General features: G+C 39.0%; 6 protein-coding genes and 2 non-coding genes across 9 annotated transcripts in view; 1 reads left to right on the top strand and 7 right to left on the bottom strand.

Moving 5' to 3' along the window:
- The first annotated feature begins 1,946 nt into the window (after positions 1-1,946).
- LOC103436964 (cationic amino acid transporter 6, chloroplastic-like) lies at positions 1,947-4,924 on the top strand. The gene is made up of 5 exons (XM_070823417.1): positions 1,947-2,544; positions 2,654-2,876; positions 3,212-3,542; positions 3,725-3,953; positions 4,182-4,924. Exons 1-5 carry the CDS (start codon positions 2,079-2,081, stop codon positions 4,736-4,738), a joined length of 1,806 nt encoding a protein of 601 aa, XP_070679518.1. The 5' UTR covers positions 1,947-2,078; the 3' UTR covers positions 4,739-4,924.
- An 8,349-nt stretch (positions 4,925-13,273) lies between these two features.
- Positions 13,274-14,335, bottom strand: LOC103437041 (protein FIP2-like). Its single transcript, XM_008375504.3, has one exon. It carries the CDS (start codon positions 14,333-14,335, stop codon positions 13,274-13,276), a length of 1,062 nt encoding a protein of 353 aa, XP_008373726.3.
- A 406-nt stretch (positions 14,336-14,741) lies between these two features.
- TRNAW-CCA (transfer RNA tryptophan (anticodon CCA)) lies at positions 14,742-14,813 on the bottom strand. The gene has a single exon. It is a non-coding gene; the product is annotated as a tRNA-Trp (tRNA).
- A 3,704-nt stretch (positions 14,814-18,517) lies between these two features.
- On the bottom strand, positions 18,518-24,116 carry LOC103428186 (DNA repair endonuclease UVH1). Of its 2 annotated transcripts, XM_070823416.1 has the most exons (10): positions 23,162-24,116; positions 22,795-23,015; positions 22,628-22,713; positions 22,231-22,392; positions 21,115-21,667; positions 20,624-21,072; positions 19,962-20,072; positions 19,621-19,881; positions 19,312-19,535; positions 18,518-18,927 (listed from the first exon to the last, which is right to left on the bottom strand). In XM_070823416.1, exons 1-10 carry the CDS (start codon positions 24,016-24,018, stop codon positions 18,717-18,719), a joined length of 3,135 nt encoding a protein of 1,044 aa, XP_070679517.1. In that variant the 5' UTR covers positions 24,019-24,116; the 3' UTR covers positions 18,518-18,716. The 2 variants fall into 2 exon arrangements, with proteins under 2 accessions (XP_070679517.1, XP_008364502.3); XM_008366280.4 differs by having other exon boundaries at positions 20,624-21,667.
- A 4,820-nt stretch (positions 24,117-28,936) lies between these two features.
- LOC103436963 (uncharacterized) lies at positions 28,937-33,216 on the bottom strand. Its single transcript, XM_029104506.2, has 5 exons — positions 32,570-33,216; positions 32,167-32,265; positions 30,607-30,651; positions 29,644-29,781; positions 28,937-29,429 (listed from the first exon to the last, which is right to left on the bottom strand). Exons 1-5 carry the CDS (start codon positions 32,978-32,980, stop codon positions 29,067-29,069), a joined length of 1,056 nt encoding a protein of 351 aa, XP_028960339.2. The 5' UTR covers positions 32,981-33,216; the 3' UTR covers positions 28,937-29,066.
- Positions 33,217-34,555: 1,339 nt separating this feature from the next.
- On the bottom strand, positions 34,556-34,627 carry TRNAG-UCC (transfer RNA glycine (anticodon UCC)). Its single transcript has one exon. It is a non-coding gene; the product is annotated as a tRNA-Gly (tRNA).
- Positions 34,628-35,418: 791 nt separating this feature from the next.
- On the bottom strand, positions 35,419-38,518 carry LOC103436962 (serine/threonine-protein kinase SAPK3-like). The gene is given in 9 exon segments (NM_001320015.1): positions 35,419-35,700; positions 35,811-35,909; positions 36,029-36,133; positions 36,330-36,422; positions 36,602-36,694; positions 36,806-36,859; positions 36,986-37,087; positions 37,307-37,381; positions 38,396-38,518. Coding segments are annotated over 9 exon segments (1,026 nt in total).
- Positions 38,519-71,172: 32,654 nt separating this feature from the next.
- The window catches only part of LOC108170196 (uncharacterized), a 1,942-nt gene continuing 1,025 nt past the window's right edge, over positions 71,173-72,089 (bottom strand). The window contains exon 2 of the mRNA XM_070823415.1: positions 71,173-72,089. This exon is cut by the window's right edge and continues 219 nt beyond it. Within this exon, the coding sequence (XP_070679516.1) occupies positions 71,332-72,089 (758 nt within the window). The 3' untranslated portion in view covers positions 71,173-71,331.

Below are 72,089 nucleotides of genomic sequence, written 5' to 3'. Positions count from 1 at the left end.
GAGTTATATAGGTACAACGGCACATCATCAAGGTGAAAAACATAAGATCACTGAAAGTGCTAAATTAATATCCCCATTGTTGCTAGCAACCCCACCGCATAAGCATTGTCATCAATCTTCTTCAAGATCTTACACATGGCCAAACTTGCGTGGCTTTTGAAGTACTTATTGTAGGTACCTACCGGAAAAACTCATTCTTCAGAAAGACCATGACAGAATCGTCCTCTAGGAAAACTTGGGAAGGCCTCTGCTTGCTGGAGAATCTTTTTATTAGGGACCCAATTCGCACTCGAAAGTTTTGAATCATCCATTTGATCAATTAACAGGTTCGTTTAAGTAGTAATAATTATATCGTTCAATTCAGTCTACAAGGCATTGAAGTAATCAGCAAGTAAATGATGAAATTAATTAATAATATTAGTGTAAATGTATTGCCGTATAAAATAAAAATAAAAGATAAGAGTGTTGTTCTCCAAGGCCTAATTAATAAATATTTTGCACAAAGCCGTCTTCTTAACATCAAAGCTTAAACCTGATCATGAATCAGTACCCTAGTCAACTGAAGGTTATAGTGGAGAGGGCCATGGTCTTGTACTGTACTTGATTTAAGACTTTACAATCCTTATGTGGAATAATACTCAACAAAATTTATGTAAAGATAAATGTAATGTAAGAGCAATGTTTAGGAGATCACATCGTATAATGAGATAAACTCAATGGTTCATATACATGTACACATTACTTGACATATCAGATGATCTTTCTATATTTAAAACATAATCGTGGTAACTTTTTAAAGCTTCTCTCTCAATGTGGCAGGTTACCACTCATTTGGCACCTTATACAGAATTTTAAATTGACTCTAAACATATTACCTCCACTAAATCATTCTTGAGTTGATCATATAAGATAGAGCATATCGATCAGGATCTTGAAATAAAAATAAAAAACGGATATTGACCAATCAGAATTCATTGATTAACACTTTGTTTCGTACCAAAATACACGGATATCTATTGATGCTGGTCATTAAAACTGTATCAGCAACAATAGTGAAAGACATATTTATATCCTGTTGAGGAATCAAGTCCATTTATTCTTGACACTGATGAGACTGTGAGAGGAAGGAAACCTTTCGGCTTTTGCTGCTTTATCAAAGTGTTGGAATGGATGCTTGTCACATCTTTTCAAAGTTTCTGGTGATGAGGAAATTCCAAAAGATATATTGGGTCAAAGTCCCTCTTAATCTTTCAAAATGCTTGCGCCTTTTTCTATCTTATTCTGCATGCTCTCCCCTAGAACACAAGAACCAGAACTTTGGGGCTACTTCTTATTGGGACGCTCAAAAGATTTTATATAGAAATATATATATATATATATATATATATATATATATATATGTATATGTTTGTTTACCCGTTTAGACAGGCCCTTTAAGGAAAGAGATTTTCATTTTTTGAAAAAAAAAATAGGGATTAGTTGTGAGACTCGTTCTACATTGAACTTCAATGATTCAACCCATTTATTTTATAAGTCTCGATTCATAAATCATTTTTACAAAAATTCAATTCGATCAAAAATCATTTGTCTATTTAATTATCACAATGAAATTTCATTGTTTTTTATAGAATAAACAAAGTGTTTGTCAATTTCTTTGAACTCAATTAGATGTCTCATATATTTCCGATTTGGCCAATATTTTGCAAGAATGATCTAAGAAGTGCAACTTGAAAAATAGACAGTTCGGATCATTAAAATTCGATGTAATGTAGACCCCACAAGGATCCCATTAAAAAAAAGTAGAAATCTCTTCCTTTAAAAGCCTTCCATGTATATATGTGTGTGTGTGCGCGTGTGTATGTATATATATACACACACACTGTGTAGTGTACATGTGTGTGCATTAGAGACACAGAGAGAGAGAGAGAGAGAGGGGAAGGGTTTAAAGGTAATTTTAAAACTTGGTGCATGGCTTTCACTAAAGGTATGGGTTCTCACATTTCAATCTTTAGTGAAAGAATCAAGCAATAGACCATTGCCCCAAATGCATATTTAAACCCTTCACACCCAGCTGTCCCATGGAAGCCAAAGCACTTAAACTTATCGTATGTTGTAGCACAAAAAGCATGGCCACCACCACCAGCCAAACTACAGCACCCAGAAACAGCACCACTGCTGCTGCCTCCATTTGCTTCTCCAAGTATCTTCATTCGCTGTCCCAAACACCCCACAGGCTTAGGAGGAGAATGCTTGCCACATGGACCCCTGACGAAGAGCTGAACCAAGTGAGGCAAAGGTCAGGGGCAGACATGAAAAGGAAACTCAAGTGGTATGATTTGATGGCCCTCGGCGTTGGAGGAATGCTTGGTGTTGGAGTCTTTGTCACAACTGGACCTGTCGCCCACCAGACGGCTGGCCCTTCCGTCTTCATTTCCTATATCGTAGCTGGAATGTCAGCCCTCCTTTCTTCCTTGTGTTACGCTGAATTCTCTGTCCAAATCCCAGTTGCAGGTGGTGCCTTTAGTTATCTCCGATTGACCTTCGGTACGTACATACGTATGAAAATTTATTTAATTAGCCTACTTACTAGCTAAATATATAAATATATTCTTCAGTTTCTTCTTTTTTAATTACTTTCATTTGTATAATGAAGGAGAATTTGTGGGTTACTTTGCTGGGGCTAATATACTTATGGAGTACGTATTGTCGAACGCCGCTGTTGCCAGAAGTTTTACTGAGTATTTATCCTCTACATTTGGAGAAAATGATCCAAGGACATGGAGAGTAGAAGTGAATGGTTTGGTAAAGGGATATGATATGTTGGACTTCCCAGCTGTTGCTCTTGTTCTTCTTCTCACTCTCTGCCTTTGCCATAGGTTACATGATCTTCCTGCCTATAATTTTTTTCCCTTCCTTCTACTATATATTATATTTTACTTTCCTATTTTCATAATTTGTGTGACCAACATTTTGCAACTGGCAAGAACTTTTTTAGAGTATTTTACACTACAGAAAGTCCAAATATTTATCACTTACCAACTTTTTTTTTTTAGTATATTACCATTGCATATTGAATATTGATAATAATTTCTCAAGTGTTTTTTTTTTTTTTTTTTGGGTTCTCAAGTGATGGTATCTTTAATTTGTTTGAGTGGATCATGAAAACGATGGGTGATTTATATTAATTTCTTTTTTTGGATTAATAATGCAGCACAAAGGAAAGCTCCCTGTTGAACTTAATTATGACAGTCTTCCATGTGGTTTTCTTTGGATTTATTATAATTGCTGGTTTCTGCAATGGGACTTCCAAAAACTTGGTGAAGCCTAAAGGAATTGCTCCTTATGGTGTTAGAGGTGTTCTTGATGGGGCAGCTAGGGTTTACTTCAGCTATATCGGCTATGACTCGGCTTCAACCATGGCGGAAGAGATCCAAAGCCCTTTGACGAGCTTGCCAATTGGAATCGTTGGTTCCGTAGTCATCACCTCTGTGCTTTATTGCCTCATGGCCTTGTCCTTGTGTTTGATGGTTCCTTACAACAAGGTAACAATTTTTGTTAAAAATGAGTACTATACGCAAGTGGTGGATTAGCCCTGGTGGATAGGGCTTTTATCTTCAATCCGAATTTCAAATTCTCCCTCCTTTTAGTCTAACTTAGATTAGTATTTTTTCTGTATTTCTAATGAATGATCTGGAATTAATCGTTAAAATGCATGGATTGATAGATAACAGAAAAAGTGACATTTTCAACGGCATTCAAAGAAATTGGTTGGGGATGGGCAAGCAATGTGGTAGGGGCAGGTGCAAGCTTGGGGATTGTCGCTTCACTTTTGGTAGCAATGTTAGGCCAAGCAAGATACCTTTGTGTCATTGGAAGGGCCCGGCTGGTGCCCTCATGGTTAGCCAAGGTCCATCCTTCAACTGGCACTCCATTGAATGCCACCCTTTTCTTGGGTAATTTAGTAAACCTTTGACTATATTCCCCGTAGGCGTTTAATAACTGTCACGCATACGGGAGAGTTCAACTCTTTATATACTTACAAGTACTGATCTTGAATTGATTTTTAAGTGTTGAAAATGCACCCCTTTGATCATACAAGATTAGGAACGGTTAAAGAAAAAAATAGAGTAGAAAACCGAGCAAACTGATGAATATCCTTTTCTCTCCTAAATATGATGCAGGACTTTGCACAGCATCAATTGCGCTCTTCACCGACCTCGAAATAGTAATGGAAATGATCTCTATCGGCACGCTCTTGGTGTTCTACCTTGTGGCGAATGCTCTCATTTACCGGCGATACGTGATCATTAGCAACAACCCTCCATTTCAAACTCTCTTGTTCCTCTTCCTCCTCTCATCAAGTGCTATTGGCTTTTCCATGTCATGGAAGTTTCATCAACAATGGTGGGGGCTACCGCTTTTCGGGGTGTCCACAGTCACCATCATTGCCTTCTTCAACTACGCAATTCCTTGCGTTCGCCATCAGATAGGGTGGTCGATGCCATTCATGCCATGGCCTGCTGCACTGTCCATCTTCCTTAATGTGTTCCTCATGACGACACTGAAAAAGTTCTCGTTCGAAAGGTTTGCAATATGGGCATGTTTCATAACGCTGTTCTATTTGTTGTATGGTGTTCACTCAACCTATCAGGCAGAGGAGATGGGGAGTGGTGAGGATGAAGTGAATCCAAGCTCAGCTGTGCAACAAACTAAGCTAGACAATATGCAAGTACTTTGACTAAATTATGTAATATCTTCTTTCTTCTTTGTTTCTATTTTTTTGCTTCCTATAGCAGTTTTTGTGGTATTTAAGTTTGGGTTTAGGAGTTCCAATCAAGCAAAAAGGAATTCCAATGAAACAAAATAGCAAAGTTAATTCTGTATGACATTGCCATATTAAAACAAAGAGTAATGGAAAACCAAAGTGCTGTCTATGTGTGTTGAGAGATTCTCGGACAGGAGCTTCCGTGACACGTCATTCGCCTGCAACTGGTTCCCAGACCAGCCTATTTTGGAGGAGTTGAATGAAGGTGGGATCACCTTGTCTGTGTCTTGAGTGGATTATGACATACATAGTGAAGCCCCTACCCAAGAATAGGGAAGCCAATACCCAAGCATAGGGAAGCCCCTACCCAAGAATTGTTTTTTGGGAACTTTAACGAAAAGCACCCGATACTGTTCACTTTAACGAAAAACCACATTTTTACACTAAAAAGTCAATCCTGGTACTATTCACTTTACTCTTTATTTTGTCCTTATCATTAAAACTCAAAGTTTTCAAGCCCTTTTCATTAGTTTTCCCTTATTTTTTCAAAGCAAGGATATATATGCTGTACTTTTTTTTTTTCTGCGGTTTTCCATTTTTGCTTCATCTGTAACTATCATCACAGAAACTCTTAATGGGAGCGGAAAAAAGATGATTGGGGTCACCAAGCAAGTAAATGGTGGACACTAAACTAAAATAATATCATGGTCCAAGGAAAAGAAAGGGGGGAATTATGACCTCTAGGACAAAAAGTCAACTTTCCATGTTTTAATCATTTTTAATGTATTATTTATCTTCTTCAACTCTCAAAATCCCTCACTCTTAACAACAAAATCCTAACCAATGAAACTACAAACACATCAATTGAGAAAAATTATTTTGGGTTTTTATCACAAATGGTCTCTGAAATTAACCATCACCATCAAGATTGGTCCCTGAAATTAAAAACCAATTAATGTAGTCCCTAAAAATAGGTGTCGCAAATCAATGTGGTCCTTCCATCACAATTCTGTTAAAAATTTTGTTAAATGTGATGTGGCCCCACAAGATTTATGGGTTTTTATCACAAATGGTCCATAAAATTGACTCACACTATCAAGATGGTCCTTGAAATTGACCCACACCATCAATATGGTCCTTGAAATTGAAAATCAATCAATGTAGCCCTTGATCTGTCGCAAATCATTATGATCCTTCCATCACAATTCTGTAAAAAAAAAAATTGTTATGTGCTGATGTGGGTTTAATAATTGATTAAAAAATTTGTCTAAATACCTTCTTGCATTGGAATTTTTTTTTATAGTAGGGCCTACTCCAAAGAGAGCTCTCTTCCATAAATTTTCAAAGGCACAAGGTTAACCAAGGCCTAAGAGGGGGTGTGGAAATAGTTTTCAACCAACAATGGACGCATCTCGATTATAACCTCATTATCTCAAGGCAACCTCGTTGTTCTTTACATTACCAGACCACCAGGGAAGTGTCGAACAAGCTCTCCAAGATAGTTTGTGAGGATGTTGATCACCTAAATGTTAACGGTGATGTCCCAGAAGTCATTGCCAATGGACCAAGCCGTCACCAAAAGTGATCTCGATCCAGGTTCAATTAGGCGAATGGTGTTGAAGTGTGTAAAGATGAGTGTATTGAGATTTTTTTTAGAGAATAGAGAGTGAAGGTGGTATAGAAATGTGGACTGGAATTGGAGGACTAGGTTTTTTGGGCTGACAATTTTTTTTTAACTATTAAATTATTAAGCCTATTTGTAATTTATTTTAATTTAATTAGACTTGTGTGACTCATTTATGTATCACATCAGCACATAACAGAATTTTTGACAGAAAGAATTACATTGATTTGAGACACTTACTTGAAGGACTACATTGATCAATTTTCAATTTTATGGGCCATTTTGATGTCATGGATCAATTTCAAATACCATAGTGTGAGGAAAAATTCACTTATGTGGCCCATTTATGTGCCACATCAACACTTAACAGATTTCTTAACATAATTGTGACGGAATGACCACATTGATTTTCGACACCTATTTTCAGGGACTATATTGATTGATTTTCAATTTCAGAGATCATCTTGATTGTTAGGGTCAATTTCAGGGACTATTTGGATTAAAAACCCAATTATTTTTTACAAATGAAACATAAAATCGACGTTTCAGAAACTTCACAGAATGTAAGACTTCATACTTTTCATTGTTTTAGTAATTTCAACGACATTGGAAATTATTTAAGCCTGCTTTTGCTTCCAAAATACATGCGTTATTTAAGCTATAAGCTCGTGTTATTTAAGCTTTTCTAATGTACTTGTGGATATTTATGGGTTCTGATAACTCTGTTTGCGATTCTCCAAATGCCTGCTTAGGAAGCAAAAGCAGGCTTACGGGAACCCAGGAATAGCTTAAATAACTTTTCTATTTTATACTACAAGTCATAGAAGTCAGATCATGCAGACACAAGAGCTAGAGTCTACTCAGTTTGATAGGAGGCCTTTCTTTCTTCCCAAATACCTACTTGTGATTATCCAGGGTGAATCGCAGGGTTCCAGTAAAAGCTCCAATCAAAGAGGTACTACCTTCAAAGCAACTCCAGCATGGGAGCCCTCCCCCTAGGCTATTCACTATTCAATCCACCCAATGAACAGTAACTGCCCTTAATAAACAGTAACAGTCTTTTGCATCTCCACTCCTACACTGAATAGCTCTGGCAATTGGCAATAAAATATTACTATTTTTTTATTTATAAAATAATACAAAATAATTTTATTTGTAATATCAGATAAGATTTTTAATCATTATCTGAAAAGACAATTATTGGTGATGGATTTCCGATAAGATTTTTAATTGTTCTCTTTGCCCCACGTGTCATTATCTGAAAATACAATTATTGGTGATGGATTTCCGATAAGATATTTAACCAATCACGTCGCGCCACGTGTCACAATCTGTTTACAATCTTTGAGGATAGATTTCAATAAGATTTTTAACGAATAACGGCATGCCACGTGGCATTATCTACAACCTAATCATTTCTGAATCCTCCATATAATCCACCATCCATCCTCACAAATCTCACACCAATTTTCTCAATATCTCTATCATTTTTCATAGTTTCTGCTTCCTTCTTCACCAAAATCAAAATCTATATCATTATTCATAGTTTCTGCTTCCTTCTTACAATGTCTTCTTCTTCCTCAAGGATGATGTGGGAAATTGATCAGCAAGAGGAAGAATTGTTTAACCAATCAGAAGGAATGTCCAATCTCCAAGTGGCCCAAAATAAAATGGAAGATGATGAGGAGCGTAGAAGGAGAGATGACGAAGTAAGAATGGCCAGAACCTCACATTCCCGTTGGGTCATCCAAGCTGTGGCTCAAATCTGCAGGCCCAGTTGTTCCGCAAACCTTGATAGAAGCATGCAACGATAAGGTACGAAACTCTTGGACGATTATTTTGTCCGTAACAATGCATTCCCTGATACGTACTTTAGACGTCGCTATAGAATGGAACAACATTTGTTCAACAAAATCATGATTGCCGTTTGCAACTATGATTCTTACTTTATGCAAAAGAAGGATGCTTTTGGTGCTATGGGTCTCCTTCCTAAACAAAAAATTATTGTTGCCTTGCGGATGCTTGCATATGGAGCATCTGCAGACCAAGTGGACGAGATAGCGAGAATGGGGAAATCAACCATCCTTGAGTCCCTGATGAGGTTTTGCGGAGCAATCTAATCTATCTACACTGCAAAAAACCTCCGGAAACCTACTGAGATGGACTTGCAACGGCTTCTGAAGAAGGGCGAGATGCGAGGTTTTCCTAGGATGATTGGAAGCATCGATTGTATGCACTAGACATGGAAAAACTGTCCAAGTGCATGGCAAGGCACTTATAGGGATAGAAAATGAGCAAAAAATATCATTTGGGAGGTGGTGGCATCTTTTGATACATGGATTTGGCACGCATTTTTCGGGATTCTAGGAGCTCAAAATGACCTCAATGTCCTTGTCCAATCCCTAATGTTCAACAAAGTCCTGTAAGGAAAGGCACTAAAAGTCACGTACTGGGTCAACGGACGTCAGTACGACAGGCCATACTACCTAGCAGATAGCATTTACCCAACGTGGTCAACGTTTGTCAAAACAATGCCACGACCACGAAGTGCAAAGGAAAAACATTTTGCAAGCTGTCAAGAGGGGTGCAGGAAGGATGTGGAACGTTGTTTTGGTATCCTCCAAGCTCGATGGGCGATTGTCAGGGGTGCTGCCAGAATGTTTGATGTAGAGTCGCTTCGATCCATCATGATGATGTGCATCATTCTTCACAACATGATTGTGGAAGATGAGTACGATTATGATGTCATTGATGAATATGAGCCAGACACGATGAACAATTCCAAAACACAAATATATTATGCTCATGACGCCACTGAAGAACCCGTGCAACATGAGCCATTAGAAAGGGATGGACGTTACAATGAAAGACTCATTCAATGATATAATGCACTTCAAATGCCATATATGCACAATGCCCAGCAAATTGACTTGATAGAGCACCAGTGACAATTGAAACAAGCTCAAGATACTTAAGTTCATTTAGTGTGTTTGTTTTTATTTGGTGTGTTTATTTAATTTTATTTGGTGTGTTTTTTTTAGTTCATTTAGTGAGTTTTTTTTTTATTTGGTATGTTTATGTAATTTTATTTGGTGTGTTTATGTCATTTGAATAAAGATTCTTTTAGTATAAATAAATTACCAAATTAAATAAATTTACTCTCACTTTAAATAAAGTACTAAATTCAATAAATTGGAAACAACATAAAGTACTCTATTCAATAAATAATAAATTACAACCCAAAGTACTTTATTCATCATCACTTAACCAATTTGTGGTGCTAAGATGATTTTCTCTTGTTGTGCTAGGACCATCTCCTCTTGCTTTCGCTTCTCTTGCGCGTCTCCTTTGCACAACATCCTCTTTCTCCGACTTCCAAAAATATTTAGAATTTGGAGATTTCCCTTCTAAAGGCTTGTTCATAATGTCACTATCTCATTGAGCCATTCTTTCTTCTCTAACAGGTTTCCTTTCTTGGCTAAGTAGCTCTCTTTCTCTCTCATTAGCTTAAAATGCTCTCTGAACAGCTACAACTTTTGCCTCCTCTCTAGCCTTATCAGCCTCAAATTTCACCATTTCCCGCGCCAAAGTCAATTCACCTTGGCGAGCAAGTTCTTCCATGTACTTTGCATAATCATTCTTGGAAGCACTCCCTTTTCTCTTTGAAGCCTTCTTACCTTGAGGCCTAATTGGATAACGGGTCGAACCCGTCGCTTGTTCAGGGAAGGGCGTTTCAAGCACTTCTTCTGCATCATCTTCATGAATATGCGAGCCATGATCGGGTGTAGAGTGTAGATGGGTGCTATTCATAAAAACTTCTGGACCGACAGGCACAACTTTGAATTTAGGACAATTTTTAACAATATTCCAACATTCCCACCGGGTGAATGATTTATTTTTGGTTTTGGTTTTGGCACTATACCAAGCTTGTGCTTGAAGTTCCTACACAATACGGGAGAAGAAATAATTATAATGAAAGTAGGTAACAAATAAATAATACAAACAAATAATTATAATCAAATTAGATAACAAATAAATAATACAAACAAATAATTATAATCAAATTAGGTAACAAATAAATAATACAAACAAATAATTGTAATCAAAGTAGCTAACAAATTAATAAATTGTTACCTGATCTGCTAAATTTTCCCCACTTCGAATATTACCACTAGCTTGTGTCAAGGCGTCTCTCCACGTACTAAACGATTGGCTAAGTAATTTCCAACGACTGGACATCGATTCTTTGGTTCTTTTCCCACCCATTTTCTCAAGAAAATTGGTATGAATAAGACTCCACATTTCTCACAACTGCATCTCATTACCCGTAACCGAATTATGACTAACTTCAACCCAGCTAGTACACAACGCAACATCTTCAAAAAGCGACCAATTCGTACCTGCATCAGTAGTCATTTTGTTGAAAAAAAATTGGATTGAAACTTTGAGAGAAAGATAGGAATGTGTTGAAAGTAGTTGAGAAAATATGAAATTGTGGTGTAAGGTAGATGATAATGAGAAGGTATTTATAGAAAAGTAAAAACAATTTTTTTTAAAATTTTTCAAATTTTTTTTCGGATTTTTTACAATTTTTTTTAAATTTTTATTCAACTAATTAATCTCTGCCGTTGGATTTTTAAAAAAAATTGAATTCCAACACTCCAGATTGTGCCATGTGGCACAACGGTAACTTTTCTTAATTTTAAAACTAATTTTTTTTTATAAAGGATAATAATTATCAATCGTTGATCTCAGATCCAATGGTTGATATTAAATAAGATTTTTTTTTTACCGTTGCAAATCGGACTGTCAACATTATCTAGCCGTTGAGATCCAATGGACCGTGGGAAGCCACGTGGCTTCCCAACGGTAACTTTGCGAAACTGCAACGCGAGCCCCAGTCACTGAAAACATGTCGGGTGACATGCCCCTCGCACACTGGTGAGATGCACGCGCCTAACAGAAAAAAAATGGGCCGACGCCTGGATGACATCAACTCTGCGTCAGACCCAGTTCAGGCTCGCAGGCTGACAATTCCTCACAGGCCTGGTGCTCAGGCCTGCACTGTCCCTCGGGCTCTCACATGCTGGAGTCGATAGGCCGGGCTCTAGGGCCCTGTTTGCTGGCCTATCCCCCAAGCAACAACCCACCGTGGAGTTGCTCTCAATGGATTAGTTTGATCCAAATCTTGATGAGATTATCCGCGTGCTTTATTTTTCTTTTCCATTTTGATGAGCTTATCGAGTGTATTAAGACTATTTTTAATTAAAAAGCAAATGTGTAGTGTATTAAGTATGTTGGGTTATTCAACAATATATCATAGAGGCTGAAATGCTTATGTGAGTCCTTCCGACTCGAAATGGTGGAGTGCCGTATGTCGGAAATGTTAATGTAATAAGCCTTACAAGAATGTATGAAACAACAATTTGAGAGTGAAAACAACTTAAACTTGTCTTCGGGGCTTTAGCTTTTCATTCCATTTTGTAAACCGTTGTATGGTACATCTTTCCCAGCCTTTCTCTATCCTTCTTCTCTATTTGGTTATCAAGTGAAAGTTAAGACATGGGAAATGTCCAACCATTCGAAATTTCGGGTTTCAAATTGCGTCGGGCCAAGTAAGTTGAGTTTCAAATTGGGCACCTTCATATTATTACCATAAACCCTACATGATGTAGGTTAAGCTTGATTTGATTTGTAAATGCACTTTTGAGTTCGGTTGTAAAAGGACCGTGCACCGAACGATCCTAAAGGACCTAAATCGAACCTAAATCGATCCGGTGGTTGCCTTTAGTTTTATAGAACCTAAATCGAACCTAAATCGAACCTAAATAATTTACATTTTACATGCAACACAATTAAAAACTTGGTGGAGTTACAGTTATATGCGGAAGCGGATCTATGGCACTATTCTTTTTTACACAAGTTTTTGTGAAATACAATGTATTTTGACAAACCGAACTATCTATATATCTTCTGCAAAAGATAGACAAATTCAAAACCATTAAAACATTCATTTGTAGTAAAAAAAATAGACAAGCATGGGTGTACAATGAAATCTTAAACATTAAATCTGACGGTCATATGATTTCAGATTTGGATGGTTTTTTATAAACATGGTTTGAGGGAAGGCCTAAAAGATTGACATTTTGGATTGTTGAAATACATTACGAAGTGTACCCCACAAAAACTTGTGTCAAAAGTTGAGTAAAAAAAATGTTGTCACGAATCCGTCCCATATATATATATTGTGTGTGTGTGTGTGAAACGAATGGAAAACATTGCAGAAACAAACCAAATGGAAATGAGTGTTTTAGGGCTGATTGATTAGCTTGCAAGCAACGATATAATACAAGAGAAACAAATGAAATTTCTTTAATATTAGTTAGCATCAGAAAACACATCCCTCTGTCTCAACACATCTCTGTCTCAGGTGTACTTCACCTATCTATCAGTATCTGATCGAAACACAAAAACCATTTCACTGATGGAGGATTAAATGAAGGCCTTCTGCAAGAGATACCCCAAGAGTTTTACATCACAATCTTCGTAGCCAAAACCGACTTCTATAACGCTCGATTTGGCTGATAGGTCACAAAATCCCACAAATCTACCAACTTACATGTTCAGAACCGTGAATCAGTGAATCAATGTACAAGTTTCAAAAGAAATCTACCATAGTTTCTCATCACCCTACATATCTGAGTTCTTGTTAAGACCAGAGCAATCTCTTTCTTCTTCAAGGCACACATCCTACCATATATATTTTTATAGTTCTTACTCTCATTTTCCTACACAGTACAAAACATAAATCCTAAATCATTCATTAATCTTGAAAGCAAACTTTACATAAACGAGCCTCCGCTCTGCTGCTCAGATCACTCCATCTACGAATCGTCAAGCGAGACGACCTTCTTCTTCTTCTTCTTGGTTTCCCACAACGCATTCACACAAGCATCCACCATCTGCTTCTGCGATTCCATTACCAGCTGATTTTGCTTCATCTCCATCTTCATTCTCATCTTCGCCATCTCCCCGGCCATCTCCATCTTCCTCTTCTCCATCTTCACAAACACTTCTCCCAAAAACTCTATCGAAGACGCCATCGCTTCAATCGGATCATCCGTCCCTTTCCCAGATGAACTCCCACCTAAATCTTCCATACCGACGCCATTAGAATGCAAACTCCCTTTGAATTTCTGATTAAATCTGCTCCCTGAACCAACTCCATTGCTGCCACTACGCTTCGAGATAAGCTTGGGATTAAACTTGTCGTTACTTTTACCGTAACTCTTGCTCCTAAAATCTGAAGGCCAGAAATTCCTATCCCCCAATGATTTTACAGGAAACCCACTACCACCATCACTTCCTCGACTACCATATCGATCAAAACCAGCTGAAAGTCCTGAATTCGGACCTCGAACAAGATTTTTGACCCGAAACCCACCTCCGAATCCGGAACCTTTTGAGGTTGTCCCATATGGGTCACTCAAATTTGGATCAGAATCAGCTAAATACCTGAAACTTTCATCATTTCTGGCCCGAAACCCACCTCCATATTCAACAGCGATGCGGTTTTCCGGATCTGGGTTGGACCCGAAAACCAAAGGAGAGTCGCATTCCAAGTCGATCATAGGCTGAAACAGATCAAAGGAGGAAAAAAAGGGTGCCGGACCTGGATGAGTGGAAGCGCGCTCTTTCTCAGTCCGAAAGCGCCTCCGGAGCTTCTCCATCTTGTGACGGCACTGTATGGCGGTCTTGGGGGGAGAGACGAGGGGGCATTGGTCGTTGACGGAGGACGCAACGGAGTCCCAGTCGGCAGATTTGAGGTTGGATCGGCCGAGAGCTAACCATCGGTCCTTGTAGAGGGAGATGAGGGCGTGGGACTCGTCGTGGGTCCAGCAGGGTGGTGGGAACTTGCGGGGTTTGGGTTCGGTGGGTGAGGCCATGGTGGGTATGAGTGTGGGTTCGGGTGTAGGATAAGGAGGAGGAAGAGGGAGGGGTGTAGGTTAGGAGAGGAATGATGGAGGAGGTGGTGGTTGTGGAGGTCATTGTAGTATTAATTTGGGGGGAGAGAGGGTGGGTGTGATTGGGTAATGCTAATGTGCGCAGGTGGAAGCAGGATGCAGTCTCTGTCGAGGGGCTACTCCGCCTACTGGGTGAGCCAGCCAGCCCACTACTGTCTAGTGCATAGGCGGTGGTGCCTCTCTCTCTCTCTCTCTCTCTCTCTCTGACTTTAAACCACCTCTTTCTGCTCACTCCTCTCTCTCACTTGAATTAGTTTGGGCCTTGAGCTGGGCCTGAAAAAGCAGTAAGATTTGAAATTAGGAGGTTAAAAAGACAAAAAATAGGGATTGAACCCGACGTGAATCGAACACGCAACCTTCTGATCTGGAGTCAGACGCGCTACCATTGCGCCACGGATCCGATGCTGATAGTTCCTTGCACATCCTAATATATACTAGTTCCGTGGGATGAAAATCCTCTTCCAACCCTCCTTGTAAGAATCTTAGAGATCAATTCATCTCAACCGTTCATCATGCAATCAGATTTCATTAGGTACTATTTATATTCAATTTTAAATAAAAAAATCAAAATAATTTCTAGCCTCAAGATGACTAATGAACGAATAGGATAAACTGATCCTTAGGATCCTCACCAATAAGGATTCGGATAGGATCCTATTCCATTTCTCTATTATAGTAATTTCCCTTGTTTTGGGTGAATGTTCTTGTAGTATTTTGTTTCCTTTTGCAATAATGCAATTGTAAATGAATAATGCTATGGAGACCAAATTTGCAAATTAAATGATGTGTCACCAATAAGAAATAAGCACATAAATCAATATTACGTAATAATCTAATCATCAACTTCCACATCATTTGATTTATAATTTAAAATTTTGGTCTCTCTAACATTACTCATTTTAAACTATCATAGCCAACGTTTAGAATAATTCAAACTAAGGTGAAAGTTGGCGGGCGCATTTTATTATCAACTGCCTAGTCTACACGTGTATATTTGCTTCCTTTAATACAAATAGGTTTGAGATTTTGATACGAGTTTTTGGTACGTTAACTACAATGGAATATGAAGTTACTCAACTTCTCCCCAATGAGCTCCAAAGTTTGCATACCCCCTCACTGAAGGAATACAAATGGACGTTGTATCTTTCGAACTATGCTACTGAAGGGCACAAGGTACAAGTAGAAGCCATTTTTTTCAATACAAGCTAGGGTTAACTGGTAACCGGAACCGGAATCCCATCTCCAGTATTCATGTCAATTCTTAATTTCAGATTGTGCCCTTTTTGTCATAAACACCATCCTGCTTCATGTGTCAATTTTTGCCAAGAATGGTTGCAGCTAGTCATTTATTTGCCATGCTCGACATAACAATTTACGTGATAACATAACACACTACGATCACTAGAAAAGAAGAAAATATTTCTCAGATTTTACAAGTAAGAACATAAAATTATCTCCAAGAAGCAACAAATCGATGAAGTTATAAAAGCTTACGCTGCAGAATTGCCATTGACCTGAATATCATTGTTAGATTGGGTAAACATTCAAAATAGTCCCTGAGATTTGCATGATCAATAGAATTGGTCCCTGAGATTGAAAATCAATAGAAATAGTCCCTGACATTGTCCACCATCCATGATTTTGGTCTTTCCGTTAAAAACTTTTTGGGCAATTTTCAAAGCTTCGTAACTCAATCGATTCTTAACCAAATTCGACCCATAATATATCAAAATGAAGATAAGAAAGTGTAGAACAAGATTATACCTATTTGGAAGCCCAATGATTGCCGGAGATGACCGGAAAATAGTCTGAAAGGTGACTGGTCCGCGGGAAAACTGGAAAACTCGCTGAAAACTGGGTAAATTTTAAACGTTCATAACTTCTTCAATACTCAACAAAATCGAGTGATTCAAAAACGAAAATCATACTTCTCGATGAGACGAAGAGAATGACATCTTTCTTGACTGATAACTCGCCGTGGTTTGGCTGGAAAACTGCTCGAAAGTGGCTAACTTGAAAATGGTTAGCCACTTTCGAGCCGTTGTCCGACCAAACCACGACAAGTTAGCCTTCGAAAAATATACCATTCTCTTCATCTCGTCAAGTAGTATGATTTTCGTTTTTGAATCACTCGATTTCGTTGAATATTGAAGAAGTTATGAACGTTTTCCTGCGAGTTTTCCAGTTTTCCCACGGACCAGTCACCTTTCAGGCTATTTTCCGGCCATCTCCAGCAACCATCGGGCTTCCAAATATGTATAATCTTGTTCTACACTTTCCTATCTTCATTTTGATATATTATGGGTCGAATTTGGTTAAGAAACGATTGAGTTATAAAGCTTTGAAAATTGCTCAAAGAGTGTTTAACGGAAGGACCAAAATCATGGATAGTGGACAATCTCAGGGACCATTTCTATTGATCATGCAAATCTCAAGGACTATTTTGGATGTTTACCCTTGTTAGATTTTAACCTGTCATTCCTCGACCAATATGTTATCCAACTGACCCATGTGACGAAAAACCCTGCATGACGCACAGCTCCGATAATGGGGGATCTGTGCCCCCATCCTGCTAATTATTGTCTGTCTACTAGGTTTGTTATGAGGGTTAAGAACTTCACACAATTTGACAAGCTCTTTTGGGTCCATTGGATTGTCTCCGGTAGCCCCAGCAGCACTAAGGAAACCAATAGTTTTCTCTACTCTCTCTGCAAATTCCATGTACCTATCCTCGGCCAGGTAAAATTTACTCAGCAGAATAAACCTCGTCAATGTGTATGCTTATTACTCAAGTATTTTTTCACACCAACAATTTCTACTAGGGCACGAGAATAGAGAATCTGGGTCACGTAAAAATGGTAGCCAAGGACACAAGAGAGCTTTAATTATACAAGGACCAAATCTTGGCAATCTGTTGCACGCTCCAGAACATGAAGAGTGTAACTGACAACATTTTAGACTACTGATATGGTGCTTGACGTGTATGTAGCTTTCTGGGTCAGATGGAGATGCAAGATGCCTACAAGTGCTGGCTAATTGCCAGATAGCCAAAAGATATGTTGCAAGTGTTCCAACATGAAAATCATATAACAGATACCTGTTTCCTTGCTCACTATGCTCTACAAAGTCCAGATTCCAATCTGAGACTCTCTGCATGGCAGCACACCCACCAGTGGCAAATGCTCTAAGGAGATTCAGTGTGCCAACAGATTGGAGGTACGCTCTGAGTAACCTTTGTGGATCAGGTCTTTTAGATTTCTCATCAAAAGCATCACCGTTGACATTGTTTCTCTGATAACTTGGGAGTTTCACGCCATCTCTAACCTCAAATGGTTCAGACCTAGGCTTTGCAAACTGGCCGGCCACTCTTCCAACCTGTCATGTAAAGCAAATATCAGATTCTGTAAGTGACGTTGCATATGCTGGATTATCGGGGCCTGTCTAGTGACAGAACCCAAAGTTAAACATAGTGAAGCAACTTAGAATTTGGCCATCATGTGAAGGGTTGGACGTAACGTAAGTAATAAGATAAAGGTCGTACCCAGTGCACAAGGCTCCCGCTTTACGCAGGGTCTGGGAGAGGTGAATGTCGGCTAGCCTTACCCCCATTTATGGAGAGGCTGCTCCCAAGTCTCGAACCCGAGACCTACCGCTCATGGACGAAGGCACTTGCCATCGCACCAAGTGCGACCTCTAACGTAAGTAATAAGATACTTATATTAAATCAAGTAGAGGCCTTCTCCATACACAAACAAGCAGAAACTACCTGATCAACTGAGTCTGAGGGAAGTTCAACTTGCCTGGTGTTCCTTTTTCAAGTAAGTGTATGGGAGATAGAAACCGGAAATGCCTCCTTTCAAAAACTACTATGCATGAGACAAACAGCACAAAAACAAATCAGTAGTTCAAGGAAATGCCAAAACAATGTTACAGTAGAATTCTTGGACCATATATTAGATCCAGTGGCAAGTTTCCTCATAAAAACAAAATAAGACAACCTAAACATAGGCTTTCCATGTTATTAGAAGTAGGAAACTGGGAATGTGGGTTTGCACAAGGGAGTGACATCCTAGCAAACACAGTACTAGTTTCTAATGACAAGGCTAGTCGCAATCAAAATCCTCGGTGTTGAACAAGTTTCCTCATAAATATCCTGTGCTTACAACAAATTATACAATGAATTGCCAAATGAAAAAAATTAAACCCAACAACAATATTCAAATGACAAAATCGTAAGCTAAATAATCACTGCAATGTTACACCAATGAATACATTAGATATGTATTATGATGACTGCTAATCTTCATAACAGGGTTGGATACTTGGCATCAAGAAAGTCTCTGAGAGTGCGAGCAGCTTTCTGACCGCCCATTAGTTCCGCTAGCTTCTCCACCGGCATAAGAGCAAGTTCTGCCAAGCTCTTACACCCATCCATTATGGCCCTGTAATTTGAATCTGTAACACCTGGGAGTCGTCTCAAAAACTCCACCGCAGATGTATTGTAGTTTTCAGCCCTGAAAATTTACAGCACCCCCTCAGATTTACATTATGAGTAAGAAGTTATGAACAAGCAAACCAAAGCTCAAGTAACAACGAGGCATTCCATGGTCAGGTCAGTGACTCAGTATTTGACAGGGAACGACTGATGTGGTTCTACTAATACAAGTCCCTCTCACGGAACACGTATCACTGGTGACTAAATGTTTTTATCACCATAAATATGCACTGATGATTTTATTTTTATTGAATGAAAAAATGCATAAGGAGGGCCCTGTGTAGACCACGTGCTATGCTAAAAAAGAGTTAGTTCTCCCTATGCCTATTCTAGGAGTATGAAAGATTTGACTACAAGCTTAAGAAGCTACAATTACAACATGCAAAAACGAGTTGCATCTCACCTCACATCATCCTCCACAATTCCATCTTCAGAGGGTACACCAACTCTAGTTGCTTTGCTCTCGTCAGGTTCATCCTGATTTGCCTTAAGAGTAGCAAATATGTCAGCAGTAGCATGCAGACTGCGGGACCAAATGATTCGCAACCGGGGGAAGTGTAGAACAAGCAACGACAGCTTAGATATAATACTATTTGGTGTGACATCATCACCAATATCACTTGCGGACTGCAACCAAATATCCAGCAACATATACCATCTTAGCATTAGGCCGACCAAGTAAACAATCTCTAAAGATATGATTCAGATTTACCTGAAAGGAGAAACTTTTATCCTGTGAAAATTCAATCAGGAGAACAGGTATTCTATAGTATCGAACCATTGTTTCCACTTGGTGATAAAGACGACCTGATGTGAAACTCATAAAGAGATCTTGGATACTCTTTCTCTCCACACATATCAGTGGAGAAAGGATATAATCCCCAACTTCCAAAGTTACGGGTATTATGCGCATGCCTTTCTGGTGAAGAACATTTGGAAGGCTGCTCATGAACTCCCTCATATCCACTATGACCTGAAAGATTGAGAAGTCTTAACAAACACTGGCCTTCTAGTAAAGGAGATACAAAACATAACACATGATCAAGAATGCACCTGCATTTCCTTCTCAGCAACCTTTCTTCCCCCCGCTTTTCTGGTTAAAGAATTTTGGGATGACAAAGCTTGTGGTTCTTGGGAAGAATTCAATCCCAAGCAGTTCCCATCCTGATGTCAAATTGAGGAGAGACCCGCACAGATATAGAAACATAAGTATCGCACAGATATCGACTGTAATATTCAAAATTCATTAAATGATTCAAGACACATTGTTAAAAAATGTTATACCGACAGACAAGTGCCCACCGGGAAATCAGCCTTTAAGTACCACATATTCAACCCAGTAGTGTATGCTTAAATGATTATAGCCAAAAGAACAAATACATAAAACATACATGCAGCTACGTATTAAAAAGAAGAAACTACTCTTCCTTGTATACTCGGGAGTAGCTTAAAGAAATCGTAATAGAGCAGTAGTTCATACGGTCCATGCAGAACGCTAAAGGTCGAGCACTAAGAAATAAGTATATAGAAATCCTAAACAATTTTCATAAGCTCTGTTTGGTTTACTGAATCTATTCACATTTCCAGTTGTGAGTCTTAATTATAATACCGCAATATTAATACCAGAAACGGAATGTAAACATTGACATAAATACCAGTACATTTGCAACAAACAGTCCCAAAGAAGATTCTCCATAGGAAAAAAAAAATCAAACCTGATCAACTGGTATCATCATTAGTGACTTCTGCCTAATCAAAGATTCAAACGCTCCATTTTCCCTTCTTATACTCGCCTCAAACTTTTGCACCTCAGAAGAATCTTCATAGAAAATAAAATAAACTTTCAACTTCTTTGAGGGGTTCTCAGCTTTATGAACTTCAATTTCTCTGACAAAAGTCATATCTGGGTGGTAAACAATGATAATAGAGGGTCTCAAAATGTCCAGTATAGGCTGACCACTTTCTAGAGCATAAAAGTGAACTGGAGGTAGTGGCTTAGCATTTATTGTTCCAGTTGAATCCGCTACTCCAGTATGCTTCCTCAACACCCCTTCATCTACAGGGTCAATCTGGCATGTAGGTTCAGTAGAATCAGCAGTCACCACCTGATTTAGTTCATATTCTTGTCCTTCATCCTCCGAATCCGGTATAACAAGATCATCAGGTATGACTTCTTTTTTATCATTAGTACTGGCTTTATCATCAGGTATGACTTCTTTTTTATCATTAGTACTGGCTTTAGTCCCCAAACATTTAACCTTGGCAAGGCTGTTTTTGGTCCTCACTTTTCCCCTACCCTTTCCACGTCCTTTGCCACTAACAAGAAGAGGAGGATCAGCTCCAACATCATCATCTTTTTCGGCTTTCCTTTGAATTTCTGACGATGAAGCCAAAAGCACATCATGTTCCTGGTTGTTTATGCGGCCAGCTTCTGCGTTCTGTGGGGATTTTGAAGGAACTACTTTTCCCTTTCCCCTTCCCTTTCCATGTCCTCTACCACTAACAAGAAGCTGATGATCATCTCCAACAGCATCATCTTTTTTAGCTCGCTTTCTAATTTCAGCAGCTGCAGCCAAAAGGGCATCGTGTTCCTGCTTGTTTACGCTGCTAGCTTCTGCATTCTGTGGGGGTGCTACGTGAACAACTCCATCTAGAACCCCAAAACCTTTGGGATTCTTTGATTTCTTTTTATACCGTGTACGCAAGTCACGGAGCTCTCCCTTTCCTAGCAAGTAGTTTTCCCATTCCTCCCGCATGACCTTCACAAGAAAATACACCATCAATTGGTTGATAAGCTTTTTATATAAGCTTATGCATAATTGATTCTGAAAAGCCAATTGATATTTAAATAATAGAAAACAGAAATACAACCTTAGACCGCTTAAAGAGTTACAGAAAATGTGTGGAACTATATAATTAACGATATCCTTGCACAACAATGCCCAGAAACCTATTCACAAATGCACTTTCCTTAAGAACGAAATGTCTTAACATACAAGTTATAATTTCATCGAAATTAACATGAGCTTGTGTATTTGAAGATTTACGTTAAAGTTAAACCTCTAAACAATCAAATCAAGACCATGATTGCATATCCTTTGTGTTGATTCTCAAAATACTAGCACCTATTTATCAAGAAGACCAAGCAAGCATGTCGAACAAGCAAAAATCCCACTTAATCAGCAAAAGTGTCTGAGATCACCACAATTGCAAGTCTCCAGATTTCATTTATTGGACAGTTTATATACAGTACAAGTCCAAAGAAACAAAGTTAACCTAACACTTCAAAATGAACATAAAAAATTAAAAAATTACGGGAAACCTTCTGTGGTCCGTTGGTGATGAAATCTTCAAGCTGCATGCATGAACGTTCATCTTTGCATGCCACTAGAACAATACCACTATAATCGTCATCACCTTCAACCAAAAGTTCCTCTCTTGACGAAGCCTGTTGCCTTTCCTCTTCTATCTCTTCAAGAACCTCCTGGAATTAAATTGACACATTGAAATGTTGATAAAATTATTTTATCAACTTCACTACCATCCCTATGGCCATTCTAACTGAAACAATAGAATTAAATGAGACAACTGACATAAGAAAGAAAATTAGGGTTCAATCACAACTATTAGGTGTTATGGTACATTGATCAGCCAGGCTATGCATTCATGAAAGACGAATAACAATATGACAACATAGAAATGGGAACTCACTCACTCACACGTAAAACCTTCCACTTTGGTGCCTCCTCTAAAACTTCATCTAAAACTATCCTACTACTTGTACTGGTCGACGACGTGCCTCCAACTGTTACATATGCAAATAAGAAAAATTCAAAAAACACTATATAAAAACTGAATAACACCACACAGAGTAATAATTCCTCACCTTGCTCATTATCATCATCCCCTTTCAGTTTTCTTTTCTTGCCTTTCGAACTCTTACTCTTATCACTTAATTTCACACCATCCGATGTCACAAACCGATACACCCTTTTCTTTGAATACTCAAATATCTTATAGCTCGACTCTGCAAATATCCAGACTGATCGAAAATTCTCTGACACGCGTAGCGTATCCAAGTATTTCAAATAAGTTACCGCATCATATCTACCGAAACAAGAACATTTCATTAATCGATTTCCACTACTGACCCAAAATGTATTTCTCCGAAAACTAAAGCTAAAACAAAATCTCAAATACTAGTTGAATCATATCGGCCTTATCAATCAAAAACACAAACCCAATGCAAGTACCTGACAAGATAATCCAAGAGCTTTCTAAGAGTCTTTAAATCGGAGACGAGCTGCTTAGTCTTCTTCCCCAAGGTATGCCAAATGGGGTCCAATTGCCTCCTCACAATCTCATCAAACGACTTAAACAACCCGTTCTCCACCGTCAAATCCTCCACATCAACCTTATTGGTCTTCCTCATCTCCTTCAAGCAAGCATCCATCACCTCAATTATCGCCTTCTGAATTCCCACCATGTGTTTGGTCATTGGCACCCGTATATCCACCACCTCCGGCGGCTGCCTTTCCAGCTCCTGCGACACATCCACATGGAACCTCGGCCAGAGGTGCATCTTCCGGAGGTACAAGCACTTCATAATCCTCTCCGCCTTGGCAAACCCAGAAACCATGGAATGGGGTTTGTCAGAAAACGCGCGAACAAACGCCGTTTTGTTGAGGGAGCGGAAAATCCGGACGATAAATGCTTCCGTGGAGGTTTCGGTGAGGGAATGAACGGTGGGGATGATGATTCCAGCGATTTGGGAGGTGGGTAATTTGCTGGTGAGGAGGTCGACGATGAGGATGCGGGGAGTGATGAAGAAGACATTGGAGGAGGTGTATAGGGAGTGGCGGTGGTGGGAGGGGAGGTCGGCGGAGATTTCGGGGACGGGGTTGGGGTGGAAGTGGTGGAGGAGTTGGGATTTGAAGAAAGGTTGGTGGGGGGAGAGGATGAGGAGGGTGCCCTGAGAAGGAGTGTGGAGGAGGAGGAGGGCGGCGATGAGTCTGGGGAGGGAGAGACCGGAGGAGAGAACGACGAGGCCGCTGCCGTTTTGAGGATCGTCGAGGAGTTCGGTTATGATGTGCTCGTGGAATTGGACCATTTCGGGAGAGAGAGAGAGAGAGAGAGAGAGAGAGAGAGAGAGAGAGAGAGGAGTCGGGAGAGTGGAGGGAGACCAAAACCAAGTTTTGAGAGGGTTTTTCAGGGTCACGGACTCACGGGGGAGTTCGTATGCAACCGTTTGGAGGGGGTTTTGACCGTTTGGGTGGTTAATGTTAGTTACCAAATTACCATTAAGGAGATAGATAATTCATAAGAAATCACCAGTGTATTTCTCTCGTTACGTGACAAGTCATGTGATAAGCTATATAAGATGATCGATGAATAAAGAGATTTGAATTATGGGTTTATATGTGATGAAATATACTTTATGACCATTTCGTTCATTTCGTTATAGTTAATTCAGACATATTCGGCTATTCCACATGTATACTGTTTATACCATATTTAGGACCTCGTATTTAGATATAGTACAAATACTCAGGGGATCTAAATGTAATTATATGATAAAGGAATGGGCAAATATATAATAAGTGAGGAGTCCTTATTCTATAAAAGGACCCCTCACCCTCACAATTAGGGGAGGCCAACTCTTAGGCCTGAAACCCTCTCACATCCCCTTTCATATTACAGAGGCTCTCTCCCTCACTTCTCAGAGAAATACAATACAATCAGTGTGGACGTAGCCCAAACCTTGGGGTGAACCACGATACATCTTGTGTTATTTACATTACTTGCAGATTCACGGTCGGATTTACGTTGTTCCAAGACTTCCGATTTTGTGCATCAACATTTGGCGCCGTTTGTGGGAATCGACACGAAAAGTTATGTCGGTTCTTTCTCAATTTTTCACCTCCGCCGTGAATCTGCAAAATCACAAAAACCCAAAAACAGAAAACACCCAAATCTCATTTCAGAGATACCACAGTTTTTCCAATCACTTCCTAGAAAAACCCAGAAACATAAAAAATCCATATCTGAAACACAATACTCTCTTTCTCTCTCCAAATATGCAAAAATCCAAGGCAGAATACACAACTCTCGTCTGTCCGCATGAAAAATCGAAGATCGATCAAGAACCCAGAGATATAATCTTCATCATCTGCAAATGCATCCGCTGCATCAATTTCATCGTCTTCTTCACCACCTCTATCTGGGAAGCGGAGCAGAGATCCTGAAGATGAGGTTTACCTCGACAGTTCCCACTCTCACGAGCGTTATCCCAGCGAGATTATGGCATCTAGTTTAAGTGAGGTTTACATCTTGGGTCAGGTCAAAGGAGTCAAGCATGGCGAAGAAATCCCGAAAACGGCGTCGGCTCAGCCGCCACAGAAGCAGAATCCCAAGCCCCAAGCTTCGGATCTCGGAAACACGAACTGGATGAACCCGGAAACGAAACGAGTTCCCAAGCTGAGCAAATAGACGGATCCGAACCGGACTGCCGGTTTCTCCGTCGGATCGTCGTCGTGCATAGCCTTGCCGCTTCCAAGCTTTCTGCCTCTGCCATCATTTTTTCTCCAAAAAGGGCGCTGACACAAGCATCGAAGCTGTGGCAAGCGAGCTGCTGAAGCTTTTGCGTTTGAATTTGTAGTTGGGTCGGCTAGTCCATTAGACCTCTACGACGTTCGTCTCACGGCTTCCTCACGTCTTTCCCAAAGGGACGGCAATAGAGATTTCCAGTGCTACCAAGATCGCTGCCCTCACAGATAACCTTTCCTAGGCCATTTCCTAAAGACCAATAATTCCCAGGGGTAGATCTATGAAAACACGGAGTCAACCATCGACATTCCCTACGACGACGTCGTCGTGATCTAGCCGGGGAAGACTCCCGACGAGCCGTCCATCTTCACAATCAAACTGCCCCGACACGTTCTTTCGACGACAACTTCAGTATAATGTGGTCTGAGAACCATTTTACAAGTTCAGCAGGAATGCAGATTGGAAGCACCGACAGAAGCAATGCTTTTGGGACTGTGGAGATTGAGAAATCTGGGTTATTGTGGTGTTCTTAGTGATGGCTTTAACTTTTCTGGCTTTTTGAATCGATGGCTCACTTGAAGGGATGGCATTTGCATATCCCACAAAAAAAAACCTGTAGGGTCTGTCAAGCACCACCTCACACGGTGCCAGCGCAAGCAGTGAGAATACTCATCACCATCTCCTGCGAATTCCACGAGAAAAGCAAAGACAGAGGTGCAAAGCAAAAGTGAAAAGAAAAAGGAAAAGAGAAAAGAAGAAAATGGGCAAAATTATAAGGTTCCTATTATTACGAAGGAATAAACATCCCATCAGAATGATGTGATTTACTTTTCTTGTTTCTGAATGGTGTAAATTATTTTTTTTATCTTTCGAAGACATCTGTATAAACCCCATCAGAGCGTAAAAAAAAAAAAAAAAAGGGCAAAGCCCAAAATAATGGGCTGCAATGTCATGTGGAGGGCGAAGGCCCATATGCCTAAAAGAGCCAAGCCCTCTATTATCACCAACCAGGTGACCAAAAATACGCCTAATATTCCAAAATTATTCGGCAACCTGCCACTATTAGCACCAACCAGGTAATCAAAAGTACGCCCACTACTCCAAAATTATTCAGTAACCTGCCGCTATTACCACCAACCAGGTGATGAAATGTACAACCTGTACTCTAAAATCATTTGGCAACTAGCCATTGGTGATGAAATGTACAACCCGTACTCTAAAATCATTTGGCAACTAGCCATTCATACCACCAACCAGGTGATGAAATGTACAACCCGTACTTTCCTTCATGCCACCAACCAGGTGATCAAAAGTACGCCCAGTACTTCAAATTATACATGAGCATTACTCATGTCATTCATACATAAACATTCATGAGCATCACTGATAACAATCATACATAAACATTCATGACCATCATTCATGTCAACATTCATGAGCATCACTCATGACAACATCCATTAGCATCACTCATGTTAATCAACATAAACATTCATGTGCATCACTCATGTCAATCAGCTTCAAAAGCTTCATTTACAGAGATCTAGCTTCAAAAGTTTCATTTACAAAAGCTTCAGCTTCGAAAGCTTCATTTATAGAGCTCTAGCTTCAAAGCTTTACCTACAAAGCTTCAGTGCAGGGTATATAAATACCGCCTCCGAACAACCGCCACTTCGGCCCATACACGGATTCAATTTGAAGTCTCCAGCCAACAAACTCTATTGACCGAAGACTTGAGGGACTACATTATGTACCATATATTGGACCTCAACTGGGCCTCATGAAAAATACTTGAGGGACTCTAGCCCATCATTCATGTATTGAGGAACGAGCCCTTATTCTATAAAAAGGACTCCCTCACCACCATTAAAGAGCATTAACTCTAGCCCGTATTTATGTATTAAGGAGTGAGCCCTTATTCTATAAAAGGGACTCCCTCACCATCATTAGAGAGCATCGCCGTCTACTGAGCAACCGCCTCGCCGCGAGCATCAACTCTAGCCCATCATTCATGTATTGAGGAACGAACCCTTATTCTATAAAAGGGACTCCCTCACCTTCAAACGCCAGAAGTCGAGCCAACCAAGGCAACATAAGCCACGAGCCGAGCAGCCTCGCATCATGTGCTACTTCTAGTTGAGCATGATTTCAGATTGAGCACCGCCTCATATCGAACATCAGTTCAAGACAACATCTAGTTACTTCGGCCCCCACATGGACTGAATTTCAAGTCTCTAGCCAAAAGACTCTCTTGACTGAAGACTTGGGGGACTACTATTTATACCATATTTAGGGCCTCGTATTTAGATCTCGTACAAATACTCGGAGGACTTAAATGTAATTATATGATAAAAGAAGGGGCAAATATGTAATAAGTGAGGAGTCCTTATTCTATAAAAGGACCCCTCACCCTCACAATTAGGGGAGGCCAACTCTTAGGCCTGAAACCCTCTCACATCCCCTCTCATATTACAGAGGCTCTCTCCCTTACTTTTCAGAGAAATATAATACAATCAGTGTGGACGTAGCCTAAATCTTGGGGTGAACCACGATACATCTTGTGTTATTTACATTACTTGCAGATTCACGGTCGGATTTACGTTGTTCCAAGACCTCCGATTTTGTGCATCAACATATACCATTATGGCAATGGCGCTCGCATATATTGTACAATACGCTATGTTTGGATTCAAGATTTTCAAGTTATTAAGAGATTAAGGTCAAGTTAGAAGAAATGGACCACAAAAAGTTAATAGTCGATATTAGAAGATTCTCCATACTAGCATTACAAAAAGACATGAGAAGAATTTGCTAATCCCTCTTATATGCATTAGTAATGCTCATATGGGGAATTTTGTAATCCTTTATTCATTCCTTACTAGTTTGACATCAATCCCTTGAGACTTGAAAATCTATTAAGAGTAAAAATCCCTAACCCCAAACATAGCTAAAGAGTTTTAGAACTAAATTGGCATCAAAACTATCCATCTATGATAGTTGGCAGGTCGCTTCAAGCATTTGATTTTAAAATAGAATTGAACCGTTGATCTTTCTTGATTGAATTCTTGACTATGCAATTAGATTTACTTGTTTTAATTTTCATTAAAGCTTTATGTAAGTCGTTTAAGACATCGCTTGGAACTATTTTTAAAATGACTGAAAATACTTTTTGTAAAAATGTTTTTGGAACAAATCTTTTGGAAAAATGCAAGTGAATCTTGTATAAGCACTTGAAGTGTTTCCTACAACTAGTACTTCTTGCATGAAGCACTTTAAGTACTTTTGGAACATAAAAACATTCTCTGAAAGCGCTTTCAGTCATTTTAAAAGTACTTCCAAACGAGCCCCAAGTTTGTTTAACAAGGAAACACTACATTTTGTTCAAGTGAAGTGAAACCAGCAAGACACACAAACTTTGACAAAATAAGAGAAAAGGCAGGAAAACATAAACAGCAACATAAGCAAAAACCTGCCACTCAACATTTCCATGATCAAACGATCTAGGTATTATATCTCATATATGTATAAAGTTTAACTCAGAATAATAAGAGAAAACAGCGTCGGAAGGGACGGATTTCATCGTGTATAAACACCGGTATTGTATAGATTCTTTTAATTTGATTTCATGTTTGCAGTGAGATCTCCGTGACTCATCTTGATTCTTCGCAGAAGCAAGGGAACGGGCTTTTCCAAGACAGTCACGTTGATACTGTTCCAAACCTCTGGAGTGGTCGGAAGTTGAGCAATTTTCTCGGCGATGCTCATGTCTTCTGGAAGAACAGAAGCAAAGACAGTGTAGTCTTTTTTCCACTCTTCGTGATTTGCTAGGCTTATAAAAAATTCTGGGCCAGAACCAATCCATGCTACAGAACCCTTTCTAATGGTCGGGCAAACTTCAGTCGGAATCTTCTTAAATGTGCCTCCTTGAGCTTCTAGTGTTCCTTGAACCAGTGCAAATGGAGGGCCAAAAGGAGTCTATCAAATTCACACAGGAAAAGTTATCAAATCAGTTTATTTCCCCTGTTCTTAAGTGCAGTATTGGAATTGCAAAGCATATGTGACCCTTCTCCCATAAACTAGCATGTATTCAGATGCGAAAGGGCATTCAAGGTAATAAACAACACAGCAGAACTAACAAATGCATATCATCAATTTTAGACTGAAGTCCAGCAATTTAATCAAGCCTTACATTTTTTATGTGGTTTCCATCTGAATCCCATGATTGCCCTCGGCTCTCTGCACGATAAAACTGGCAGCCTGCACAATGGCGTAATGCCAACAACTCAAGAATGTAGGCTACAGAATGAGGGGCACATTCAGGGAAAAGCTGCACAAATTAATATATAGAACTAGAAATTATTAGTGTATGTCATAAATCAAACAAAACATAAATGAAGAGCAAAATTATGGCACATTTGCTGAGTGGTAAAAATCAGCATTATGTGTGAGCTGCAAATCCCTACAACATGCCAAACGAAAAACTCCATGTCTTTTTGTAGTGAGAGGTATACAGCTTATCAAATTGTAACAGCAAGTAACACAAGATCAAAACAACAAAACGTCAATGAACAGATATAATTCTGTACATTATTCTTTTGGGATTAATAAATAACACTTTAGCATATCCAAACATGAGAGTTACAAAATCATATCATTTAATGTGCACATATACCACATCATCTCAATTCACACCAATTTTAAAAATACTGTTTTTTTTTCTTTTTTCGTTGTTGGTTATTTTTAAGCGAAACAAAAGGCTTAAAATTTATGAAGTTTACTTTTCAAAAGAATTTGTTGTTTTGTCAAGGGAAATTTCTAATCTTGATGATGTTCTCTCATGTTGTTATTCATTCATTGTTAAAACAAGAGGGCAAGAGACATAAACAAGAATCGAGTTTCACGGAAATACCAAATTTTTAGCAATGTCTACGAAACCTCTCTTGAGCTTATTGAACCAAGTCAGAAATATAACACAAACATAAATTCATGTACGCAAAAGTTAACTCCAGAGGTTGCACTCTGACTGGTGCATTTTAAATTTCCCTCTGGCCATAACGATTCATATTCCATTTGCAAATAGCATTTTCATATATTGTATCCAAAACGAAATAAGAAAAAATGAGTTAAAAATTCTGATGGCACCAACACTTACTTTTATATGAAGAGTTCCATATTCTGTTTCCAAGCCAACAATGCCCTAGAAAAAGAAAAGATAGGCATGTCAATAGCATATTAAGTTGGTCATACCATCATACAACCAATTTCTGGAAAACCAACAACAAACAAAGAAATCAAGATACATAATCTACAAAAATGGTTGACTTCTGACTACATAATCTACACCAGTAGTATATTAAGTTAATCATACATTCTCTGTTGACTGCTCGTCAAACTCCAATGTCAAATTATTGTTGATCTCTGCATTACTTTTTGTAGTGGAGTTGTTAAGATGGTAAAAGCTACAATGATGCTTCTGCCCTTTTATCTAGAGAATTGAACCATTAGTTTCGTTTCATGAAATGCATGTGGCACAAATCATTAGGGGAAAATGCAGTAAATTTTGTATAAAGAAAGTTGGTAAAACTTAATGCTTTACTAGGCATGCCTGTTTGCTGTACAAAGAAAGTTAAGCATTCATACTATACACAATAACACATACAGCCCGCTATCCTCTTTGTCTAAATCTTTCTAGCTTCATTTCTTATTTTGGGGAATTTTCGATTATATAAGTGGCAATAACTAGTCACGTAAAACAAAGAGAGAAATGAGATAGAATTTTCTGGCAGACTGAAAACAACACTAATGCACATGGAGTAGCTGAGAAACTAGCAGCAGCAGGACATGCGCTCAAGATGAGCATACTAGATCTAAAATGAAGGAGGAAAAAAAAATAGGTTGATAGGCATATTAGTCAAACTTTTACATTTGCATTCCATGTGCAAATTGATAGGCATGAATGACGTAAAAAATCCTGGATGCAAAGATATTGAGTCTTCTTTCTGTTTTATCTGAATGAGTCTTCAATTGCTACAAAGTTTACTTTATACTTAGGGATTCTGATATGAATCTAGATCATTAGCAAGATCAGAATTAGGTAAGTTCTGACCTGAACGAAAGGCGTAACAACCTGATGAGCTTGTTATCCCTAGAGTAACTTTTTTATCTGTTGTAATGAGACTTCCATTATTGGGTTACCCATATACTTTAGATTGATACAATACAAACCTCTGGTAAAATGGCCACCCGAAATCATCACTGGAATTGAGATCTCATTCAAAGACAAAAAAAATCAATCACTTATCTAGAGTTTCTTTTTGTATATTATATGAATCATCTGATCTGCAAGGACCATGCTTGGGAATTATTTTATCTTCTTTCTCCAAGGAAGACGCAAAACATGATCATCTTGAATTTGGGATAGCTACTAGAAATCTTAGTTTAAGACTGGATTTGTTATCAAGGCCCAACAGAAATTACATGTTTTCCAAAACCCCACTATAAGTTCTACCCATATACGTTCTGATTGCCAACTCATACTTAACTAAACCTAGTTGCCTCTTGTAGGAACTGATATAATGGAAATTCCATAAACTCCAACAGTTCTACTGATTAACATTCCATGTGGGAACAAATAAACTTACATACGACTACAAGATTCAGTATACAAAGCCACATTAATTAATAAAAACAAATGCTCCCCAAACTTCCATACCTCTCCTTTCCCAAAGATGAGTCCAGAAGTCCACATAACTGTTTCCCCTACTTCCTGGCGCTCCGGTGCCAATGTATCTTTCTGTTTCTTCAACCAGCACTGAAGTGACAAAGTTTCAACCAAAAAGAAGTTCAAGTTAATGTACTGAAATACGGAATAGATTTGACAAAACATAATCCAAAGATGCAACCTTATCAAATAGGAAAATGCAGACTAATTATTCTTCAGACTTTGAAAATATGCTCAAGAAATCAATTGCACAGATTAAGACTTATTGAGCTTATATAATGCCATCCAAATCAAAACTTACACATAAATTGGATACATTCGTCGTAAACATTCGAAATTAATAATCAAAAGTTAATTCATTTGGGCAAAATTCCAGTGCCCAGATTCAACTTACCTCACCAAATTTGGAGCCGCAAGCCTCCTTGTTCCCACAAAACACCCAAGAATCACACAAGCAAGGCCCATCAGTCCCAGTACACATGGATTTACACGCCTTGCAGCATTCCTCAGAAGAACTGAACTTAAACTCAGAACCCCACTTCACAGCAGCCCCCCACAGTTCCAAATTCTCAGTCCCTCTGCAACACCCGGCGCCACTCTCCCCCTCCACCCCAACGCCGCCGCCCTTCTCAACCAACGTCAACGACTCGAGCTCCGAGGATCCGTCCGAGAATGAAGAGGCATCATTGGGTTTAAGCACCGCAGAGACGAATGTGTAGACCAGAGCACAGGAAACCAAAACCACCAAGAGGAGGACGAAAGAGAAGTAATGGGTGGCTTCTGGGTCGTTTTGCTTCCGACCCATTTGAGAATTGGGGGCGAAGAGTGAGACCGGAAGGCGATTTGGGATCTGTGGTCTGGATTAAGGGTAAAGAATTGAGCTTGGAGATTATGGCGTTGACTTTGGACAAAGATTCATCATGGCAAGAGGGGAACACCAGAATAGGGAACTGGGCGACTGAGTCAATGTCATCTTTGTCTTTTTCAATTTTGTTTACAAAAGATATGTTAGCTAATTGTAGGGGATCATTGTCATTTTATATTTTCTAAGGTCTGTTTAAGGACAAATTTATGGGGGAAGAGATGATTAATGAAAAAAAAAACCTCAAATGCTATAAGGGTAATTGTGTTATACTCATTGCATCAATTAGTTCTCGTGTTTTCAATTTGACCAATTTGATCATCGTAGTCATCTTTTTTAACTAATTAAGAATATTTCATCCAATTTCGGTTAGAAAATGCATAAACTGCTATAAACCTATTTATAAAATTACCCATTTTTATTAAAATATTAAAATAAAAAGAAAATTACTCATCCCCCAACTTCCCAACCTCCTCCTATCGTTTCTCCTCTCCTAGCTTTCTTCCACCCCCCCCCCTAAAAAAATTCTATGTCACAACCTTAATAATTTTTCACATAGGAAGTTTTATCTATTATACATATTATTTCTTATTGATTTGTATTTTTCTATAAATTAAAAAAAAAAAAAAAAGAGAAAGGGTAATATATGGCTCTCTCAATTGCGGTATGTTTCTTGATTATACAGTCGGAGACGAGGTGGTCGGGTTAATTTTCTCAAGACTACAATGATGGAACTCGCGTGGTGACAGTTGATGCCAAGGTGGATCTAGAGACGCATTCATCGAGTTGCATGCGTGTGCGGTTAAGGTTGGGTCAAGGACAAGGCATATGACAGAGTGAGTTTGTTTAATCTTTTTTTTTTCATTATGAAATTATATTTTTTTCTATTTTAACTGAAAAATATTTTTCTATATTAAGTTATAATATTTTTTATGAACTTTTTAAACAGAGATTGGATGGATTGTCCTTAATTGACTAACAGAAATAAACACAATGACTAATTGGTCAACTGAAAATACGGAAACTAAATTGGCCAAATGACTATAACACATGGACTATTTGACATTTAATCCAAGAAAAAAAAATCCAGATCAAATATTAAACGAGAAGTTTGCATATACCACATGATTTTTAAGGGTTTCTGAATCGTTGGAGCTAAATGTGCCACTTCAATCTTATTAGGGTACTTGACCAATAGGAACCGAAACTTCCGTGTGAATAGGAAGTCTTATGCTTGTAAAATTAAGGTGTGTGTTGTTGATCGGTAATTAAGGTGCCCTTGAAGCATTTGGTAAATTGATAAGCTACGCCTGGAAGGTTAGAAAAGTCCAGATGGAATTTTAATGGTAATGGTAAACTTTGAAACTAAGCAGTTACGCTTAATACGTCTTCAATCGACAAGGTTAAAGGGCTATTAGATAGGATCCGCTTAGATCATCTTTAATGGAGATGGTTAAAGGTCAGTTTGAATGTCTTCAGGCGTTTGTTTTTCCTTTTAAAAAGGAAATTTAAAACATGTGCGTTTGCCGGGAGTCGAACCCGGGTCTATTGCTTGGAAGGCAATTATCCTAACCGTTGGACTACAAACGCTATTGATGCAAGACCTCTCTGTTTCTTACAGTTTTAATGAATTTGTACAGCTCTCAGATCGTCGCATTGCTAGAACAAAATTTTATGGAACTCTCACTTCACATAATATAGGACCAGATTTAGGTCAGATGAGGTCACAATGTAGGGACTTTAATTTTTTGTAAGAGTGGTATGACCAACCACTGATCATGTTGCCCCATCCAAAATGAACTCGTAATTAGAAGACCCACTAGTGATAGGCAAGCTTACACACTTGTTATATGATTAAAATCCACTCGAGAAAATATGAACATTGGTATCTAAATGTTGATCCACTTGAAGTTTCGGTCCATGAACTGAAACTTTGTGAATATTGATGTCTGAATTTGTCACAATGTGAAGCAATGATCTTTTGGGCAACACCACTAGAACTCCTCTTGTTCACCCTTTACAGCCTTTTATTTTGGACGAAATGAATTTGTAGTTCAAGAACCAAAACAGTGGGACACTACTCCAGTTTTATCAATCCATTCTGGAAATATCATTATTATTCAAAAGTTTATTAAATACTGGATGCTTTAAATTATGCAGATCATGCCATCTGACTTATGAAGATAAGTTCCACAAAACATGTCCAAATACAATCTACATACAATGGAAATAACTCAATCCCACTTCAATATGTTCAAATTATTTGTACAAATGTGCATAGCATGAATGTGATCAACACCATAAATGTGAGATGTCCAAGCGAAGTATTTTTTGTGTGTGTAAACAAACTCTAAAAAGAACAAATCCTTCCGATATCATGCTCACGGATAGCCTGAAAAGCCACAACTGACATCGACTTCGGAGTCCAAATCAGTCTCTAGATCATCAGAGTCGGACGGCCCAGCAACGGCTTGACCTCCTGCTTTGGATCCACCTTCCCCTGGTGTCCTTGCCTCGCATATGATCTTATTTATTTCTTCAATGCTCTGTTTAGGCTGGTCACGCTCCACTACCGCGTAGTTTGTTCTCTCGACCTCAATTAGCTCTTTCGGCAGATTTTTCAGAAACCAAGGGTGCTTTTTTATCACAGGAAGACTGATCCTCTACAACGACCAAGGATTGTCAGTGCTGTTTTATACATTTATCTCCATAGTCCGTACATTGTTCTTGTGCATCGAGTGAACACAAATGAAACAATAGAAACTCATGTTACCTTAGAAGGGTTGGCAACAAAAATACGAGAAAGTAGTTGCTTGCAGTCTGCAGAAACACGTACATAGTCGGGTATGGTGTACTGGGCACTCATAATTTTCTGTTTCAGAAGTTGCAATGAATTGATTGTTGGAACGAAAAGCCATAACCCTTTGGAATTAAGATCACAATGTACAACTACCATGTGTGTGTGTGGGGGGGGATGAAGGTTAAGCTCACCTCAATGGTCTTACGAAAGTTTCTAGGATCTTCAGGATCCTCAAAGGGATATTCTCCCACCAACATCACGTATAACGTCACACCACAGGACCAAACATCTGCAATCTACCAAGTTGTACCGACTTAGAAAGCAAATACTATGGTACATTGTATGAACTGTATAATTGGTTTGTATCAGTTCGGATGATATTATGTGTAAGCTACTACATGATCAGAACTACTTTTGTCCAACATACAGTAAAATCCCACAATATGATTGAATTTTTGAGGCTGGTTGCGGAAACAAATAGAAATTAGATACCTTTCCATCATATTCCTTCCGTGACAGAACCTCCGGAGCAATGTATGCAGGTGTTCCAACAGTTGATTTTGGCTGTGAGTGTAATATAGCAGACTGCAAGGTAGTAAATAATATAAATTTACATATATATACATATATTATACATATCAGGCAAGTAGATGCTAACCAAAAAATTGTTTAAGAAACAATGGGTAAAAAAGACTACAGAGCACCAGAATAATCTGCGTAAACTGAACTAAACAAAGTTTATTCAACAAGAAATTCATAATAACCTTGGAGTAACCAAAGTCGCATATTTTAAGACGTGGTGAAGCACTTCCATCCAAGAGTGTGTTTTCCAGTTTCAGATCCCTGTGACAAATTTCCTGCGGTAAAATTACAGCCAAATGTAAGAAGAGAAACTCGACTAATTCTAAACAAGAAACATTTGGTTATGTGTGTGCATGTCTCTCTGTGTTTGTCAAATATAAATATACCATGGCATGACAATAACTGACTCCGGATATCAGCTGTTGGAAGAAAAACCTTGCCTGTCATGAAGGGGAACTACCGTCAAACAATCAGTCTGAAAAACTAACAGTTACATATAGTTTCGATAGGCACCAAAAAGTAAAGGAATTTGAATCAAACGTGCCAAATAAACTAAACAAACTAACCTCGTCTTCACTAAATCTACCAGCAGTGCATATCCTCTCAAAAAGTTCACCGCCAGCTGCATATTCCATGACAATTGCTAAATGACTTGGAGTCAGCAAGAGCTGCAGCCAAAAATGATTCTTCTGTTCATGTACAAGTTACAACGCAAGACTGCCTTATCCTAGCTCTATGCTATCACTTCCAGTTTGACTGATGATTATCCTAACCGAAAATTATATAATACAATGACATGCTGGGAAGGGAAAAACGCAAACATGGAGACATGCACCCCCGGAAGTGCGTGTAAATACACAATCGAATTAATACAAAGTTATTGTTACCTCTTTGAACCTGACAATATTTGGATGCCTCAACGATCTGTGATTTATTATTTCCCTCTGAACATTCTCATCAATCTGAAACTCAGAAAGCCGAAAAAGAATTTATATCCCTACTAAAATATATATTCATGATAGGTACGCAACGAGAAGAAAATGCTAGAAATGAATCAGATGACTAAATGCTATCCAAAATACACGTGCAAAAGACAATTAAGGCAATAGCTATGCATTCGAGCCCTAATTTGCATATCCAGCTTTAACTAATGATAAAAAGGATATAATTATACACTTAGAAGTTACAGCGATACAAAACACAATCATGTGCCAAAAAAGGTTGAGAGCACAACTCCGCATGATGGGAATTGTAGAGTAGGCACTACCTAACTGCAACTCAACATCTAAAATGCAACCGGAATTAGTCAACTGGTACACTATCTTTATTCATAAATATTTCAGAATCGTGCTTGACTTCACAGAAATATATCAGGCTTTTCGAATACTCCATCTTTTGCCTTCAACTCGGACAATATTTGGAAATTTGTCATATCCAAACTAAGCATCTCTAACAAACGCAGCTATAAGGTATGAAGTTGAAAATTTCATGGATCAGAAAAACAAAGCAGTATCACACAACTCAGAACTTGATGAACGGCATTCGTTACGGCATATATATTCAGCTGCTGAAATTATAAAGAAGCATCGTAATTTTACATAGCAGAACAAGAGTTAACTACATTAGACTTTGTTGAAGCCATTCCTCAGGGGACTATATCGGTGATTTAGTTGGGGACAATATCGATGGTAATTAGCATGGGCAGATGAACCGTCTTTGAAACTTTAATCCCATCATATTAAATGGGAAAAGAAACACACAATTCCAAACAAAAACCCACTAACTCTTTTCTTTCAGCAGGCAGATATAAAAATCACAACCCTTAAATCATCCAAAAATTAAAATACATCACAAACTCTACAACTATTAGCAGTAACATTTCCATAAAAAAAAAAAAAGTCCAAACATTTCAATTTTTTATCCAAGCAATAAATAAATGAAGTGAAAAAAGAACAAAAAAAGAGAAAAGCAATGACCTTTTTCCCCCTCTCTATGTATTTGACAGCAACAAGCTCCTTTGTCTTCTTATCTCTGACCAGCCTTGCCACTCCAAAATTCCCAGAGCCAAGATCCTTCATTGCCTCATACCTCTCCTCCATCCCAATCTCAAACCCTCCAACAATTCAAGCACCAAATATCCCCAGCAGCAAATAATAGAGAGACAAATATATCAGAACGAAAAGGAAAAATGCAAATGAAAATATCTGGTTGGAGATAAAGAAAGAAGAGATTGTTTCAAAGAAACAATCCAAAGAAAAGATTGTTTCAAAGAAACAAGACAAGACCACGCGTCAAAAGAGCAAAGAGCTGGTCCTACTAAATTACAAACCCAAATTTAAATCTCTCTGGTCCCCTAAAGTCAGAGTCTTCTACGCATTTTAAATGGGAGTAGGATTTTCTTATTTCCTACGGTCACGGTTAAATAATATTAATATCTTATGTTAATTTTTTTTATACAAAGAGAAAGATAAAATAGAGAATGGGAGAGAAGAGAAGAGAATCGTACTTCTTTTAAATGGTACAAATAACCGATCCTCTTTGTGAGGATCCCAGAGATCCTTCAATTATATCCGTTTATTGTACATCGTGCGGTCAGTTTTTGTCAGGTACTGTTTATATTTAATTTTAAATAAAAAAATTTACAATAATTTCTTACCGCACGATATACGATGAACGAATACAATTGGAAGATCTCTAGGATCCTCACAAAGAGGATCAATCATGTTTTAAATCACACACTCAAACTATAGTCAAGTTTTTAGACTACTTTATTTTTGCGGTTCCAAGTTCAAATTTTCTTTTTCAGATGAGAGTGGGGTGCCTCTCGAATTGTAATAAAATGTAAGGACAATGTTTGGCTTTGTGAAGAGTCATATTTTATTGTTTGCAAACAAGCTGCTTTGGCCTTCAAAAGTAGTTTGAGTGAGTGTGGTTTGCAAAGATGTTATACACTGTGAGTTCAATATATTAATATCACACTCATTTTTTCTTGCTTACTATGGAAGGCCTTGTAACAAAAAAGAACAAAAGTAAAATCTAAATCGCACACTTGGAGCATTAAATCATGTTCTAAACGCTTACCTCTGCGGTTTTGCATTCAATTTTGAATATCTTTTTGTGGTCAAATTGACTCAAAATGAAATCGTAATTTGATAAGTTATTTAGAGCTAACAACATTTTACACCACAAAGTTTTTGGGGTCATTTGCAAAATGAGCCATGAAATTTCAATTTTTTGCGTTTACACGTCATAGTTTCTAAATTGCACCAAATTAACACTCCGTCAACTTTACGGTCTAATTAGACATTAAGTGCTAATGTGACATATATTGGGTCCATATTTAAGCACACACTGACTGTTAATTTCATAAAATGATTAAAAAGTAAAAGAGTAAATGTTAAACATTGAAATTAACAATGAACAAGTGTTTAAATGTGGGTCATGTCTATGTCATATCAGCACTCAACGTCTAATTAGACAGTTAAATTGACGGAGACATTAAATTAGTGCAATTCAGAAACCACATGGCATAAAATGCCAAACTTAAAACTTCGTGGCTCATTTTACAAATGACTTTCAAACCTTTTAGTACAAAATGCAGTTAACCCAATATTTATTTTAGAGAAGCCATTTTCAAACAACAATTTTCATTTTCTGAACACTCACGCTAAATTTGATTTTAAATTTTAAATTATTAAATCTTGGTTATTGTATTTTTTTTTATCAAATTATAAACAATAAAAAAATTTACAATATAAATAATTCTAAAAGAGTGAATCGATTTTTCGAGAAAGAATTAAAAGACGGGAAATTTTATTTGAACCTATATAACCTCTTTCCACACTCAACTTACTCTCTACACCCTAATTATTTGTAATTCAACTATTAATATCTCTTTAAACTCAAATTTACTACCTAAATTATCCTAACAAACCCAATTCAATACGCAAATTTGTTTCTATACCCATTTAAAATAGAAACCCAAAATCAAAGCATATGTTATTTCCCCTACAAAGTTGCTCTCGATAAATTCCAATTCCACTAGGATCTCTGCAAGTTCATAGCACTATAAAGCAAAAGCGACAAATAGAGTATCACTGCTGGGATTAGAAAAAATTTCATGGAACATTTTCACCGTTCTTTTAGTTTATTCCTTCCCAACTTCTCTAGCTTGTGTATAACTGTAATGTTCCCGTCCTCATTTAAGCCGTACCTTTCTTTGTGGCTATCTTCAAACTCAAAGCAACAATAGCTGCAACTACGCATGCTAGCACTAAATTAGCCTCGAAACTCTTCTTCTTAATCAAGACTTGAATAATAGGGAGCATCCTAGAGTGACGAGGACTCATAGGGTAATGAGCCACGGCCCTCCCTAGAGGTGTCAGTCTTTCATCTTTGTCAAGTGCTTGAAGACTCTTCAAGCAACGCTTTTCTTTATCCAGGGCATCAGCATCTGGAGGAGGTGGAAGAGGAAAATTGGATACCTGGATGCCCAAAAAAAAGGTCATACTGTCTTCTTAATCTTCTCATAATGCTTAATGAACCCGAATTCACAAAAGGTTGCGTGATGACAAATAGTTGACTATTAGGTGTGAGTTTATTAATAATTTTTAGTTTTATTGTTTATTTATCTTGTACTTAATAATAATTATACAATAAGATAAAAAAGATCATTCACATTTAAAATTTAAATTGGATGTAGAGTAAGGTTATTTGGGTTTAAATAAAATTTCTGTTAAAACACATAACCAACTGTGAGACTCTAAAGTCGTCCATGTTTTTTGTACCTTGTCCTTGGCTCCTCAAGGCGTGCGCATGCTTAAGCTGAGTGCTTCAACTTCAAGGGTACGGGCTCAGGCAGGTTTACGTCTCTTTCAATTCACCGTCCGAACATAGTAATTGGCTAACGTTGGGTCCCTACCACAGTGTTGAGTCACGTTTGGTTGAGAAGACTAGAATGGAAGGTTCAAGGTTTGTAATGAAATTTTGAGAAATGATAAAGGAACTCTATCAAAAGACTCTTCATGAATTTAGTATCACCTCATGTTTTATGTATAATGTTTTATAATTTTGATACATAAATAAACATTAAATTATAAAATAGCACAAAATTTATAAAGAAAGTAACTTGAGAAGAATGAGAATCCTCAAATCGTGTCCGTTCATAGTACATCGTGCGGTTAGAAATCATTTTAAATAATTTTATTTAAAATTAAATATGAAAAATACTTGATGAAACTGACCGCATGATATACGATGAACGAATACGATTTGAAGATCTCCGGAATCCTCATAAAAAGAATCTAAAATGATCCTCTTTCATTTTAGAAAGTCTCCTTAACATTTTTTTAGAACATTACCAATCATGAGAGGCTGTTCGGAGATTGTCACGTTTGCCGACATTGGGACTTTTGGAGCTAGGGATGGGCAAAATACCCATGAGTTTGGGAAACCGCGGTTACCTGCCTATTTAAAGTTCACTATTACGGTTATAGGTAACCGTTTAGACGAACTATAACCGTTTATCTGTGAAATTTAAATGAGCGGTTATAGGTATTACCCGGGATGATAACGGGTACCTATTTACCTATTTAATTTAATATATGTAAAATTAAAAAAAAAATTAAAAACCCTAAAATTTTCTATTACAGATGAGTCATGAGTTTTCTTGAAGCATAAGTCCAAGCCATGATGCTCTTCTTGACATACGCCCAAACCTTCACATATTGAAACTTTCAGTTTATAAACAACAGATAATGCAAAGTATCTAAAAAACAAAAAAAGAATTTAAGAGCATAATTATGAGGCTATCAAACTAATCCAGGAAAGTTGAATGATTTTGATGATGAAATCTAATGAAAGCAGAAAAACAAAGAGTAATTTTTTACTACAATTACACAATGTCAAACAAAAGGGTCATTGTCACCCAAAATCAACTACATATATTTGCATAGAAAAATGAAGTCAATACCAAAATGGAGGGAGGAAACCAACTACACCCACACAAATGGTGTCGATGTTCCTAAATGGGATACTAATTCAATTTATACATTTCTTTTGTAGGCCTCTTTTGGTGACAATGAATCAATGAGACTTTATGATTGAACGTGCTAAAGCATTAGTGTTCGAAAGTGTTTAGTTTCAGAATATCTTGGAGCATTGAATCATCTGGTATTCAAGATAATGACTACTTTCTGTTTTTAGAAGTTTTACTTTGTAATTATATGAATTATAATTAAAGACTTGCTTGGGTGTAGCAGAAAAATATCGTTCGTAAACTATTATTTCAATTATTGGAATTATATGAGGACTTAAATGATTAAAATAGGGAAATGCATGCTAAAATGTACTTATAATGGTGTTTAATTGTCAGAAAACTAAAATGATGACAAATTTTTCTTTTGTAATTTTCAAGTTGTTAAAACAAAACATGTAGACGAGTGAAAAAAAGGGATAAATGGGTAAAAAAAAAAAAGATAAACGGGTTCAAAAATGAGTAAATGGATAAACAGTTATGGTTAAATGGGCAAACGATTATGGGTAAATGGGTACACGGTTATGGGTATGGTTAACCGTTTATAAACGGTTATGGGTATGAGTATAATCGTTTATGCAATTACCCAATGGGTAAACGGTTATGCGGGTATTAACATAAATGGTTATGAGTAAATAACTGCGGTTACCTGCTCGCCATAACCGGTGCTTATCCCTATTCGGAACATTGCAGTGCTGCTGCTTCTGCCACTTGTTTAGCAATAGACTTGGAATTAAGAATCAAGATTCCATTTTCTTTTGTCAACTTGTTGGACAAACGATAATAAAATGTTAGATAATTTACATTTTGTATTTTCAAGTCTCTCAGTTTTTTTTTAAATTTTTTTTATCACGATTTCGTACTAGTCTCACATAATTTGTTCGTTAATTGTTAAATAATATATGGCCAAATGTTTAATGAAATTTAATTAAAGATTATTTATGTCACATCCCGGCCCGGGGCGGACCACTTCCCGGGCCCGCTCCACCACCGTAGCACGATATTGTACGCTTTGAGCCCCGACTACGCCCTCACGGTTTTGTTTCTGGGAACTCACGAGTAACTTCCCAGTAGGTCACCCATCCTGGGAGTGCTCTGGCCTCCTACTTGCTTAACTTTGGAGTTCCTACGGAACTCGAAGCCAGTGAACTCCCAAAAGGCCTCGTGCTAGGTAGGGATGGGAATATACATTTAAAGATCACTCCCCTGAGCGATGTGGGATATTACAATTTATGCAAAAAGAATATTTAATTAAAAAATTATCCTTCAATTAATCATTCTAGTTCTTCTTTCAATTAATCAGTCTCGTTCTCTTTAACTCTATGATCCAAAGAAATTGTGGTCAATCGTCGTTCGAGCTAAATACTCAGTAGATGATCATTTAACATTTTTATTGTAATTTTTCCTACGTTGTTAGATTAAGATTGATGGTGATTGAAAACAATTTTCTGGAACCATACAATTTAGGAAAACATAACTCTTCAATTAACAGTATGATAATTTATTTACTCTAAAAAACGTGATGTGGTAATTTAAGCATTTTATTTACTCTAAAAAACACTAGTTTCTTCTAGGGAGCTTTATATATAGAGACAAAACTTTCACTATATTTCAAGAACCGCCACTAGTTTTTTAACATGTTAATGAGAGACAAAAACATAAAAACAACTAAAGCCCAGACCAAAAACATGAAAACAATGTTTTAAAATATCAGCTATACTCCTATGCTTTAGGGCTGTTAATAGAATCCAACCCTTACAAATCCAACAAAATTAATATGTGTCATAAGCTTATCCTCAACTATTTTTGCAGAATCAGTTTTGAAATTTTATGCAAAATCAGTTTGTATCCTTTATTACTAGAATCAGTTCAACCCGTCATTGACTATTTTTGCAGAATCAGTTCAACCCGTTCTCGATAATTTTTGTAGAATCAGTTCAACCCGTCGTCGACCATTCTTATAGAATTAGTTCATCTATCTTCAACCATTTTTGCAGAATCACTTCAATCCATCCTCAACCATTTTTGCATAATTAGGTCAACTTGTCTTTTATCAATTTTGCAAAATCAATCAGTTCAACCCATCTTCGATTATTTTTGCAGAATCCGTTTAACCTGTTTTTAACCAATTTTACAAAATTAGTTCAATCCGTCTTTGATCATTTTTTCAGAATCAGTCCAACTCATCTTCGACCATTTTTGCAGAATCAGTTCAACCTATCTTTGACCATATTTGCAGAATTAGTTCAACTCGTCCTCGACCATTGTTCCAGAATCAGTTCAGCCCATCCTCGACCATTTTTGCAGAATCAGTTTCAAATATATAAATTATTATATATATATATATTTTTTAGTACAACCATTTTATATAGTTTTTAGAAGAATCAATTTTCAATATGTACAACATGAACAAAATTACATACACGTCGCACTGAGTACGCGAGTCAATCAACAACCAAATTAAAAACTAAAAAAAATGAACCACACATCCACCTCTTCAAAACATCAGAGTCTAACTTCTGCACCAACCTGCACAAGTCTTTCTTATTGCCTGATAGTTTGTTGTATTCACTTTTTTTTTTGGTAGGTGACCTTGCACCAATACGAACAAGTCTTTCTTATTGCTTCACATTAGGTCGTTATTTTGGAGAAATTGGTGAGTCTGAACCCTGTGTAATCATAGGAGCACTATATCCATATGACACATGAGATGAGAACCACCGTGTACTTCTAAAACTAAACTTGGAGAGTTTAACGAAGCTGAAGGCAACCTAGTACACTAAAATAAATGGGTTACATCGCTACTTCCACATTTTTTCTACACAAGAAGAAAAGAAGGAACAATTTAAACTAAAGATGAATATTCACCTGAGCATTAGCCTTGAGAGTGAGTTGACATCAGCTGTTGATCTTCCCTCAAATTTTAATAAGATCTTATAAAACAAGACTAATTCTGTCATCAATGTGATCAGCTGTTGAGCCCTAATTGAAACCCAATCACCACCAATTCACACTTAGTAAACACACAGACTTCTCAATTAACAACTCTACGAGTACACAATCCACATAGAAACCTCACCGGATGCGGTGACAACTCAACTTTGCGATCAAGGCCTTCATCGGAAACGTTGTCGTCGTAAACAGAAGTCTGCTGAAGCTTGGGTTTATGCAACTACTCCTACTACTGTTACGCCAGAGCACCACTGGTGTTGCTCCTCCGATTGAGAGCAGCAGCGGCATCAACAGTCTGGTTTTTCCTGGAGCTTGGAGCCAATTTAAACAAGGGAGGTATAATTAGGGGTGGTGACGGAGCTGTAGGATGAAGGAGGCCGGTCCTTCATCGCCATAAGTGAGGGTTTGGAAGTGGAGGCAAAGGGTTTTGAATGTGAGGCGATGGCGCGTGAGGGAATTGTAGAGAAAATGAGAGAAGGTAGCAACGATAAAGGATGACGGAGATAAATGTGTGTGAAAAAATTTACCACTATCAAGAGTAATTTTGTAATTTACATTTTAGAAAAAAAAAAGTTAATGATGTCATTTTTCACTTGTATTAACTTTTGTTTCTTTTTGAAATGTTTAAAAAGTGTTGTCTCAATAAAAAAAAAATTAAGTATTAAAAGTGTACTATTGTTTGGGCCCAAAATACTGGTTTGGGCTGAGTTTAGAATTGTTCTTGGCCTAGAAGCTTGCTCAGGGGCCGACCGTGTCCTATCAGGATGGGGTAGTTGAATCTTGATACAATAAGGAGTCTCGGTAGGATGAAGATGCTGAAACTTAGGAATGAATGCGGCCTGATAAGGGGTTGAGTTCAAAGTCCTAATAGGAGTAGGATTGGGCGAGATAAGATTGGATCGGGGTAAGGAGTCCTAATCCGAGTATAGTTTTGATTTGATCAGAAGCAGGTTTGCTAATATAAATAGAGGGAGGAGTGCATCATTCAAGGCCCCATCCAATTTAACACACAAACTGCCCTGCGCAAACTCTCGTTTTACGTGAAACCTCTCAACAACCTTGAGATTTTTATTTTCTTTTTCGCCGACACATCTTCAGTTTGGATAAAAAGCACTATGAAGGTAACCGACAAACATATTCAGTTTGGATAAACAACACTGTTGTCGTAGAATCAGCCAACCGCGAAGCACCTTCAGTTGGATAAACAGCACTGCGTCAAGGCCAACTGGTTATCTATCCAAGTCTCGGTCGAGAAGGGTTTGCAAATCATTGTTGGCAGAGGTCATCTCACGAACCTTCTCGGTGAAGTAAGGTGTTACGAATCACCAGACTCGGTGCATTGAACGCCTAGTTATTTTATGATTGGATACTCATAAGTTGGATTTAGAGTTCGGCATTCTGACGGCCGAACCACATTTATGATTAAACGTACATTGCTTTGAATACTTGTGTCCATATAGTCTGGTGTCAATTTGGCGTGCTTATACTCTTATGAATATAATCACCGTGACTGAATCCGATGCTGATGATTTGTGAACTTCGTAAAACTAGCAGCCTTGTCTTCAGGCTCTAGAACCTGAAGGTCGAGAGTGTTCCTTCCTCGACCACAATAGCAGAGAACTCAGCAGCGCACCCAACGCAACATCAACATATTTTACTCCTCGGCCGAACTCGGCCGACGAGTTGGCATGCCCCGCATTAATCGAATGACGTAGTTAGCTCATTAGTTACTCGGCCTGCGCGCCACGTAGGCTTGGTAGTTTTTAGGGTCAACAACTATATGTGTAATTTTTCCTTTCTTCTATTTGTTTTACAACATTTTACAATAGACTTAAAAACAAACAACTTTGATTATTGTTTGTACCATACTTGACCAATCCCGAAACTACCGAGCACCGGCCAACGCTATACTGTCAAGGACCCAGAAGAGTTCCCCTCCGACCAGGAGGCCAATCACTACTCGACACGTGTCAAGATTAGAAGCCAATCAGAGCGCAGCACGTGTCGACATCAAGAACCAATCACAACATGACACATGTCAATGTGACAAAGCTACAAGTTTTTCTATAAATAGGGGTCATTCCCCCACAATATTGCCTAATGCCATTTTGTGTTAAATCATTCACAAGAACTCACTAAATTGAGAGCTTGATCCTTTGTACTTGTGTAAGCCCTTCACTACTAATAAGAACTCCTCTACTCCGTGGACGTAGCCAATCTGGGTGAACCACGTACATCCTGTGTTTGCTTCTCTGTCTCTATTCATTTACGTACTTATCCTCACTAGTGACTGAAGCAACCAAGCAACCAAGCGAAGGTCACAAAACCTGACACTTTCTGTTGTACCAAAGTCCTCGCTGATTTTGTGCATCAACATTTGGCGCCGTCTGTGGGAAGCGACACTTATTCCTACTCTCTTCAGCTGTGTCAAGCTGGTTTCTATCATTCGTACACTTTCTTTTGACCAGGCATCCCTCTCCAACATGGGAAGCGAAGGAAGCCACAACACACAGAATGACACCCCCCTTGCACATAGTGCGAAACAACGAAAGAAGGAAGGAAAACGAGTTCTTCTTCAAGCTAAAGTCGATGAGTTGGAAGCTCAGAACAACAAGATAGCAATAAGGAATGAGGTCCTCCAGGAGCAATATGAGAAGCTCTTCGAGACACTCCACGAAGCTAGGCAAGCTCAGACACGCGAGCTTGTTGCCCCCGTGGAAGTCAACCATCAACTGGGTGCCCTCCAACATGGAGGGTCACATGCATTCGACATAGATATCCCTGATAGGGAACAGATTACCCCTCGACTTGATAATCAACATGAGGCTTCTCTTAACCCAGTTGCTTCGACCCGAACCATGAGAAGTGGAGGGAGACACCTCTTTGCTGAAGGGGCAGAAGGATCGAAAGCCGTCTTTCGCGATTGTCGGGATTTCCTGAAGCAACGTCGAGAGAATTCCATCCATATAAGCTCAAAGATCAATGACCCAAGGATTTCTGAGAGACTCGGTCCCCTGCCACGGCCCAAGCCGGCCACCAATTTGGGGAAGGGGCAACAAGTCCTAGAGAGACATGAGGGTACAGGGGACTCAGAGGTGTTCCGACAGACATACCCTGGAAGCCAGTACAGCGAGTCCAGGGAAAAATCACATGCCCTTGATCAAACCTTCCTAATTCCAATAGGAGATGGAGATTTACGAAAGAAAGCTCCAGTGACACATAACTCCGCTCAGGACCCCTTTGTCCTACAACTTCTTGAGGAAGTAAACAAGTTGAAGGCTGAACGTCAGGCTGAAATACCTGACTGGAACCAACCCAGGCCTGGCCCTCTTACAAGGAGGATCCTCAACACCCCCCTTCAAGCAAAGACAAAGCAAAAGCTTGGCTTGCAACTTTATACTGGAAAAGAGGACCCGATTGAGCACCTTAACCTCTTTGAGTCCACCATGGCATACCGGATGCACACCGACGAAGAGCGATGTCTTCTCTTCCCCTCCACCCTCTCTAGTGGAGCTCTAAATTGGTATTGTCGTCTTACACCTGAGACGGTAGACTCATTTGAGGAATTGAGGAAACTATTTGTTTCCCAACACATTTTCCAAACCGATCGCTTGCACTCTGCAGATGACTTGTACACTATCCGCCAGAAGCCAGACGAGTCATTACGTATGTATGCTGGCCGCTTCAGCCATGAATACTCCCGGTGTGCCGAGGCAGACGACAAGACTGCCCTCAAAGCCTTCACGGCAGGCCTACGTGATTGTTTCTTTAAATACATGATCAATGCCAATACTTGGAAGACTTACTCTGAGGTGATGGCGCAGGCTTATAACCATGCCTCCGCCGAGGCAAAGACATATCAGGAGAAACCCCCTACAACCATCATTTATCAACAAGTGGGAGGTGGAAGCCAGACTCACCTAAATGAGAAGACCTCGACTTTCCAAACAGCAGTGGCACCTCCCCATGCCTTGCATAATGCTTCACCGAATCAACAGACATATCAATTTCAAGGCAAGAGGAAGGATTTCCATCCTCACCACTCTCCTTTCAGTAAAAAGAGTAAGGGACACTATCCCGATAACCAAGGGTATCGCCACAATAACGCTCGCCCCCAGGCAGTCAATGCAGTGGGTCAAACCCGCGTCAAGATACCCCCTACCCCAAGGTATGAGACATACACGCCCTTGAATGCCACATGCGCGGCCATTTACCCCAGCATAGCTCACCTGATACCAAAGCCAAAGCCGAGGCACCCAGATTACACGCCCCCGAATAACGCGGGCATGTTTTGTTGCTACCATGAGCATAACGGCCATGATAGCGAGAAATGTATCATCCTCCGTGATCGTATTGAAGCTTTGGCACGAGAAGGAAAAATTGATCAATTCCTCCTTCACCCTCAAAGGGATAACCGTAACCAACGCCAGGTGAATGTCATATATTCCATAAGCGGCGGCACACCCATATCTGAATCTTCCAATAGGGCCATGAAAAACAGTGAACGAATTCTGAGGCCTGGTCACCAAGTGTTTCACGTGGAAGACATCAGGGGAGGGAAGTATCAAAAGCCTAACTGGGATCCGATATGTTTCTACCCTGAGGAAGAAAGAGGCATCATCTACCCTCATAACGACCCATTGATCGTGGAGGCTCACATAGCCAACTTTGATGTTCGACGAATCCTCGTAGACACAGGGGCTTCGGTCAATATCATGTTTGCCGAAGCTTTCAGGGCACTCAGTGTAGCTGAACACTTGCTCGATCGCTCGATTTCTCCTCTGATAAGCTTCTCCGGTGATATCGTGCAACCCTTAGGGAGCATACATTTACCCTTTACTATTGGTACAGGCCCTTACACGGCTACCATTACCACTAACTTCCTAGTGGTTGACTGCCCAACGGCATACAATGTCATATTTGGGCGCACAGGCATCAATGATCTCAAGGCTATGGTATCCACGCATATGCTGTTGATGAAATTTCCAACCCCCCATGGCAACGGCTACATCAGAGGAGATCAGCTTAGTGCACGATCATGTTACAACACTTCAGTTAAGCAACAACACTTGCCCGGACCCAAGGAAACCCTGTCTGTACATGACCAAGTCACAAAGACCAGCCTAGATGAAGCGAACTTGGATCTTCCTGATAGCAACAATCAACCCGATGATCCTCGAGATGACTCTTTCACCCAGCAAGCCCAACCTGCTGAAGAGTTGGAGAAGGTACCTATCTCAAGAGATTATCCAGATCGCATGGTGAAGATTGGCACCACATTGTCACCACCCCTTCGGTTAGCATTGATATCTTTTTTGAAAGAGAACACTGAAGTCTTCGCCTGGTCATACGAGGACATGCCAGGCATCTCTCCCGATGTCATCTGTCATCGTTTGAGTATTGACCCCAAGATCAAGCCGGTGAGACAGAAGCGAAGATCTTATGACGCTGAACGATACGAGGCAATGAAGGCAGAAGTTGAAAAACTCAAAGGCATAGGCTTTGTCCGCGAAGTCAATTACCCGACATGGGTAGCAAATGTGGTCCTTGTTAAGAAAAATCCGACCAAAGAAAGTCTTTTGCTTCAAAAGGTCTTGTGGAGAATGTGTGTTGACTACACCGACCTAAACAAAGGGTGTCCGAAAGATAGCTTCCCTCTTCCTCTTATTGACAGACTTATAGACTCTACGGCCGGGTGTGAACTCCTGAGCTTCATGGATGCTTACTCAGGATACAACCAAATCCTCATGAACCCTTCGGATCAAGAACACACAGCCTTCACTACCGACAGAGGACTATACTGCTATAAAGTCATGCCTTTCGGCCTAAAGAATGCAGGAGCGACTTATCAGAGACTAGTCAACTCAATGTTCGCCGAGCAGATTGGGAAAAGCATGGAAGTTTACGTTGATGATATGTTAGTCAAGAGCAAACATGCTGACCAACACATCACCAACCTATCTGAAACTTTCACTATTTTGAAGAGGTATCGAACGAGGTTAAACCCCAACAAATGTGCCTTCGGCGTAGGCTCTGGTAAATTCTTAGGTTTCATGATTAGCCAACGAGGCATTGAAGCTAATCCCGAGAAGATCAAAGCAATCCTCGACATGAAGGAACCGGTAACTTCAAAGGACATCCAGAGCCTTACTGGCAAGGTGGCAGCCTTAACCAGGTTCATTTCTAAGGCCACAGACAAATGTGCTCCCTTTTTTAAAGCACTTAAGGGAAGTAGGAAGTACATTACATGGACTGATGAATGTGCCGAGGCATTCAAAAACCTCAAGGAGTACATGAGTAAAGCCCCTCTACTCTCCAAGCCCGAGGTAGGAGACATTCTCATTATCTACCTATCGGTATCAGCTTCAGCCGTAAGTTCCGTTCTCATTCGAAAGGATGGGAATATTGAGCGACCTGTCTACTACGCTAGCAAAGCCCTACAAGATGCGGAGACACGATACTCCAACATTGAGAAATTAGCTCTAGCATTGGTCATGTCTGCTCGGAAACTTCGCCCTTATTTCCAAGCACACGCCATCATCGTGCTTACCAATCACCCTCTTCGACAGATACTCCAGAGTCCTGACACGTCTGGGCGAATGATCAAATGGGCGATAGCGTTGGGTGAGTTTGACATCTCCTACCAACCAAAGCCAGCTGAGAAGGGCCAAGCAGTGGCAGACTTCATTGCCGACTTCACATATCCGGTTGACATTGCTTCTACACCTGAAGCAGTGGCTTCATTACCCCCGGAAGCTCAGAAGATAGAACCAACAACCCCAGCATGGAGTCTGTATGTTGATGGCTCATCCAACCAACAGGGTTGTGGAGCGGGACTAGTCTTGACTACACCCGACAAAGTAGCAATGGAGTATGCTCTTCGTTTCAAATTCAAGGCATCAAATAATGAGGCCGAGTATGAAGCCCTTCTAGCAGGATTACGTTTGGCCAAACACCTCGGGGTTAAACAAATTGATATTTTCAGTGACTCCCAATTGGTGGTCAACCAGGTTACCAACAACTTTGATGCTAAGGACAGCTCCATGGCAGCATATCTTGCGCAAACACAACTTTTGCTCAAGCACTTCCACTACCAGATCACCCAAGTTCCTCGAGCGGCAAACAGTCATGCAGACGCCCTGGCTCGCCTCGCCTCGGCTGTGGAAGACAAGATTGGAAGAAAAATTCATGTCGAACTGTTGGCAACACCAAGCACCATGGCCGCAGAAGTATGCAACTTACAACAGGGGGATAGTTGGATCACCCCGATCTATAATTTCCTTGCTCATGGCACCCTCCCAAATGATAAAGTCCAGGCTAAGCAAATTCGATACAAGTCTACCCGCTACCTGATCATCAATGATCAACTCTATAAGCGAGGTTTTAGCCTGCCATACTTAAGGTGTCTTACGCCTGCCGAGGCGGAAATCGTCCTTCGGGAAATACATGAGGGAGTCTGTGGAGATCATGCTGGATCTCGGTCCCTAGCACACAAGACTTTTCGCCAAGGATATTACTGGCCAACACTCCACCAGGATGCCATCAAAGTATCCCGCTCATGTGACAAATGTCAACGATATGCGGCTATTCCTCATTCCCCTCCAAAGCCTCTTACTCCTATGATCAGCCCTTGGCCCTTGGCCTAGTGGGGACTTGATTTGATCGGCCCAATGCCGGCAGGGAAGGGCAAAGTCTGTTACGCAGTCGTTGCAGTGGACTACTTCACAAAGTGGGCCGAAGTAGAACCCTTGGCAACCATTACTGAGGCAAAGATAGAAGACTTCGTGTGGAAGAACATCCTTTGTAGATTCGGCATTCCCAATGCGATAGTCACTGACAATGGGCGACAGTTCGACAACAAGAAGTTCAGGTTGTTCTGCTCTAAGTTCAACATCAACTTATGCTTTGCCTCTCCAGCTCATCCCCAGTCTAATGGACAAGTTGAGGCCATCAACAAAATAATCAAGCGCACTTTGAAAACCAGCTTGGACAAAGCTAAAGGCTGTTGGCCAGAATTTGTACCCCAAGTTCTTTGGTCATATCGCACTTCATATCGGACTTCAACAGGAGAAACTCCATTCTCACTTGCCTTTGGCACAGAGGCGGTTGTCCCTGTTGAGCTCGAGCAAGCAACATTCCGAGTCCAGAACTACATTCAAAGTGAAAATGACAAACAACTCACCCTCAACTTGGATTTAGTCGAGGAACACAGAAACCAAGCTCACTTGAGGAATGTCGCCTACAAGCAGCGCATCTCCAACTATTATGACTCTAGGGTCAAGCCTCGTTCTTTCAAAATAGGAGACTGGGTCTTAAAGAAAAGATTACTCTGCGACAGAGTCCCGAGTGAAGGCACACTTAGTCCAAACTGGGATGGACCGTATGAAGTCATTGGCATCAGTCGCCCTGGCTCTTACACACTTAGAAGCTCCGATGGCAAGACCCTTGGCCATCCATGGAACGCTGATCACTTGAAGAACTACTACAAATAGACTCACGATGTACAAGTGTTGAGCTATAGCCGTTTGGCATCCTATGTAATGAAGGCCATTTGGCAATGAATTCAATAAAGAGGTAATTTAGCCAACTCAGCCCTCACTCTTTTACATTCATAGCAAGCGATGCCGGAACCCTTCTCAATCAGAAAGCAATCCGTCTTCCACAGTCACTACAAAACAAGCAAATGAAGACCGTGTCAAGCGCCAAAAAAAAAAAAAAAAAAAAAAACAGCTTCATCCAAAAAGCTTCACCCGAAAAGCTTCACCTCCAAAGCTTCACCTAAAAAGCTTCGCCCGAAAAGCTTCACCTCCAAAGCTTCACCCACAAAGCTTCACCTAAAAAGCTTCACCCACAAAGCTTCACCTAAAAAGCTTCACCCGAAAAGCTTCACTTAAAAAAGCTTCACCTACAAAGCTTCACCTAAAAAATCTTCACCTAGAAAGCTCCCTCTACATACTTTCACCATCAAAGCTTCACCCACAAAGCTTCACCCACAAAGCTTCACCTAAAAAGCTTCACCCAAAAAGCTTCACCATCAAAGCTTCACCTAAAAAGCTTCACCCAAAAAGCTTCACTTAAAAAGCTTCACCCAAAAAGCTTCACCATCAAAGCTTCACCTAAAAAGCTTCACCCGAAAAGCTTCACCTAAAAAGCTTCACCCAAAAAGCTTCACCCGAAAAGCTTCACCTAAAAAGCTTCACCCACAAAGCTTCACCTAAAAAGCTTCACCCAACAAGCTTCACCCGAAAAGCTTCACCTCCAAAGCTTCACCCACAAAGCTTCAACACCAAAGCTTCACCTACAAAGCTTCAACACAAAACCTTGCTCCAAATAAACAAATTTTGTTCACAAAACCCAAGATGCCCTTGAACTTGTACAAAAACACTTGGGTAAACATAAACATTTTTTGTTTTACACCCACAAGGGCCCAAAATTTTCCTTCTTATTTATTCACTTATATATGTTCTCAAACATATTATAATAGATCCAACAACAAGCCAAAGTCCCAAATTTCATAATGGACAAAAGTACAAGCAATTCATCAATAATGAAGGTGCTACAAAAATTGGAATCTGCCCCAAAATAGAAATCCAACCCAGGAGACTTTTTCTCTCTCTCCCTCTTCCGCCTCCTTTCATCTATCAAATTTCTGCAACCTCTGCTCTTCTCCAATGGAGCTGAATTTTGGACACCCTATAGTTCTTGAGCATATGAACAACTTTCAAGAAGGAACCATTTCTGTTTGAGCCACGGAAATTAAAGTGTTGAAGCTCCAAGCATGACAGTCGGATTCTTGCAGATTTCGAAGCTGCTGTGATGTTTCGAAGATCTGGAAATATTTAACCATTAGTTCATTCTGAATATTTGATATGTTATGAAAGAGACGATGAGGAACAACTTCAATGAAGAAAGCATGCTGATCTGAACAATAGAAAATAGAGTTTCAAAGCTCACAACAAATCTGACGGGTTGACAGAAAAATAATAACCAGTCATTCATCATACCTGAGTTTCTTGAGTTATACAGCTCCGAGGGATCTCAAATTTGGATATGTTGTAGTTCACAAGCTGAGGAACAACTTCAATGAAGAAAGCATACCGATCTGAACAAGAGAAAATGGAGTTTCGAAGCTCACAACAAATCTGACGGGTTGACAGAAAAATAATAACCAGTCATTCATCATACCTGAGTTTCTTGAGTTATACAGCTCCGAGGGATCTCAAATTTGGATATGTTGTAGTTCACAAGCTGAGGCACAACTTCAATGAAGAAAGCATGCTGATCTGAGCAAGAGAAAATAGAGTTTCAAAGCTCACAACAAATCTGACGGGTTGACAGACAAATGATAAACAGTCACTCATCATACCTGGATTTCTGGAGTTGTACTGCTCCGATGGCTCTCCAATTTGGATATGTTGTAGTTAAGGAATTAACGAACAACTTTCATGAAGACAACTTTGTGATTCGACCTACAGATGATGGTGTTATGTTGAAAAACAATTCCGGTTGTTAGGGGAAATGAAAAACAATTCCACCAAAGAAACATCATTATGATGTTTCATCATTATGGTGTTTTCATCATTATGATGCTTTCATCATTGTGATGCTTCCATCATTGTGATGCTTCCATTATGATGTTAATGCACCAACGGTTACACCTTCTGCAATTCCACTTATTCGGGCCTAGCAACCTTCATAAACAAAATCTATGAAGAAAAAGTCCGGGGCTACCACTTAGAAAACAAAAGAATGAAGTTTTGGTACTTACGACATGGACTATTAGCAAGACACCTCATTCGTCAACTCCCTCGACTAGAGACTTGGGGGACTCCCACCATATGCTACTACGCCTTGGTACTCAAAAGTTCGTGACTACTCAGTGACTTGGATTTTTCAAGTCTCCAACCGAGAAGTTTTCCTCACTCGGGAAATTAAGGGAACACTACCTCAAACTACATGCTTCACTCACAAAGCTTCAACAATACAGGTTTCAACAAAAGCAAAAATTCAAAGAGCTTTATGAAGAAGGTTTTGGTGTATTTAACACAATATGTTGAAATGAAGCAAAGCTTATTTATTAATATTTTCGATAAGCCACAAATATGTACATATACATGAGTCAAAATAAACAAACAAAAGGGAGCCTTCACAAAGGTTGCTTAGGGGAAGTCTCAGCAGTCGGTAGAGCCCCAGAAAGAGAAAGCACCGGAGGGTGGTTATCCGGAGCCTCAGTACTTGACAAAACCCCAGAAGGAGGAGGCATTGGAGGTTCATCATTTGAAGCTTCATTACCAGGTACAGCCCCAGAGGACGAAGGCAATAAATGCCTTTGGAACAAACCCACAAACCGCTGATGATCAAGTAAAACCTTACCATCAGATTCCTTCATCTGGTCAAGCTTCCTCTTCATGTTTGTAGCATAGTCATGGGCGAGCCGGTGCAACTGCTTATTCTCATGCTTGAGCCCTCTAATCTCCTGTTTGAGACTCATCACTTCAGCAGCCAATGATTCAACTTGGCGGGTTCTAGCAAATAGGCGTTGGGCCATATTAGACACAGAACCTGCACACTGAACACTAAGAGCCAGAGAGTCCTTAACAGCCAACTCATCAGACCGTTTGGAAAGTAGTCTATTATCTTTGGGAGTGAGAAGGTTCCTGGCCACCACTGCAGCGGTCATATCATTCTTCATCACAGAATCCCCAACGGTAAGAGGACCAGTAGGGGATATGAAGGATGGGCGCCATATGTTGTCTGGAGAAGGCGTGGCTGTCTCTTCTCCAAGGTTCAAGTCAAAACGACGGTCGGAGGGTCCAGACATTTTCAAATGTGTTGAAGAAGGAAGAGGTCAGACAAATCAAGATCTTAGAAGTGCAAGAAATGAGCTTCTACTGGTAGAGATTCAAGTGTGCTGTGGAACTTAATGCCAGCCTCTATAAAAATCTGCACTCGACGGAGCTTCAGAAATCGAAGAGGCGTTTGCTTTCTCAAAAGCTGGGCTGCTCAGAGACCACGAGGGCCGATCTCAGAAATCGAAGAGGCGTTTGCTTTCTCAAAAGCTGGGCTGCTCAGAGACCACGAGGGCCGATCTCAGAAATCGAAGAAGCACCTGCTTTTTCAGCCTCGTCAGCACCTGTCACATGCACACTCAGCTTTGCGGAAATTACGGGCAATCTGTCGAAGATTTCTGGTGAAGTAGAAAGCACGTGAATCTTACTGTTCAATCACCGCTCTCCATATGCACCATCAACTCCTCGGGTACCACATATAACTTTGTCAAAGATCTCTGACAAAGTTTAGGCACGAGAATTTCGAAGTTCCAGCTACCCTACTATTACCCATAAGGGTAAAGGAACAGCACCACTGCTTGACAACTGGAAAGTCCCTATGTGTGTCGACCTCCGGGTTTTGCGGCAAGACAGGTTGGCAAGAACGTCCAACCTTTACTCACATTCGAGAAAAGACTCCCAACATAATTACTTTCTAAAAAACCGGAGTAGCACCGCTTTCCGAATCTCGAGAGTCAGATCCTCGACGGGATTGCTTGTTCGAAAACCGAAGAGGCACAACTCTCAGAACTTCGAGAGCCAGATTTCCTTAGATAAAGCTTGTCTGTAATCTTCACACGTAACATCAGCTTTCCAGATACCACATACCACTTTTTCAAAGTGCTCTGACAAAATTAAAACACGTGAAGCTGGCAGCTCCCACTACATTGCTGTGACCAAGAAGGGTAAAGGAATAGCATTACTACTTGTTATTGGGAAATCCCTATATACATTGACCTCCCTCCTCAACGGACAGGCAAACCTGCAAAAATGCTCAACCCTTTCTCGCATTCGAAAAGGCACCCTCAACATAACCTCTCGAAATACTCAGCTTTATTTCCCCCCGATAATACCTCAGCAAATAAGCCACACCAAGAACAAGAGTATCTCATATCATCAGGGTCGAAAGCAAGAGTATCCCATATCATGCTTTCTCCCTATCTTTGTCTTTGTCCTTGTCCACACCTGCAGGACAAGGAGAAAGAGAGCAGTCAGTCGGAACCTGAAATCAAACCTCCAATTTGGAACTGACTGCCTGGAGCCTTTGCCTGGTTGCTTACTTAGCATTGCTCTCGAGTACTCATCCTCAACTGCTGTCAAGGTCACGAATTCCACCGGCAAATACCTCATGACAGTTGATCAGATATTGGCTCTTTACACTGAAGCTGCCAAGCGTGGATGAGTCACTATGAAGGAATGTTCTGAAGGACCATTTAAATGCAAAGGTTGCACACCACTTCTGCCATGCAAAAGATTGAAGCAGAAGGTTCAACGGTGAGCTGAAACAGATCACTACAGCACGACACCTTTCCATACCACATTCATTATTCCGTCAACAGCAAAAGTATCCCATATCATCAAGGTCGAACGTACTCTAGATTTGATGGACTTGTTTTGACCCTCAAATTTTTGAGTCGGCCTTATACTCTGAAGGGCACCAGAAAACCCTCCAGCACAGTTCAAGAATAAGCCTGTGGAAAGTTACTTCTTCAAAAGCAAAAGTATCTCATATCATCTCTTATCCATTTGCTTCTCCTTATCCTGGCAGTTGAATGAGAGACAAGGAGAATGAGAACAATCAACCGGAAGCCGACGTCAAACCTCTGATCCTGGGTTGCTTACTTGGAAGTTTGACTGCTTACCTTGTCTGTCACCTCTTTCGGCAGATCTCCTAGCTCGGCGACTTGGGGGACTCCTACTATAGGGTTTGTATCACACTTGACTAAGCCCGAAACTACAACTAAGCTTCAAGTGAAATTGATACATTACCTTGTGCGTCAACATCAGCTAAGTACACCATTCCCTGATGGAGGAAAGGTACTTCCAGAGAAGGGCAGATGAAGATCAGACCACACTTCGGTACTTAGAAGTTTCGTGATTACTCAAGGGATTGGATCTTGCAAGTCCCCAACCGAGGAGTTTCCCTCACTCGGGAACTTAGGGGAGCACTGTTTGTACCATACTTGACCAATCCCGAAACTACCGAGCACCGGCCAACGCTATACTGTCAAGGACCCAGAAGAGTTCCCCTCCGACCAGGAGGCCAATCACTACTCGACACGTGTCAAGATTAGAAGCCAATCAGAGCGCAGCACGTGTCGACATCAAGAACCAATCACAACATGACACATGTCAATGTGACAAAGCTACAAGTTTTTCTATAAATAGGGGTCATTCCCCCACAATATTGCCTAATGCCATTTTGTGTTAAATCATTCACAAGAACTCACTAAATTGAGAGCTTGATCCTTTGTACTTGTGTAAGCCCTTCACTACTAATAAGAACTCCTCTACTCCGTGGACGTAGCCAATCTGGGTGAACCACGTACATCCTGTGTTTGCTTCTCTGTCTCTATTCATTTACGTACTTATCCTCACTAGTGACTGAAGCAACCAAGCAACCAAGCGAAGGTCACAAAACCTGACACTTTCTGTTGTACCAAAGTCCTCGCTGATTTTGTGCATCAACAATTATCAAAGGACATTGTAGACTGATAAATGTTACGAAAAAAGTACAAAACGGTAAAGTAACGCAGTGATTCGTTGTAGACTCAATTTTTCTTCTTCATACAGTTTGTCTGAATATATAATCCCCAAGTTAGGCATTTTCCCACCTTGCCATGGTGATGGACCACGATACTCTCACCGACCCTACATTTGTTTGTGCAAAATTGCGTTTGGGATCTCGAACCAATAGGTCGGTCATTAGCTACATACCTTTAGTTGAACATAATATTAGACTCCATGTGATAAAGTACCATCTAATCTAATTCATTCATTCATTAATATTGATAAAAAAAACTTTCATTGCAAGAATAAATCTCTCTTATGAACAAGCCTTAAGTTTATAAATATTTGTGTGTGTAATGAAATCAGCACTGTGAGGTCCTATTAGTGGAATCAACATCGGTTCATTGGTTGCTCATGACCTTTACATTTTCAAAACCCTCGTGTATATTTATTTGTGTATTCAAATTTGACTCATATAAACAGTCATGCCAAACTAAATAGGGAGTCAGTAGCATTGAAATAGAACATCTCCATCCTCCTTTTTTGTTTCTATCGTTCTTATATCTTTCTTTTCTCTTGTTTTGTATGAGATTCTATTATACGCACCAAGTGCTCGATGATATGCCTTAAATGATAAGTTTTGACAGTCTTCAACATGACTCAACATCTTTTTTACCAACACCCTTTAACAAGCCTTTATGGATCACAATAGTTATCAACATATGTAGACAAAATTTTCAACAGATGTCGGCAAGATTCTCTAGGTATCCACTAGGGGTGCGTTTGTTGCACTGGACTATCTTAGACTAGACTAGCTTCATAGACTAAGCTGGACTAGCTTAGACTAGACTAAGCTGGATTTACTTAGTGAAACGTTTGGTGTAGTGTCAGACTAAGAAGTAGGATAGAAAATTTTCAACATGCAATTCACAAATCTGACACCAAATTAGCACAAACGACTCAAATTGGGTCCAAACAAGGACTCTTTCTTCTTCTTCTTCTTCTTCGCTGGAAATTACAAGTAGGGACTCTTTCTTCTTCTTCGTCGTTGGAAATTACAAGCAACAACAACCAATTGCAATTTTCTTCCCACAATCCCAAACAAATTTCCTACATAATTTGCTTCTTCAATTGTGATTGTAATTTTCTCCCTAATCTAATCCCCAAATTCGAGTTAACTCTTGATGCTTGACCAGAATATTCTAAAACTTGACAAGAAATGCAGATCCAAATTTTCTATTTTCCTAATGAAAATTTGGGAAAAATTGCGAATTAGATTTAAGAAATTGAAAATTGGAGACAGAGATGGATGAACCCAGCCGTAAAAAATCAAGGTCGAGGTCGATGCTGTCGAAAATTGGAGATAGAGATGGATGAACCCAGCCTTAAAAATCGAGGTCGAGGTCGATGCCGTAAAAAATTAGAGACATAGATGGATGAACCTAGCCGTCGAAAATTTTCTATCTTCCAAGTTCCAGCTTTCATTGAAGCCCATGCTGTCGAAAATCGAGGTTGATGAACCCAAAGCAGCTGAGCAGACGAAGGTGATAAAGGATGCAGCGAGAGTGGACAAAGGCAAGAGAGGACGATGGAAGGTCTTAGCTAGTCTTGTGGGTTTCGAGGTCTCTCGCTAAGACCGGCTAGTGAAGTCGTTTGTGAAAGCGAGTCCCACCTAGTGCCATTAATGTTAGTCCCGCAAGCCACCAAACACAAGACTACATTAATACTTAATCCAATCTAATCCAGTGAAGGTTAAGAAGGGCAAACAAACGCCCCCTAGATGCTCAGAAATGGTCCACAAAGGTTTTTTTTGTTTGAAATCATGACGTTATCAAAGTTCAAACATAAAGAAAGATTTTTATAGGGGTCGGCGAGGATGTGCATGTACTTGGGACAATTTTGTGATGGTCTGATTTGGTAAACAGAAATTTTCTTATATTAGTAAATTTACAAGGTAATCCGGTGGGTCCCGAATGGCGGTTGGTATTTGGTAGGCAGCTTTCGTTAATTAACAAAATGCCTAAGCGTAATCTTTCGTTAATTTAGTTCCCCACAAGCCTTCCATCAGCCACTAACTACAGTAAAGACAGACATCTTTGATTTTAATGACCGTTTAAGTAGTGGAGGCCTTCTTACTTAATGATCTGATGTTGATCGATTGTCAGAGGGTTGGAAGTGGAAGTTCCCGCGTGCCGAATTTTCAAGATGTCATGTTTTTTTTTTATTTATTTTTTATGGAAAAATAGTTTTATTTAAAGAGAGAAATTTTTAGTAAATCTGTATCTAGTACGATTAAGTCAAAATATATTTTCAATAATATATTAATAATGAGTAAAAACGTATCTCAAATATTAGTATGCTGGATGAAGTGGCGACAAAATATTTTCCCTTGCAGAAGACAAGTGACCAAGAAATAAAAGAAAAGGAGCTTATTGTCTTATTGTCTTATGCTTGGTTGGGTCATTAGGATTTTAATCATCACCAAGGAAATCACCAAAAGCTAAAAAGGATGAAGTGGAGGGGGAAATATTAAAAGAATAAAATGGAAAAGGGAAGTTGTGCTAGTAAATTCCAAAAATAAGGCTGTGAAAGGCCATGCAAAACTCCCAAGTATCATGGATCATTATCAGCCCAATGGTTGCTTTTGGGCTACTGATTTTTTATCTGGTTTATAGACCCAAATTGGATCATCATGTACTTCATTTTAGGGGCTGCACTATTCTCATTGTTTAAACTTTGGTTATGTTTACACTTTTTCTTTATGGAGAATAGAATGTGAACTTTAACGAAAAGCTTTCAGTACTGTTTAATTTAACGAAAAACTATATTTTTACACTAAAAAATCAATCTTGTTACTATTCACTTTACCCTTTATTTTGTCTTTATCGTTAAAACTCAAAATTTTCAAGCCCTTTTCATTAGTTTTCCTAAAAAAAAAAAGGATTAAGTACTTAAAACTCCTTAACCTTTTAGTGTCATTCCAAATTGATCTCAGTCTTTTTAAATATTCCAAATAAGGGGCCAACCTATTGAAGATGTCACAACTGTTAAGTTCCAGTTAATTTATCAACATATGTTATTCAAACCCCACCAATGATGTATATTATGGTCAACATTAATATTAGTCGCCTCAAAATCTAAATTTGAAACATAGATTATATAATATGGAATCCAATGATCAAACAGCTATTGAATTGAATCGAAAATGGATCCAAATTGAAATTACAATAGGAGGGAAATCACCTAACAAAGAAGAGAGTTAAGAATTCAAATAGGTTTTCAAGGAACTTGTTTCTGTTTATGTGTTTTCCTTATTCGCCGATTCTCAGTTCGTAAAACTTTGGGTTCTTCTTTGTGGGTGGTAAAGATGGTGGTGGCCGCATCATGACAGTTCATATCATTTTAGCAACCTCCATGACCTTCTTCTCGATGCTAGCGGCTTGAGTTGTAGGGTGGAGTTGGTGGTTTTGTGTTGGGTTTGGAGGTGATGGCATGATGGGGGTCGTAGTGACCATTAGTTGGTGGAGGTTATGCTTCCTTGACCTTCTATTGATTTTGGAGACAAAGTAAGCCCAAATTAATTTAATATACTTTTAACTGGGGCTTAATGGAGGTTACATTTTCAATAGGTTTGGTACTTGTTTGGAATGTTTAAAAAGATTGAGACCAAATCAGAATGACATTAAAAGGTTGGGGGGGTTTTAGGTAGTTAATCCAAAAAATTACATGGAAGGTTTTAATTTTGTTTTGAGACATGGTTTGCATGTATGTTTTGAAAGTCATTGTTGGACAGTGACCTTCAGATTGGAAAAATTGATCAGCCGGTCGCTGGAAAAATTGATCGGCTAGTTGACGCAAAAAAATTGGCTAGTCAAAAAATATGGTAGGATTGAGTGGCAATCTTGTAATTATAATGAATTATAAAAGTATTTGTATAATTATTTTAGTTGAGTTTATTAGTCTCAAAGAGTTTCTGTCAACTACAGTTCCTAAATTGGAGAGAAAGTTCCTTCTTCCAGTCCGTCCCACACCTTTCCTCCCCCTAAAACACCACAAAAGTCCTCTTTATTTCTCTCCTTACATGGATAGGTGTTGTGGATCTGAGCTACCAAAAAAGAAACTCGAGCAAGACGTCCAACCGAAATTAGGCTGCCATGTGATATTCTTCCTTGCTATATATGTAGAATACTTGTAGACATTACGAGTTTACGAAGGGATGAATGCCCATCCTTAACCATAGAGTGCTTGTAGACATTACGAGTTTACAAAGGGATGGATGCCCATCCTTAACCAAAACAAAGACACAAAATTTAGAACACACAATACATGTTCTAGGGTTTGAAAACTATTGATGGATATATAAAAGAGACGCAACCTCACAAACCACTCATTTTCCTTTGATAGAAAGAAAAGGAAAGAAACAATTCTTCAAAGAAGAAAAAAAAAATGAAACGGAAGTATCAAAAGTAAGAGAGTGTTGCACTCCTATTAGATTAGAAATGTGATTGTGTATATCCTAACATATAGGATATCCCTATGGGATTCTACCATATCTCTTATATTAGATTTATCCTATTAGAGTTGTAATCATATTGGGGGTAAGGAATTTACCTTTCTACTACCATAAATAAAGGCACAATGGGGTGACATAACACACCTCACAAATACATTTCTCTTTCTGTGCCACACCCCTCTCTACCCTTTATATTGTTCAGTAAATTAGGCGTACAACAGGTGATTTTACACTCTTTTTAGCTTCTTCAACATATTCAATGGCGAATTTGATGAAGGGTGCCCCATCTCAATTTTTTGGGTTGGAAAAAAAAAACTTAGTTCTAAACAATTTAACAAAATATTTCTTCTTCCATCTTTCTTTGGAAAATAGACGAGTTCATAAAAAAATTAAATAACATCAACATATCTCCAATGCAACTGTATCACTCAATTCTCGTCTAAGACCACTAGGAAGCGGATATCCTAGTTGGTTATGACAATTCACGAAGATTAACAAGGGAAAATCCTATATGTTTATAGATAAGTGGCACCGTTTTTCAGAAAAGTTTAAAGTTAGTAATTTCTCTTCACAAAATAAGAGCTAGTCCACCCCATGTGGGTAGGCCGGTTCACAGCACACAAATAGGCCAGCCTCCCATTTTTTTGCTCCAGCCCAGGCGAATAGGCTGGCACCCAACCTAAGCCAGTCTCCAGGCCAGCCCAAAATGTGTTGAGCTATGGGATGGGCCATCTGACGTCAGGTTTGCATTCAGCCTGATGTCAAGGGCCATTGAAATTTTTTTTGCGTTAGGTGCGTGTGAAACACCCACCAGTGGGGGCGTGTCCCTGACAAAAAAAAGGCGGTGGGGCCTGCCGTTGTAGCGCACCAATTTGCACCCGTGAGTGGCCACGTGGCTCGTTATGGGTCGTTGGATTTCCAACAGTAAAAAAAATTTGAATTTCGAACCTAATGGCTAGTTGACGTTGTGCTTTCTGGGTTGTCCGATCCAAGATCAACGGTCGACAATTTTCATTCAAAAAAAAAAAAACAGTCAGAATTATGAGCATTGGCTCACGTAACATCTAGGCTGTTGGATTTGAATCCTTTTCAAATCCACGATCCAGATTAATTAAGTTAATTAAAATTATTAAAAATTGTTTAAAAATACATTTTTTTTAATTTAAATTATATTTTTTTATAAATACTTAGCCATTATCTTCCACCTTACACCACATTTCAATATTTTCAACACTTTCAACCAAAGCTTTCATATATTTTTTTGTGGAAAAAATGGCTACGTGGAAGCTCATCGAAGATGTTACTTTGTGTCAATGTTGGGTTCACATTACTCATGACTTGCTTACGGGTAATGAGATGGAGTTGCGAGAAATGTGGGGTATGCTTAGGGAAGAGTTTTGTGAGAAGCTTGGAGATCGCACAAGAAGTAGTCAAGGTCTTCAAGGTCGTTGGAAAAAACTCAACATAGCGTTTACTTGTTGGAAAAACGCTCTCTCTCATGCATCCAGTAATCTGCGTAGTAGGACAAGTTTAGTGGATCAGGTGACAATATTTTTATTTATTTATTTGTGTTACATCCGCATCAATATTTTAATTTATTTATTTATTTGTGTTACACCCACATTTTATAGACACTACAAGCACAAACATTCTACAATGCGAAGAACAACAACAAATCATTCAACAAATGGGAATGTTGGGAAATTGTCAAAGATTGTCCCAAATACAAAATTGTGCCAATCGGTCCAGAAGTTGTCATGCATGACATTCCTCTACACAATTCGCCAGAAGCACACTCGGCGAAACAGGAAGACAACACATTTAAAGAGACGGAATGGATGCCTGAAGAAGTGCCGGAGACGCAGCCGACTCGTTGGTCCCTAAGGCCTCAAGGTAAAAAGGCTGCAAAGAAAAAGTGAAGTTCTTCCAAAAATGACTACACAAAATATATGGACAAACTTGCGCGCCAAGGTGAATTGAACATGACACAAGAAACGGCTAGAGATGAGGCAAAAGCTGCGGCTATGGAAATAATCTTAGGACCTACTGAGAGACGTGATGCGGCTAATGAAAGACAAAGAGAAATACTTAATCGAGAAAGCCAACTGGTTAGAGAAGAAATGATGGCTCAAGCAGATCGTGACATTATGAACAAGCTTCTAGAAGGAATGTCTCCGAATTCTAAATATTTTTGGACATCGGAAAAAAAAAGACGTGGTGCGAAGGAGGCGTGCAAGAGACGAGGAAACAAGTCGAGGAGGTTCTAGCACTACATATCCTAGCAACGAAGATCCTAGCACCACATATCCTAGCTCATCAGACTTTGTATAATTTCTTATTTATTTTTAGTACTAGATGTAATTTCTTATTTATTTTTAGTACTTTATGTAATTTCTTATTTATTTTTAGTAATAGATGTAATTTCTTATTTATTTTTAGCAATAGATGTAATTTCTTATTTATTTTAGTACTTTATGTAATTTCTTATTTATTTTTAGTACTTTATGTAATTTCTTATTTATTTTTAGTAATAGATGTAATTTCTTTTTTTTTAGTAATGGATGTAATTTCTTATTTATTTTTAGTACCAAATAAACTTAAAACACATGAATAACTTTATTTTTAGTCCCAAATTATATAAACTTAAATTACATAAACTAATAACTTTATTCTTCCACCACAAGCTCCTTTTAATCTTCACCTTGTTGCAATCTCCACTAGTGCTCAATCAAGTCAGTTTGATGGGTTAAGTGCCAGTATGGTAGTTGCATATTTGTGTACCGCTCCACGATCAAGTGATTGTAACTTCCATCCCGTTCCAATGGCTCGTGTTGCATGAGATCTTCAGTGTGGTCATGAGCATAATAGATACATGTTTTGGAGTTGTTCATCGTGTTTGGCTCGTATTTGTTGACGACATCATAATCATACTCATCTTCCACAATCATGTTGTGGAGGATGATACACATCATCATAATGGATTGAAGATCCTCAATAGGAAATATTCTGGTAGCAGCCCTGACAATCGCCCAACGAGCTTGCATGATACCAAAACAACGCTCCACATCCTTCCTACACCCCTCTTGACATTTTGTGAAGTGTTTTTCTTTTTCACTTTGTAGATGTGGCACTGTTTTGACAAACGTTGACCACCTTGGGTAAATGCCGTTTGCTAGGTAGTATGCTTTTTCGTATTTATGGCCATTCACCCAACATTGAGGTCATTTTGAGCTCCTGGAGCACCAAAAAAGCATGCCAAATCCATGTATCAAATGAAGTCATTGCTTCCAAAATGATACTTTTGGCTCATTTTCTGTTGCCATAAGCTCCTTGCCACGTACTTGGACAATTATTCCAATCTAGTGTATGCAATCGATGTTTCCAATCATGCTAGGAAAGCCTCACATCTCACCCTTCTTCAGAAGCCTTTGCATGTCCCTTGGTGTGGGTTTTTGGAGGTACTCATTGGTGTACAGGGCTTCGCTTGCGGAGCAAAACTGCATCAGGGACTCAAGAACAGTTGTTTTTCTGATCCTCGCTCTCTCATCCACTTGATCTGCAGATGCTCCGTATGCAAGCATCCACAAGGCAGCCGTAATTTTTTATGTAAGAAGAGGACCTAGAACATGAAAAGCATCTTTTTTTTTCTTTCACAAAGTATGGATCATGGTTGCAAACAGCACTCATGATTTTGTCGAACAAACTTCGTTGCATTCTAAAACGACGTCTAAAAATATGATTAGGGAATACACTGTTGGAGATAAAATAATCTTCCAAGAGATCTTTACCTTGTATTTCCCTCCTTCTATCGAAGTTTATGGCACGTCTGGGTTTGGCTATCTAACCCATAGCTTCCATGACATAACGGGAATGTAAGGCCCTCTGCCTTTTATCTTCATCATTGTCATCCTTTTCAATTGTGAAAGCCTCATCTCCACCTTTCTCCACATTGAACAATTCATCCTGTTGTGCCAACAAGTTTTTTGGTGCTCATCGATTTCATACAATCTCCTTGAAGAAGACATTGCAAGAACTCAAGATTTAAAAACAATGAAGAAGGATTTTGAGCTAAAAAAGAAGGATTGGGTTTGGTGTATGAATGAGGATGGATGTAGGGTTTATATGGACAAAAAAAGAAGGGATGAGGTTCTAAACAATGCCACGTGGAACTACGTGATTGGTTGGGAATCTGATCGAAATCTTGGCTAAATTATAGTAAACAAATAGTGACACGTGGCGCGTCGGGATTGGTTGAAAATCTTATCGAAAATCTATCCATAAAATAGTACGTTCGGATAATGACACGTGGAGTGACCATATTGGTTGAAAATCTGATTGAAATCTTGGTTAAATTATTGTAAACAGATAGTGACACATGACGCGTTGAGATTGGTGGAAATACTATCGAACATCTATCAACAAAATAGTACTTTCGGATAATGACACGTGGTGTGACAAGATTGGTTAAAAATCCTATCCAAAATTAAAACTAATTTTATTTATTTATTATTTTATAAAAAAATTAATAATATTTTAAATGGGCTGGGTGCTAGCACATTTTGTAGGGGTGGAGATAGTTTGTGCCATCATATTTTTTAGGGGTGCAATTACTGTTCATTGGGTCTATCACTGTTAAGTGAGTGAATTAAATGGGCTGAGTGCTGGTGCATTTTTTAGGGGTGGAGTTGCTCTAAAAGGCCCATTAACTCCCTCCTCCCATTTGTCTCCTGGCCCTGCACATGTGGTTATTAAATTTTGAAAATAAAATTTACAAAAGGATAGAAAATATAAATGATTTTGGTCGTTAAAACTTTTTGGTGACGACCTTCAAACGAGTTTTGGTTGTTGAATAGGTTGTTTATATCTTTAGTAACAATTTCTAGGTAACTATTTCGTCTTTAAAAATTTATTTTATTTGGGAAAAAAAAGGTGAAAGAGAGGGACACAACAGAGTAGAGTCATGCATCCGTCACTACTTAATTGTGCCCCGATGAAATAACTTTCTAGCTTCACCTCTGCACACATCCTTCTCTATTTATACTTGGTGGATGAAATAAATCACACGAAACACATTATTAAATAGAGACGTGTGTGAAGTTTGAAAGATGTGTATTTATCATTTTTCCAAAGGTAAATGCAAAAGTAGAGAATCCCTTGGTTAGGATATGTGCCTGAATTTCAACCCGACAGGCAAAACACCCCCTAACCATTTTAAAGAGACTTGACAATGACTTTGTCCATTTCACATGTAAAAAAAGGCAACAGGAAGAAGGAAGACGACCCCCATTTGTCTACCTAGATTACTACAAATCTGCACATCTTTGTCCCACAACCACCTTTATCACTAAATTATCCATAAAAAAGAAAGGATAATACTTAGCATTTTCCATTTAGGGATGCGCGTATCTTTTGATTGACGAATAACGTATTTTCACCAAATATAATCAACGAATTTAATTCCTTAATCTTAATTTGAAGATTAATTATTACAAAAAATCATTCGAATTCGAGATCGTTTAGTCATCCAAATGTATCAAATAAATGGACGGTTTATCATGAATATGTTACTTGGTACCTAAACCGTCGATTTGTTCCATAGATTTGAATGACTAAATCATTCGAATGAAATGAACTTTTGTAGAGGTGACCTTCAAATAAAGATTAAGAAATTAAATGGTTTCGATTATAAACTTTGTACAATCAAGATACATCATTTGCAAGAGAAGGATGCAAGTATTATTAAAAAAAAAAAAAAAAAACTCTATCATCATTGGGAAATTTGGAAAAATAACCAAATTTTAGATTCCATATAGAATTATAGCCACTATTTTAATTTTATGATAATTATAACCAAAACTTGATGTAAAAGTACTAATATACCCTTAATATTAGGGTTTCTCACAACAACCAAAACAAACCTTTAAACTATCTTAAAATGAGAAATTAATCTTCATCACTTTTTTGTTTTCACTATTCACTTTGCATATGCAATTTCGTATTCTTTCTTCATCCATTGGAAAAATATATCGGAATGTATGCAATTTAGTCAATGAAACACTAAATCCAAGTATCTAATTAAAAAATAATAATTAGCCATGAAATTAGTACCTTCTTAAGAACATTCTTATAGATTGTCCTGCTAATTAAAGAGAAAGCTAATTCAGTGGCCTCAATCTGCAGTAATCCTTAACATTTTGAGGTAGTTTAAAGGTTGTGTTATGGTTGTTATGAAAAACCCTAGTATTAAGGATATATTAATATTTTTACATCAAGTTTTGGTTATAATTATCATAAAATTAAAATAGTGGTTATAATTCTATATGAGATCTAAAATTTGGTTATTTTTCCATATTTCCCATCATCATTGTGGTTAGAAAAGAATAGGCGTAAGTATGAAATCATACTACGTATAAGTATGAAATCAAATGCATGCCAACAATAAATCCAGAAATATGCCATAGTAGAATATCTCAATGACAATATGAATATAATCATGTGCTCAACAATCTATACTAGCACGCAAGTCGGAGTCACCTAATGTGACCTGTACAACTACACCTAGGACTCATTAATCTATGCTAGCACACAAGTCAGAGTCGCCTCATGTGGAGCTAGCGCTATGCAGGGACGAAGCCAGAGATTTGTGTGAATGGGGGCATCCTCAAACAACAAAGTCATAATTAAAAAGCTTAAGAATTTACTAAACACAATACTTATATATTAATCCATAAAGTTTTTCATACAACAGTCCTTTACAATATCCCTCGACCCGTTTTCATGTTCTGAAAGCGTTGCATGACAACATCATTACCAATACCATCAAATATCTCTCTCTCTATAAAAATAACCATGTTATCATTCATCCATTGATCTCCCATCCGATTTCTCAATCGATTCTTCAGAATTTTCATGGCCGAAAATGCTCTTCAATACCATCAAATGTTCCTTCGTTGATACGTCACGAGATTCATCAATCAAAATAGAGAACAACGAAGTGCCAACGTCTTCAATAATAGCCTTGATCGTCTCAGTTGCACAAGCATTTACAATGTCTTTTTGAATATCTGGTGATGTCAATTTGTGATTCTCCGGAGCATTTTTCAAAGTAACGGCTTTCACATCCTCATTGTGGTCAGCAATAAACTGTAGAAGCTCAAGAAAGTTTCCATGGTTGCTTGAATGTTCAGATTCATCATTACCACGAAATGCAAGCCCTTGTCTCAAAAGAAATCGACAACAATCAATTGATGCATTCAACCGAGCTCTATATTGAATTCGAGCTTCATCATGAGTTTTAGAGAAAAAAGACTGGATATGTTGCTTTTGACTCCTTAAAGCTTCAAAATTACTCCACGCTTGATTGTGTGCACTATTGACGCCTCCAATATGAGTTAGAAGTCTTTCTTTCTTCTTCCAGTTAGAAAATCCTTCGCCAACAAAGAAATCACCACCTGCTTGTTCTCCAATGTTTGGTTTAAAAAGGTAGCAACACAGACAAAAGGCAGCATCTTTTTCTACACTATATTCCAACCAAGTAGGAAAATCATCAAACCAAGCAGGGTTGAATCGTCTTTGCGTGTCTCCATATTTCTTGTAAGGAAAATTATGGGTTT

This window comes from Malus domestica, chromosome 06 (genome assembly GCF_042453785.1).
Source record: "Malus domestica chromosome 06, GDT2T_hap1".
Classification (NCBI taxonomy): Eukaryota; Viridiplantae; Streptophyta; class Magnoliopsida; order Rosales; family Rosaceae; genus Malus; species Malus domestica.
The sequence above is the reverse complement of the archived record's forward strand: the minus strand, read 5'-3'. Positions and strand labels throughout refer to the sequence as shown.

Bases quoted from the DNA above. Each gene is read 5' to 3' on its own strand.
- LOC103437041 (XM_008375504.3), bottom strand. From the start codon at position 14,335: ATGGCCTCACCCACCGAACCCAAACCCCGCAAGTTCCCACCACCCTGC.
- LOC103436963 (XM_029104506.2), bottom strand. From the start codon at position 32,980: ATGGGTCGGAAGCAAAACGACCCAGAAGCCACCCATTACTTCTCTTTC. The intron at 29,782-30,606 runs GTAAGTGTTGGT...TAATTTGTGCAG, and splicing joins ATGGAACTCTTCATATAAAA to CTTTTCCCTGAATGTGCCCC. The intron at 29,430-29,643 runs GTAAGGCTTGAT...TGAATTTGATAG, and splicing joins ATGGAAACCACATAAAAAAT to ACTCCTTTTGGCCCTCCATT.
- LOC103428186 (XM_008366280.4), bottom strand. From the start codon at position 24,018: ATGGTCCAATTCCACGAGCACATCATAACCGAACTCCTCGACGATCCT. The intron at 22,393-22,627 runs GTGAGTGAGTGA...ATTTAATTCCAG, and splicing joins CAAAGTGGAAGGTTTTACGT to GAGGTTCTTGAAGAGATAGA. The intron at 20,073-20,623 runs GTTTGATTTTTT...ATTTGACATCAG, and splicing joins TGATGATACCAGTTGATCAG to GATGGGAACTGCTTGGGATT.
- LOC103436964 (XM_070823417.1), top strand. From the start codon at position 2,079: ATGGAAGCCAAAGCACTTAAACTTATCGTATGTTGTAGCACAAAAAGC. The intron at 2,877-3,211 runs GTTACATGATCT...TTAATAATGCAG, and splicing joins ACTCTCTGCCTTTGCCATAG to CACAAAGGAAAGCTCCCTGT. The intron at 3,954-4,181 runs GTAATTTAGTAA...AATATGATGCAG, and splicing joins GAATGCCACCCTTTTCTTGG to GACTTTGCACAGCATCAATT.